Source organism: Nicotiana tabacum, chromosome 7 (genome assembly GCF_000715075.1).
Source record: "Nicotiana tabacum cultivar K326 chromosome 7, ASM71507v2, whole genome shotgun sequence".
NCBI classification, from domain to species: Eukaryota; Viridiplantae; Streptophyta; class Magnoliopsida; order Solanales; family Solanaceae; genus Nicotiana; species Nicotiana tabacum.
The window spans coordinates 121,918,411-121,990,499 of record NC_134086.1 but is presented as its reverse complement, the minus strand read 5'-3'; the positions used below and the strand labels follow the sequence as shown (position 1 = coordinate 121,990,499).

Below are 72,089 nucleotides of genomic sequence, written 5' to 3'. Positions count from 1 at the left end.
TCCGTGTTCATATTGTTGTTTGAACATTGTTAGAAATTGATCATATTGTCTATATTTTGGTTAAGTTTGATTAATTGATGTGTTATAGCTGATGGGTAGTTTGGTAAATTTGTAATACGTTCAGGGGTAATTTGGTAATTTCAGTAAGGTCGGAAGGGGTAGTTTAGGAATTGTACATTTTGTAATTGTTTATTTGAAGCATGGGGGACAAAATGAAATGGGGTGGGTTGTGATATGATTATTTAATATAAAGGGGGGACAAGATTTAAATTAAAGGGGAATCTTGCATTATTTTAAATAAAGCATGGGGGACAAAATATAATGGGGTGGTGTGATATATTTATTTAATGTAATGAGGATGAGTGGGAAGATAATGGGTTTGGTAGGGAAAGGGATTGATTTTAATTGATTAAAGGGATGGGATATATATATATGTGAAGTCTGGACACAAGAGGGGGAAGAAAAAATACAGACAGAAAAAAAAAGAGATTGAAAAAAAAAGCTGAACATTTATTCCGAAAAAAAAAAATTGAAACTCTCAAGAAAAGAAAAACATACAAAGAAAAAAAAATTGAAAATTAGAAGAGAAAGTAGTACACACCTGATAAATATTCTGGTATACAGGTGTAGAAATTAAGGGTTGAAGATTAACTAGCCTTTCAAAAATCTGAAAATTTTCCTTGGTTTCTGTCCGTTATTTTCGGCATTCCTGGATTTTATTTTGAATTTTTCAAAGCTGTCACTGGGATTTTCGTTGACTGGTTATTGCTGGTTATTGTTGCTGTTGCTGTGTTACGTATTACGTTGCTGACTTTCTTCTTCTTATATTGACAATATCAGGTACACAACTGTAATTTTGGCATTTTGTAAGCTGAAATGAAGAATGGAGTGTTAAATTTTTAATTTAGTTTAATTTAATTTTTTGTATTGTATTTAGGTTATTCATGTATTATTATTCCGTAAATCACTGTCATCGGCATAACTAGGCATATTATAGCGACATATTAAATAACGTCTTTACCAGATTATTAGGAAATATATTTAAACCTGATTATTAATTAAAATTGTTTAAATAAAAAAAATATAGAAGAAATAACGTAAAAATGGCGTTATTGAATCAGTTTGGCAAAAATTAACTAAGTTCCTTATTCAGAAGGTTTTTCGTCAACGATAAGTTAATCCGAATCATGTAGTCAATTTCAGTTATAACATGAATTAGTTTGCAAACAAGTATTAGGACATGATGAATTAAAACAAAGTTAGTTAATGTTAAATTGTTTAAATTTTTAGAAATATGATTTAGTACTCAAGTTTTTATTTTTATTTCTTTCAATTTTCAGTATTTGTAAATAATTAGTTTCAATAAGCTTAAGTCTTACTAATAATTTGAATTTTAATCCAACTATGGGATAATTAGTTTTTTTTTTATTTTTTTTACTTTTCGATAATTCCATGTTGTATTTATGATTATAATTTTATTACTTTCTGTTAATATTTGTTTTTCTCTTCTATTTAATATGTCATTTTCAAGAATGTAGATATTGATTTTATATTTATAAAAAACTTAGTAATAATAAAAAGGTTATCATTAAAGGATATTCTTAAAGGATTTCGATAAAAATAAATAGATAGTCTTACTAACAATTTGAATTTTAATCCAACTATGGGATAATTAGTTTTTTTTTTTTTTATTTTTTACTTTTCGATAATTCCATGTTGTATCTATGATTATAATTTTATTATTTTTCTGCTAATATTTGTTTTTCTCTTCTATTTAATATGTCATTTTCAAGAATGTAGATATTGATTTTATATTTATAAAAATTTAGTAATAATAAAAAGGTAGTCATTAAAGGATATTATTAAAGGATTTCGCTAAAAAATAGATAGATGTAAATAATACAAATGTATAGGATTCTCCAATCTCATTTATTTATTTAATTATTTAAAAAAAATTACTTAGAATTTGGGATGGATTGTTTTAGTGAATTTCACTTCCTTCCCCAAAGATAACGACGCGTTAGACTCTTTAGGCGCGATTTAATTAATTTTACCTTCTTAAACTCGGATGCGCATTTCATGCGACCCAAATCTAAATCCTAAAACATCAAATAAAATATGTTTCGTATTGTGGGTGCATTTCATGTGACACAATCCAAAGATATGTTTTAAGCGATGTTCACATTCCTAAAAAATAATAATTATAATAATAAAGCGGTAAAAGATAAAATTTGCACATGGTTCATAATTGTATTAAAAATCAGATAAATAAGCCGAATATAACAGTTGAGCGACTGTGCTAGAACCACGGAACTCGGGAATGCCTAACACCTTCTCCCGGGTTAATAGAATTCCTTATCCGGATTTCTGGTACGCAGACTGTAATATAGAGTCATTCTTTTCCTCGATTCGGGATTAAAATTGGTGACTTGGGACACCTTAAATCTCCCAAGTGGCGACTCTGAAATAATTAAACCAATCCCGTTTCGACTGTCCTTTAATTGGAAAAAAACTCCCTACGCACCTCGCGGTGCCGGAAAAAGGAGGTGTGACAAGGACCAGATGCTCTTGTGGTTTTCTCATAGTAGTACAAAGTCATTTGGAAACAGCTGGAAATGAAGTGACTGGCGGCACTGTTTCTGCCGCATTGCACTACACTGTCAGCCCACTTATTCTCTAACCAAACAAAGTACTCACATCATTTCAAGTGATGTGATCAAGATGTACCCAATGAACTTCATACAAAAACATCACTGGAAGGTTTCTGTTTCTCATTCAAGCATCTTGCAAAAATAGAGAAATCATCCTCACAAGCTTGAAGAACAAGGTTGAACGCCACTACAGACCAGTTCCTAAAAGATTGATTGTCGCTGTCCTAGTTGAGTCTTAACCTTGTTATTGTACTTACTATATCTCCTAAATCGCTTACCTAAAAGCATACTGATTAGGAATCCTCTTGTAAATCCGTAAAATAGTTGAGTTTATGTTGTGACTAGATTTAGTCATAAGTACAAGTCTTTGTAATCGTAGAGTTACAAAGTGGCTTGTGGTGATAGCATCACAAGTTAGAAAAAAACTTTGTAACTAGGATAGTCACAAAGCGGCTTGTGGTAAAGGTACCACAAGTTAGTTAAGTAAATATTTTGCAATAGGAATTATTGTAAAGTGGCTTGTAATAGGTAAGATTACAAGTTAGTGAAGTTAAAAGCCTACAATTGTAGGTCGTGGTTTTTTGATCCCCTTGTATGAGATTTTTCCACATAAAAATCCTGTGTCTCATTTACTTACTGCTTTACTAAGTGCTCTCAGCAGAATCTTGTAGAGAATCAGGTACTCTATGATTTGGTGGATCCATACAAACTAACAGTTTTGAAAATTGAAAAATAGTAGAAGAGTCCTGTTTATATACTCCTCTCAGACCCTCACCGTAGACCGCATAGAAAGGACCGCGGCCACGGAGCTCCACCGCGGACCACGGGAAATCGAGGACAGCCGCGTAGACTCAGCCTTGCTCACCGCTGACTGCGTAAATCCCACCGCGGTCGAGAAGACCCCACCGCAGACCACAGAGCTTGGTTTTAGAGACCTGTAATTTTCTCTGAACCTGCAACTGTCATATCCCAAGTCTAAATGCACTCTGAGGCCTATCCAAAACTCACCCGAGATCTCGAGGCTCCAAACTAATCATGCACGCTAGTCTAATAACATCATATGGACTTGCTCGTGCGATAAAATCATCAAAATAAATCAACAACTACGTATTCAACCTCAATTTCATAAAATTACTCAAACACATTGAAATTTTGCATTTTCTCTCAACTATAGGTCCGTTTTATACCAAATCACTTCCGATTCTTACCAAATTCCACAGAGGCAACTTAATTATTATTTCAAAGTTGTACCGGGCTCCGGAACCAAGATATAGGCCCGATAACATCAAGAATTACATCAATTCACTTCTAAAAACCTTTAAATTTTTCCAGAAAACAATTTTTCTTTAAAAATTCAACTCTAGGGCTTGGGACCTCGGAATTTGATTCTGGGTATACGCCCAAGTCCCATATTTTTCTACGGACCCTCCGGGACCGTCAAATCACGGGTTTGTTTAACTAAAACGTTTATCGAAGTCAACTTAAATTCATTTTAAAAGCAAAAATTTATCATTCTTCATAGATTTTCTCATAATGGCTTTCTGTACACGCGCTCGGACTGCGCACGTAAATCGAGGTGAGACAAAAAGGAGATTTTAAGGCCTCGAGACTCTGAATTTATTTCCAAAACAAGTGATGACCCAAATTCTCCACCTCTAAAATAACAGTTCGTCCTCGAACGGACAAAATAGGAAGTACCTGAGTAGGAGAAAAGATGGGGATATCGGCTCCGCATATCGAACTCGGACTCGGACTCCCAGGTCGCTGCCTCAACAGACTGACCTCTCCACTAAACACGAACAGAAGGGAAACTCTTCGATCTCAACTGACGAACCTACCGGTCTAGAATAGTTACCAGCTCCTCCTCATAGAACAACTCCTTGTCCAACTGGACAGTGGTGAAGTCTAACACGTGGGATGGATCGCCGTGATACTTACGAAGCGTGGACATATGAAACACTGGATGCACGGCTGATAAACTTGGCGGCAACGCAAGTCTGTAAGCCATATATCCCACTCGATCAAGAATCTCAAACGGGTCAATGAATCTAGGGCTAAGCTTGCCCCTCTTCCCAAATCTCATTACGCCCTTCATAGGCGACACCCAAAGCAACACCCGCTCGCCGACCATGAATGCCACATCACGAACCTTATGGTCAGCATAACTCTTTTGCTTGAACTGGGCTGTACGAAGCCTATCCTGAATAATCCCGACCTTGTCCAAGGCATCCTGTACTAGATCGGTACCCAACAACCAAGCCTCTCCCAGCTCTAACCGTCTAACCGGCGACCGACAATGCCTACCATATAAAGCCTCATAAGGAGCCATTTGGATGCTCTACTGGTAACTGTTGTTATAGGCAAACTTCGCTAAAGGCAAGAACTGATCCTATGATCCTCCAAAGTCAATGACACAAGCTCAGAGCATATCCTCCAAAATTTGAATAGTACGCTCGGACTGCCCGTCCGTCTGAGGATGAAACTCTATGCTCAACTCGACCCGTGTTCCCAACTCATGCTGAACTGCTCTCTAGAAATGTGAGTTAAACTCCGTACCTCAGTCCGAAATGATAGACACGGGCACACTATGAAGACGAACAATCTCCCGGATATAGATCTCAGCTAACCTCTTGGAAGAATAAAAGACTAACACAGGAATGAAATGTGCTGACTTGGTCAGCCTATCAATAATAACCCATACTGCATCGAACATCCTCTAAGTCTGCGGGAGTCCAACAACGAAGTCCATAGTGATACGCTCCCACTTCCACTCAGGAATCTCAATCTTATAAAACAAACCACCAAGTCTCTAATGCTCGTACTTTACCTGCTGACAATTCAAACACTGGGCCACATATGCAACAATATCCTTCTTCATCCTCCTCCACCAATAATGTTGCCGCAAATCCTGATACATCTTAGTGGCACCGGGATGAATAGAGTACCGGGAACTATAGGCCTCCTCTAAAATCAACTCTCGAAGTCCATCCATATTAGGCATACAAACTCGACCTTGTAGCCTCAAAACTCCATCATCTCCTAATGTAACCTGCTTGGCACCACCGTGCTACACCGTGTCCCTATGGACACACAAATGAGGATCATCATACTACCGATCTCGGATACGCTCCAATAAAGAAGAACGAGCTATTGTGCAAGCTAACACACGGTTGGGATCAGAAACATCCAACCTCATGAACTGATTGGCCAAAGCCTGAACATCCAAAGCAAGCGGTCTCTCACCGATCGGAATATACGCAAGACTGCCCATACTGGCTGACTTCCTACTCAAAGCATCGACCACCACATTGGCCTTTCTCGGATGGTATAAGATGGTGATATCATAGTCCTTCAATAGTTCCAACCACCTTCTCTAACTCAAATTTAGCTCCTTCTACTTGAACAAATACTACAGACTCTTGTGATCCGTGAACACCTCACATGACACCTCATATAGATAGTGCCTCAAAATCTTTGACGCGTGAATAATGGTTGCTAACTCCAAATTATGAACTGGATAGTTCTTCTCATGAATCTTCAACTGCCGCAAAGCATAAGCAATGACCTTGCCATCCTGCATCAACACCGCACCAAGTCCAATACGAGATGCGTCACAATAGACTATATATGGCCCTGAACCTGTGGGCAAAACCAAAATCGGCGCGGTAGTTAAAGCTATCTTGAGCCTCTAAAAGCTCTCCTCACACTCATCCGACCACCTGAACTGGGCACCCTTTTGGGTCAACCTGGTCATCGGGGCTGCAATAGATGAAAATCCCTCCACAAATTGGCAGTAATATCTTGCCAAACCCAAGAAACTCCGGATCTCTGTAGCTGACGTGGGTCTAGGCCAGTTCTTGACTGCCTCTATCTTCTTCGGATCTACCTGAATACCCTCTGCTAAAACAACGTGACCCAAGAATGCAACTGAACTCAACCAGAACTCACACTTCGAAAATTTAGCATACAACTAGCTATCTCTCAGAGTCTGAAGAATAACTCTCACATGCCGCTCATGCTCCTCCCGGTTGCGGGAATAGATCAAAATATCATCAACGAAGACAATCGCGAATGAATCCAAGTAAGGCTTGAACACTGGGTTCATCAAATCCATAAAAACTACTGGGCCATTTGTCAACCCGGATGACATCACCAAGAACTCATAATGCCTGTACCGAGTGCGAAAATCTATCTTAGGGACATCAGATGCCCTAATCCTCAACTGATGGTTGCCAGATCTCAAGTCAATCTTCGAAAATACCTTGGCACCCTGAAGATGATCAAACAACTCATCAATACTCGGCTATTCTTGGTTGTAACCTTGTTCAACTGCCAGTAATCTATACACATCCTCCTCGATCCGTCCTTCTTCTTAACAAACAACACCGCCACACCCCAAGGCGAGACAGTAGGTCTAATAAAGCCCTTATCAAGCAAGTCTTGCAACTGCTCCTTGTCACACCTCCTTTTTTACCACCCCGAGGGGGATATGGGAGTTTTCCAATTAAAGTGATATTATTTGATATGAGATTATTTTATTTAATCAGAGTCGGCACTTGGGATAGTTTATTTGGTGTCCCAAGTCACTGGTTTAATCCCAAATCGAGGAAATTCGACTTTTATTTTAAAGTTTGCGAACCAGAAATTCTAGATAAAGAATTCTGTTAACCCGGGAGAAGGTGTTAGGCATTCCTGAGTTCCGTGGATCTAGCATGGTCGCTTAAACTATTAACATTGGCATATTATCCAATTTATTACATGTTTTAGCCTATGGTGCATTTTTAGTTTATTAAACGCTTTTAATTATTTTAAAATGCTTTTAGGAAGATTCAACGTTATTTAAAACATGCCTTGAACTACGCCACATGAAATGCACCCGCGGTTCGCGACATGTTCTACTTAACGTTGTTAAGAATTGAAATTGGGTCACATGAAATGTACACCCGAGATTAGTAATTAAAAGAAAAACAATTTAAAGAATGCGCCTAAAGCAACTATGAAAGTTCAAATTAATAACAATGTTTGCGAGGGCCATGGAAAATTCAATTGATGACACACCCTGATTTTGAAAGAGGTAGCATTAATTACATGAGGGCCATGGGTTACTTAATCTTGCTTATGGCACACCTCAAGTCTATTTGTTCAAATGATTTCTTGGTTTAGATTTATGAGGGCCATAAATTATTGGTTTTATTCGATATGGCACACCTCAACCTAATTAAAAGAATTACTTTAAAACAAACGCACTTTGAAGCCATTGTTTGCACAACTATTAATTACAGGGCATGCTGGGCCTTTAGGCGTTTGGGCCAAGCTTGTAGTATACATAATTCGCAGCAGCCCGTTAAATAGGGACCTGGGCTCGAACACAAGCCCAAAGAACTGTAAGGCCGCAAATCTCTCCATTTCGAAGTGGCCTTAAGGTCTAGGCCCAAAGGAGACCCAAACCTCATGAAAAGCAAAGGCTGAGGAGTGTGGGACTCGAGATCGAGTCCTCACATAACGTAAGCAACATTTGAAACTCAAGGATACCAACTGAGCCCAATTGGCTTTCATCCGTACACAACAACATGATATAAGAGGAAAAAAACTTTAAATGTTATCAAACTATACTACATGCCTAAGAGCAACATTATTTTGAATTGAATTGCACTAGTGACTTGAGAAATGAAGTTGTACATCATTCACACTTGATTCAGTCCCAAGCTAGCTTATAAACAATTGTATGAAATGTAAACCTCAATTAAACCCTTCTCTAACACACACAATAGCGAAAAACCCCATGAGATTGCCATGTAACAACCCTGAATCTAAATATCAAATCAACTTTAAGTATACTTAAACACAGACCAAGAGTAATTCAACATATGGATTAACCCTTACTGTAATAGCCTGGAGCATTTTCCCCTATCCATGGCAAGTTTAAATAAAGCTACCAACCAATAGGAGACACGGAGAACTTAAACTTCAACTTAACAATATGATACTACATCCATAACATGAAAAGACTGACAAAAATGCATATAAAACTAAAATATTATAGGCTATGAATGAAATTGAAGAATAAGGAAGTAAAATTCAATAAAACACTGGTGTTCATCATATATCCACATTCGATTTGCATGTTTACATCTCATATGTTATCCATAGCCCAAGAAATACCTGAAGGTCAAAAGAAAAGAAATGAGAGTGAGGAATTAGCAACAGTAGTGGTTCAACTCATTAAACTCAGCAAATTTAGCTTCTTTCAAATCATTTAAAACCCAGATGAACACAGTTCTTTGGAGCTTTTTTAAAAACTCTGACTAACAATGGAAATCAAGGAGCAAAACCAAGCAAGTTTCAACTACAAGATGCAAGTAATTTTTAGTATTTTCAGAGTCTAGAAGAGCTCAGCCATTTTTAAGACTTTTATATTGTAATTCTCCCCTTCTAAATGAAAGAAAGCAACCTTATATAGAAGGTCCTAGGGCAGCATAAATGATTTTACCAATTTATCAATCAACTCTTCCGCAATTTTCATTTTTTCACTTTTAACCCTGATTTTCTAGCCTGTTTGTTAAACTAACCCCAACCCCACCTTCCTGGAAGTTTCCCAGACAGTTTGTGAAAGATTCCCCTGTCCAATTTTCCTAAACTAACCTTTGAACTCCTCCCAATTACCTTCAACCCCAGCTGGGCTCGAAACCCTTTAAACAGGCTGAAAATCCCAAAAACCCCCCACAACCCCTTTGGCCTTAATGCTGATAAAACTGTCTGCGTGCAAGGTGGGCCCCAAATCAAACAGAGCCCAAATTAAAAAAAAAACTTCTAAAAGAAGAAGAAAGAGAACAAAACAACGATAATTCTAACTAAATGAATCTAGATATAACATCTCGTTTAGCCCTAAGAAATGTAACAAAACTACAACAAAGAAATTAGCACCTATTATTAAAGAATTATACTGATTTAAGGCCTAACAAAATTAAACCTTGTTACGACGCCTAATTAGAAAGACTAAATGACTTTTGAGATAAAACACAAAGAAAAGAAAACTAAGATTCTTCATTTTTGAAAGAAAATGAGAAGAAGATGAAGAAAAGAAGGGGAATGGATAGATAGAAAAGGGACCAAGAGGGATAGAAATACCTAAAACCCGGCGGATGGACGACTTAGGCTAGACAAACTCTGGCTTTTTCGATTTAAACCAAAATGAGTGTTAATCGACTGTTCTTGTGAACAATTGACTAACACTCGTTTCAGGCCCAAATTATCTTCAAACACTCACTCTTTCTTCCCCCAAAACACTAGTAAGTTATTTTCAACTTATTTCTTTCACTCCTTAACTTCTTTTTACAAGATTTCATCCTAGAATCTAAGGTTTTCATAGTGGAATTGAGAATTTTGGGTAAAACTTAAGAATATTGAAATTTGGGGATTTAGACCTCAAATTGAGGTCGGATTCAAAAACTAATTATATATCCGAGCTCGGGGGTGAATGGGTAATCGGATTTTGGTCCGAATTTCGGGTTTGGACCAAGCGGGCCCGGGGTTGATTTTTGACTTTTGGGAAAATAATTGAAAAACCTATTTTCATGCATTAGAATTAATTCATTTAGCATTTATTGATATCGTTAAGTAAATTGTGTCTAGATACAAACGAGTTGGTGGTGGAATCAAGAGGTAAAGCGATAGTTGAGGCTTAACTGTGTTCGTGGCTTTGAGGTAAGTTTTTGGTCTAACCTTAGCTTGAAAGATTAGGAGTTGTGTCTTATTTGCTATGTGTTAACTGTGGAGTGAGACGTATAGGCATGGTGACGAGTATCTATACGTCGGTGTCAAACATGCCCGTGAGTCTCGTATAGTAATTGTTGTGACTCCGTTGTGATCTATTCATGCTTAATATTTTGATTATCATTGTTGGTTCCCTTGCCGGGATGTATTTGTTTAAGATATTGTCTCCCTTGCTGAGATGTTATTGTTTATGATATTGTCTCCCTTGTCAGGATATTATTGTTTATGATATTGTCTCCCTTGCCAGGATGTTGTTGTTATACTCTTGTTCCCTTACCGGGATTCTTTTATGATTGATATTGAATTGTATATGGGATCGAGTGGCACGCCGCCACGGTGATATATGAAATGGGATCGGGTGGCACGCCGCCACGGTAATATATGAAATGGGATCGGGTGGCACGACGCCACGGTAATATATGAAATGGGATCGGGTGGCGCGCCACCACGGTATTATATGATTTGGGATCGGGTTGCACGCCGCAGGGTGATGCCGTGCATTTATGGTGAGAATGAGAGTAAAAACACGAAGGGTGATGTCGTGCATTTGTTTCTGATTTTCCTTATTCTTGTTGGCAATTAAATTTTGGTTCCTTTACGTTCCTTTTTTGGTATTCTGTTGTTATCTGATACTTCCCGCAACATGTTTTCCCCCTCCCATCTTTAACTGTAAATATCTACTTTTAATTTTCCGATGTATATGATTTAACTGCACAGGTTTATTTGGTAGTCTGGTCCTAGCCTCGCCACTACTTCGCCGAGGTTAGGCTAGGCACTTACCAGCATATGGGGTCGGTTGTGTTGATACTACGCTCTGGACCACAGTGAGGTTACTGCAGCGTTTGGACCGCATTGAGGTTGCTGCCTTCAGTCCAACAGGCGACCCGAGGTAGTCCTGCAGGCGTCCGCATGCCTTGGCATCTCCTTCTATCTTTCCATTCTTTTTCTTTTATGTATTTCAGAGACATCTTTATATTTATCTTTCAGACCTCTGTTTGTAGTATTCGTAGATAGTCCGTGACTTTGTGACACCAGTTCTGGGTAGTTTTGTTATGGATCTGTATCGGCAATATTATTAAATTGTTACGTTTCATTCTTCCGCTTATTTATTTCCGCTGTTTATATAGTGTTAAATCACAACTGTTAAGTGATTTAAAATTGGAAAAGGTAAAGTGTTTGGAATGATTGGTTTGCCTAACTTTCGCTAATAGGCGCCGTCACGACTCTCGAGGGTGAAAAATCCGGGTCGTGACATCTTCACCTTTAGAGAGATATATATGTTTTTCTGTGTGTATCCTCATCAGCCCCCATTTATGTTACACTTTCTCATGATATTTATACCAAACACTTTCCTTACCCAGCGGTCCTTAACCGGAGTACCTAAGTTCTTAGAATATCCCGTAGAATATTCCTCTAAAATGTCAAAGTGTTGAGCTGGCCGTTCAGACCGAGTCGAGTGTTCGACCTCGACCGTAACTGAATAACTCGTCGGTACATTGTTTCTTATACGTGACCTCGGCTTGGTTGACTCTTGGCCGTTCTTCCTTAAGCAGAATTCTTTTGTTCAGATTTTGACCTATACACAAACCAACTTTAATATATTAGATTATTATATAGCAACTTCATCAATATATTAATCACACGGATTGTTCAGTGATCTCTTCTGTGAAGAGATACATTGCTATAAATTATACTACCTCTTTTAGCTAGTTTAAAAGAAAATGAAAAGAATATCAATACCCACCCACCCACCCCCTCCCCCTGCCCCCAGGTACCGTCACCCCTCTTTAATACCCAATAGAAAGAGAAAAAGAAAAAGAATCTTTTTCGGTTTGCACAAATGATGTAGCAATATCTGTATACGGAGTTTGGTTTAGCAGAAATTAACATTTACAATTTCTACTTTACGTACTTTCACTTGATTTTCTATTTCCTTTCCCTATACTGAGATATCCCCCTGACCCTGTCCCAAAATATATTAAAAAGTAATGACTTTGAAATGAACTACTATATTTTCAACTTTGCAAGTTTGGAGAACAATAAAACTATATATTGCTCTCGAGATTAGGCGTGCCCAAAATTTGATTATTAAGAATTGCTTTTTGATTATTACTCAGAGTCACTTGGCCTAAACTCGAAATACAAATGCTGAAATATCTTAATATGATCGAATTCATAGAGGATTAATAGAAATAGCTACATTGTAAAATTATATATAAAACCTAATTAATTTAGAATCAAATCCTCTCGAACAATAAATCAGCGCGGAGATGTAACAATCTAGCATAGACTGTAACCATAATTGATACAGGAAATAGATGTTTTTCTATTGAGTACCACTACTTTTTCTTTTTCTTTTTTTTTTGGGTTAAGAATTCGGATTAGTGGTTGACTTAATTAATACACGTTAACAGTCAACTTTATACGATTTTCTTTATTAATATAGGAAATTACGTTAAGATGTAAGCCTATTTAATTATCAACTTTTCCACAGATAATAATGATGATATAAAGCGGAAAGACCATACTGGATTCAGACTCATGAGTCATGTCAACATGGTTCAAATTATGATGTATTGACTATCGGTGATAGGCCTATATTTCTTTATCAGCTTTCAAATTCACCGCACGTCTCTTGTCTTAATCACACAATAATCAAATTCCTAGTATTATGTCAGTAAAACAAATAATTCGTTGCTTCTTTGGAACTTTTTGAAAATAATAAACATAATTAAAAAGTAATGTTAGGGAAAAAAAAAGAGATTTAAGGAGTTAGGTTAGGTATCTAGTCTAGTATTAAAAATACAATGAACTATCATGATGATTCCAAATGGCAATGCAATGGAAATTTAACACAAGAATGTCAACATCACCACTCAATGTTTTATACGTGGAACGGTTTGGTATTATAAACCATAGAAGTCCATGATCTTGCAGCCCTAAGTAAAAAATAATAATTGAGATAGGTCAATACTCAAAACCTAATTTATGATATTATTGCTGTGTGATACATAGTCATGTGCATGATGTACATTTGAGAATTACGCTTTTTACTTCTACTCAATATATAATCAGACGACTGCTAGTTATAATTCATATGGAGGATACGATAAAGTAGTTATAAATTTAATATAATTCGACCAACTCCAAGGGTTATTCATCATATCTTTATAGGTTATATCTCTTGCAATATAATTTGAGAAAATATTATTGCATCACCAGTAGATAAAATTTAGGGATTGTTACATAAATAACCGGCCATATTCAATTTTTACTTTTTCTAATCGATATACACAGATTATACATTAAATATATACATACTACAATTATACAATACATTAAACATGCATTATACATATGCTATATATCTGCTGACTTTTTTTAGTTTAAAAAATTAGATAGATGGCTATTTAGGTTAATTATTGTTCAAAAATTTACATGCGTAGCAAAATAGAAAAACATGCATGTTATAAGCATGTGTTTAGACCACAAGAACAGTACGATTGGCCCCAAGACATAAGAGAGGGGCATTTGTATTTATACCCACTTTTTGGGTCATGTTTTAACTTATGCCCGTTTTGTAAAAAAAATTGCAAGTGTGCCCACTTTTTCGCGTAACTTCAGCATACTGGGCTGAAGTAGCAAAAGCAATCACGCAAAACTTCAGCATTCTAGTAGACGGGCCTGAAGTAGCAAGTGTGCTGAACCAAGTGTGATGAAGTTTTTGTTTGTAATTGTTGAACGTAAGCATAGTAGCTAAAGTTTTGTTCTCTATTTGCTGAAATTTTTGTTTGTAATTGTTGAACTTAAGCATAGTAGCTGAAATTTTATTCTCTATTTGCTGAAGTTTTTGTTTGTAATTGCACTAAATAAGCTGAAGTTTTTTGTCCTGGATTCATTAAATTTTGTCATTAAGCTTTTTCAAAAACTTCAGCAGAAGATGCTGAAGTTATTTAGTTCATTTATAAAAAGTTCAGCACTAAATAAGCTGAAATTTTTTTGTCCTGGATAAACTTTTTCAAAAACTTCAGCAGAAGATGCTGAAGTTATTTAGTTCATTTGTAAAAACTTCAGCACTAAAAGCTAAAGTTTTTTTGTCTTGGATTCATTAGTTTTGTCATAAAGCTTTTTCAAAAACTTCAGCAGAATATGCTGAAGTTATTTAGTTCATTTGTAAAAACTTCAGCACTATATAAGCTGAAGTTTTTGAAAAAGTTTTCTAACATACTAGATAAATAATCAAATTGCTAACAGTATCTAAATCATAAATTTTGAAAACAATAAACATAAAAAGAACAGAATTATCATTGTCTACTAACTTACGTACGTGAAAATATTCACAAATTATTGTCTACTAACTTACGTTATTATTTATAATTTATTTTTAAATAATCTAATAAACATATTTATGGCAATCATCCCATGAACTGAAGTAGAAGCACCAACAACAGTAGAAGAAAGAAGAAGAAGAAGAAGAAGAAGAAGAAGAAGAAGAAGAAGAAGAAGAAGAAGAAGAAGAAGAAGAAGAAGAAGAAGAAGAAAATGAAGGGGGAGAAGGAGAAGAAGAAAGGGGGCTGAAGTTGTTTAAAAAGTGGATACAAATTAAAAAAATGAATATAGGTTAAATGGGGGCGACCAAATAAAACGACCGGTGCAATTTTTACCATAAGAGTGCCACTGGGCCACTGGCACCTGATCTGAAGCCTTGTTTTTATGAAGCTAAGATTTTAGGTGTGACTGAAAAATTAAGAGTATGAGTAGTGAAAGTTTCTTGATTAAACCAATTTTATCATAAACAGCTAATTATAGTACGCGGTTGCATAAAAAGTTAATTTTTTACAGCTACTAACCAACTAGTTATTTAATACCTGAAACCTAATTGACATTGACCTCAAACTTTAACTTACGTTGAGAAATGGATTATATTGAAAACAAAAATAGTTCTGACACTACCCATTTTATCATCGGGAAATTCTATGATTTCTATGTGAAGTACCAGTAATCATTTTTTTAACTAAACGTGATATTATTGTTTGAAAATGTAATTACTAAATCCCAACCACTTTTTAGGCACTTTGTAGCACCCGACGGAAGTACATTGATTATATTAAGTGAGCATTTGGACATAAGAATTGAAAATTTTCGAAAGATGGTTTACGCGAGTTAATTGACATTAGTTAGTTATTAGTGGCTGTTTTGACAGTTGTAAGTAAGTTGTTAGTTAGTGGAGTTAGGGGTATTAACACTATATATTGCAACCTTGTATTGATCGACAATACACAGAAAAATACACTTCTGATTTCTCTTCTTCCTCACTTCATTTTCTTTATTCTCTAGAGCTTGAATCGAACATGGTATCAGAGCGGGCACTGTAATTCGATCAATCTCCGGCGAGATCCAAGCTTTCTGAGCTCGATTTCTTAACAGCTATGGTGGAGAGTGAAGTCAATTTTCTAGATCATAATCATCCACTATTTCTGCAAGCTTCAAATGCACTGGGGTTAGTTTTAGTTCCACTCAAGCTCACAAGCCCAGAAAACTATGCGTTGTGGAGTAGAGCGATGAAATTGGCACTCCGGGGAAAGAGCAAGCTGGAATTTGTGGATAGATCATGTGTGAAAAGCATGTATAAAGTTGAATTGGCAGAACAATGGGAGAAATATAATGAAATTGTTCGCTCATGGATTGGTAGTATTGTTTCTAAAGAATTGATACCTAGCATCGTATATGCATCGAATGCAAGAAAGGTTTGGGCTGATTTTGAGGAGAGATTTGATAGATTAAATCTAACTAGGATCTATCATCTATGGACTGCTATTGCATCTCTGAGATAGGAGACTCATTCAGTTACTAGCTACTATTCTAAGATGAAAGATTTGTGGGATGAATTGGATGTAATTACACCTTTAGCGTCATGTGATTATGAAGAATCTAGGTCATCTATAGAGTTATTGAAAAATATACGATAACTGCTATTTATCATGGGGTTGAATGAAAGCTATGGGAATATTAGGAGCAATATTTTAGCTAAAAGGCCTATAATCACTGTGAATGAGGCTTATGCAATAGTCACAGAAGAGGAAAACCAAAGAACCATGGGGGTTACAGACAAATCTACTCACAATGATGCCAGGAAAGAGTCATGAATTCAGACAAAAACGGCTAGGATTAGTCTGTGATTACTGTGGTTATAAAGGACACCTCATGAAAAATTATTACATGATAGTAGGATACCCACCAGATTTCAAAAGCAAGAACAAAGGTCAAAACTCAGGAGGAAAGACCTATGTAAATAATACAACCACCACTGAGATAAAGCAGGAGGTTATGATGCCAACTCAAGGAAATTTCTTTACTGAGGAACAATATAAACAATTGGTAAATTTATTGCAGAAAACAAACACAAGTGACTGTTCTACAAATACTGCAAGTATTATTGCTTTAATAGCAAATGTAGCCGCTAATGATCATGTTTGGATAGTTGACTCAGGTGTAACACATCATGTGACACATTGCAAAAATGCTCTAAGTATTCTTAAAAAAGCAAACAATAGAACATATGGAGTACAGTTACCAACCGACAATAAGGTAGACATAACACATACAGGAGATGCAATAGTGTTAGGAGACAAAACTATTGAAGGACTTCTATATGTACCAGATTTTAAATTCCATCGATTATCAGTATCTAAACTTACTAAGAAATTGTGTTGCTCAATAGGTTTTTACCCTGATTTCTGCATATTTCAAGGGCTCTACAATGGCAACGTGATGGGAATGGAGAGAGAAAATAATAGATTGTACCTGATAAAAGAGAATCTACCAATAATAGCAGCAAGCTTCTTAAAGGAATATGGAGATACATGATTGTGGCATTTGAGACTAGGTCATGCATCAGCAAAGTCTATGTGATGATCCAAAAGGTTATCACTTGTTTTAAAAAGAAATTCTGTGTTCTGAGGCCTTAAAACCTCTTTTAGCATCACCTCGATTTGCGTGCACAGTTCGGGCGCATAGCCAGAAATCCTAGATGTGAAAATCTATTAAAAATAATAAATTTTGACTGTAAAATGAGTTAATTTGAATTCGATCAACATTTTGTGTAAACGGACCCGGACCCGTGACGGTCCTAGAGGGTCCGTAGGAAAAATATGGGACTTGGGCGTATGCCCGGAATCGAATTCCGAGGTCCCAGCACGAGAAATGAAATTTCAAAGAAAATTGTTTTTGAGATTGTTTAAAGAAATTTGAAATGAAATTTGATTAGAACAAGATGGTATCGGGCTCGTATTTTGGTTCTGGCGTTCGGTACAGGTCCTATATATGGTTTAAGATATTTTTGTAAAATTTGGTGAAAACGGATATCATTTGATGTGATTCGGACCTAAATTGCTAAAATTGATGTTTTAAGAAGTTTGAGAAAAATCTATGATTTTGGAGGTTTAATATTGAGGTTATTTTGGTGATTTTATTACACGAATAAGTTCATAGGATATTTTTGAGGTTGTGTGTATATTTTGGTGGGAGTCCCGAGGGCTCGGGTGAGTTTTGGATAGGCCACGGGATGCATTTTTGAACATAGAAAATTGCAGAAATTGCAGCTGAGCATAGCAGGCCCGCAGGCTTCGCATTTGTGAAGCCTGGCTCGCAAATGCGATATCGCAAATACGAGTGGCTTTTCGTAATTGCGAAGTAAGCCCAGGCCAGCCCCTTCTCGCAAATGCGAGGACGATCATCGCAAATTCGATGCTCCTGCCGTTGCAAATGCGACATTTATTTCGCAAATGTGAAACTTCCCAACCTGGCCAGTGATCGCAAATGCGACATTTTCTTTCGCAAATGCGAAGGTCCAGCATTTCTGAAGGGTTCGCCATTGCGAACCCCAGTTTGCAATTCCCATAACTGAGACTTGCAACTTTTATACTTAGCCGATTTTAAAACTCATTTTTCATATTCCCTCAAACATAAACACACTTAGGCGATATTTTCAAGAATTCCTTCTTCTCCAAATCAATTGTAAGCCTTTTTAACTAGTTTTCTTCAATAATTAACATCTTTTAACATGATTTCAACTTCAAATCAATGATTTTCATGGGGGAAATTGGGTGTTTTGGGTAGAACCTAGGCTTTTCAAAAATTGGGGATTTGGACATCGTTTTGAGGTCTGATTTCAAAACAAACTACATATTTGAGCTCGTGGGGAAATGGGTAATCGGGTTTTGGTTCGAACCTCGGGTTTTGACCACGTGGGCCCGAGGGCAATTTTGACTTTTTGGGTAAAACTTTGGAAAATTCATTTTCATGCATTCAAATTGATTCATTTAGCTTTTATTGATGTAATTAAGCAACTTGTGGCTCGATACGAGCGAATTGGCGTAGGAATCAAGGGGTAAAGCTATAATTGAAACTTGAGTTGTGTTCGACGCATCGAGGTAAGTGTTCGGTCTAACCTTAGCTTGAGGGATTAGGAGTTGAGTCCTATTTGTTAATTGCTTCTTGTTGAGTACGACGTATAGGCATGGTGACAGGTATCTATATGTTGGAGTCTAGCATGACCGTGAGTCTTAAATTGATAGTTGTTGTGTTCTTAAATGTTACTACAGATGCTTTAATTGATGATTCTCAATATTGAGCAAGGATTTAGTTTATTATCGTGGATTTTATTTATGATTGAGTATTGGTATTAATTAAGCTGAGTAGAAGTTGAGTTAGGATTGGTTATAGCTGATTCTCCCTTGCCGGGATGATTGTTTCAATATTGTTGCTCCCTTGCCGGAAAGTTATTATATTGCTTTTGTTCCCTTACCAGGATTCCTTGTGATTTTGTGCTGGCATGTAAATGGGAGCGGGTGGTACGCCTACCTCAAGAAATTATGAAATGGGAGCGAGTGGTACGCCTACCACAAGATATGATGAAATGGGAGCGGGTGGTACGCCTACCACAAAATATGATGAAATGGGAGCGGGTGGTATGCCTACCATAAGATAAGATGAAATGGGAGTGGGTCGTATGCCTACCACGAGGTTTGATGAAATGGGAGCGGGTGGTACGCTTACCACGATAATTAATAAAATTGGAGCGGGTGGTACGCCTACCACGAGGTTTGATGAAATGGGAGAGGGTGGTACGCCTACCACGAGATTTAATAAAATTGGAGCGGGTGGTACGCCTACCACAAGATATGAGAAATAGGATCGGGTTTCATGCCTGCAACAAGATGTAAACTGAAAGTGAAATTTGCCTTTATTTTCCTTATCCTTGTTAGAAGTTAAATTTTGGTTTCCTTATAATTTTATTGAGATTCTGCCTTATCTGTTATTCCTCGAAGCATGTTTCCCCTCCCCAGATTTAATTGTTTGTTTCTGTCTATCTTTTCTATGTATATATATATATACATAACTGCACAGGTTTATCTAGAGTCTGGTCCTAGCCTCGTCACTACCTCGACGGGGTTAGGCCAGACACTTACCAGCATATGGGGTCGGTTGTGCTGATACTACACTCTGCACTGTGTGCAGATCCCAGAGCAGCTTTCGGACAGTAGTTGGAGTACATCCTTTAGTCCACCGACACATCTAGGTAGCCTTGTAGGCGTCTGCAGGCCCAGCGTCTCGTCTATCCATTTAGATGTTATGTTTTCTTTTGTATCCGAGACAGACTATATTTCCTTTTTCAGACACTTGTTTGTAGCATTCCTAGACAGTCCGCGAATATTATGACACCAGTTTCTGGGTAGAGATATATGTTGGATTTTTATTCATATCGGTTTGGGTATTATATTTATATAAGTCTTCTGCTTAAATTTCATCTTTCGTCATTATTTAAATGCTGATTACCTGCTAATTTAATTGGTTAAAAAGGCGAAAATGGAGGAGGTTGAATTTTTTAAATTTCGTGGCTTGCCTAGCTTCTATGAGTAGGCGTCATCACGACTCCCGAGGGTGGAAAATATGGATCGTGACAAGTTGGTATCAGAGGTCTAGGTTACATAGGTCTCATAATTTATGTACAAGCTCAGTATAGTCTGAGGGATCGGTACGGAGACGTCTGTATTTATTCCCTAGAGGCTACAGGGTTAGGAAAAACTTCACATTCGTTCTTTCTTGTTGTGCGGTTTGTTTCTCAATGCTAATTGAATTTCTACACTGTTCTTTCGCTGATGGCGAGAATACACACTTCCTCATCCACCGCTCAGCAGCTCGAGCCCCCAACAACAGCTTCTACGAGGCGCAGAGGGCGAGGCCGAGGCCGTGCTAGAGGCCAAGGTAGGGGCAAAGCTCAGCCCCGAGTAGCAACACCAGTGACAGAGCCTCATGTTGATTTTGATGAGGAGGTTCGAGCCCCAGGTGGGCCCAGCTCAGGTCCTAGAGGGGTTTATTGCTACCCCAGTTCTTCAAGATGCTCTGGTCCGATTAGTAGGCCTCATGGAAAGTGTCACCCGGGCACGCTTGCTTCCTGTAGCACCAGCCGTCTCTCAAGTTGGATGAGGGGCTCAGACTCCTGCTACTCGTACTCCGGAGCAGGTAGCTCCCCAGATTCAAACTCCAGTTGTTCAACCAGTTGGAGCAGTTCAGCCGGGTATGGTAGCTCAGACCGGCGATGGAGCGGCTATGTCTACCGATACTTTGTGGAGGCTGGATAGGTTTACCAAGCTCTTCACTACTACTTTCAGCGACGCATCTGCTGAGGATCCCCAGGATTACCTAGACAGCTTCCACGAGGTTCCCAGGAACATGGGTATTGTTGAGACCAATGGGGCCGATATTGCTACGTTTTGCTTGTCTGGATCCGCCAAGACTTGGAGGAGGGATTATTGCTTAGCTAGACCAGTCGAATCGCCAGCCTTGACTTGGGAGCAGTTCACACAGCTATTTCTGGAGAAGTTTCTCCCTATTACTCAGAGAGAGGCCTATTGGAGGCAGTTTGAGCACCTCCAGCAGGGTTCCATGATTGTTACCCAGTATGAGACCAGGTTCATCGACTTAGCTCGCCATGCTCTTGTCATACTACCTATCGAGAGAGAAAGAGTGAGGAGGTTTATTGATGGTCTTATTCAGCTAATTCATCTTCAGATGACTAGGGAGTGAGATATTTTTCTAAGAGGCGGCTAATGTGGCCAGGAGAGTGGAGATGGTCCTGTCACGTGGAGGTGGTCATGGGTCGGATAAGAGGCCCCGTCATTCAGGCAGATTCAGTGGTACCTCGTTTGGAGGTAGAGATTTATATGGTAGAGGTCATCCTCCTAGGCTTTTCCAGTCAGCACTCCAGGTTTCTCACGGTGCATTAGGTAGTCGTGGTCCTCAGATGCAGTATTTTGATCAGCAGTCCTACAGTGTGCCACCAGCACCTATCAGTGCACCACCGCTTCAGAGTTTCCAGGGTCGTCAGTTCTAGCAGCCAAGGGCTTGTTTTACTTGTGGCGACACGAGGCACATTGCTAGGTATTGCCCTCGAGCTTCTAGCAGTTCTTCGCATCAGGGTTCCCGTGCTATGGTTCAGGCACCAGATGTTCCACAGCCCACCCAGCCAGCTAGAGGTGGGGGTAGAGGTGCTAGAGGTGGAGGTAGAGGTACTAGAGGTGGAGCTCAGGCCGCCAGAGGTGGAGGCCAGCCAGCAGCAGGCTGTCCTAGAGAGGTAGTTTAGGGTGGTGGGGTCCAGCCCTATGTTATGCTCTCCCAATCAGGCCCAAGGCTGAGGCTTTAGATGTAGTTATTACAGGTACAGTTCTGGTTTGTGATAGAGATGTTTCAGTGTTGTTTGATCCAGGGTCTACATACTCGTATGTGTCATCTTATTTTGCATCGTATTTGATCATGCCTAGTGATTCATTGAGTGTTCCTATTTATGTGTCTACACTGGTGGGTGATTCTATTGTGGTCGATCGAGTCCATCGTTCTTGTGTTGTGGTGATTGGGGTCTTGAGACTCATGTAGATTTGTTGCTTTTAGATATGGTTGATTTCGATGTTATATTGGGGATGAACTGGTATTACCTTACACGCTATCTTGGACTATCATGCCAAGATTGTGACCTTAGCTTTACCGGGTATAAGAGACTCCTGGTCATTCTACCTGCAGTATTATATCGTATGTGAAGACTCGGCGTATGGTCGAGAAGGGGTGTTTGGATTTTTTGGCATATGTTCGTGATTCCAGTGCTGAGGTTTCATCTATTGATTTTGTGCTCGTTGTTCCTGAGTTCCCTGAGGTATTCCCTTCGGACCTGCCGGGTATGTCACCCGACAGGGATATTGACTTTTGCATTAATTTGGCTCTGGGCACTCAACCCATTTCTATTCTGTCGTATCGTATGGTCCCTCCGGAGTTGAAAGAGTTGAAGGAGTAGTTGCAAGACTTGCTTGAGAAGGGTTTCATTAGACCTAGTGTTTTGCCTTGGGGTGTACCGGTGTTGTTTGTTAAGAAGAAGGATGGGTTGATGAGAATGTGTATTGATTACCGGCAGTTGAACAAGGTTACGATCAAGAATAAGTATCCATTACCGAGGATTGATGATTTGTTTGATAAGCTTCAGGGTGCCAAGGTATTTTCAAATATTGACTTGAGATCTGGCTACCATCAGTTGAGGATTAGGGAATCCGATGTCCCTAAGACATCATTCCACACTCGGTATGGGCGCTATGAGTTCCTGGTTATGACATTCGGGTTGAAAAATGCCCCAGCAGCCTTTATGGATTTGATGAACCGAGTGTTCAGGCCTTATTTGGACTCATTCGTGATAGTCTTCATTGATGATATTTTGATATATTTCCGTAGCCGAGAGGAGCACGAGCAGAACCTTAGAGTGGTTCTTCAGACCTTGAGGGATAGTCAGTTATATGCTAAGTTCTCGAAGTGTGAGTTCTGGTTGAGTTCAGTTGCATTCCTGGGTCATGTTGTTTCAGCAGAGGGTATTCAGGTGGATCCAAAGAATATTGAGGCAGTTAAGAATTGGCCTAGACCAGTGTCAGCTACAGAGATTCGGAGTTTCTTGGGATTGGCAGGCTACTACCATCGGTTCGTGGAGGGGTTCTCATCTATCACAGCCCTGATGACCAGGTTGACCCAGAAGGGTGCCCAATTCAGATGGTCGAACGAGTGTGAGTCGAGCTTTCAGAAGCTCAAGATAGCTCTGGCTACGGCATCGGTGTTGGTTTTGCCTATAGGTTTAGGGCCTTACACAGTCTATTGTGATGTATCTCGTATTGGACTTGGTGCAGTATTGATGCAAGATGGCAAGGTCATTGACTATGCTTCGCGGCAGTTAAATATTCATGAGAAGAACTATCTGGTTCATGATTTAGAGTTGGCAGCCTTTGTTCACGCATTGAAGATTTGGAGGCATTATCTGTATGGTGTGGCATGTGAGGTGTTCACGGATCACACAAGTCTTCAGTATTTGTTCAAGCAAAGGAGTTGATTTTGAGGTTGAGGAGGTGGTTGGAGTTGTTGAAAGACAATGATATCACCATCTTATATCATCCGGGAAAGGACAATGTGGTGGCCTTTACTCTGAGTAGGAAGTCAGCCAGTATGGGCAGTCTTGCTTATATTCCGGTCGGTGAGAGGCCGCTTACTTTGGATGTTCAGGCTTTGGCCAATTAGTTCGTGAGGTTGGATGTTTTTGAGCCCAGCCGTGTGTTAGCTTGCACAGTCACTCGTTCTTCATCATTGGAGCGTATCCGAGATCGGCAGTATGATGCTCCCCATTTGTGTGTCCTCAGAGACACGGTGCAGCGCGGAGGTTCCAAGCAAGTTACCTTATATGATGATAGAGTTTTGAGATTATAGGGTCGAGTGTACGTGCCAAATGTGGATGGGCTTCGGGACTTGATTTTAGAGGAGCCCATAGCTCCCGGTACTCTATTCATTCGGGCGCCGCGAAGATGTATTAGGATTTGCGGCAACATTATTGGTGGCGCAGAATGAAGAAGGATATTGTTGCATATGTGGCTCGGTGTTTAAATTGTCAGCAGGTTAAGTATGAGCATCAGAGGCCTTGTGGTTTATTTCAGAAGATTGAGCTTCCCTAGTGGAAGTGGGAGCGGATCACTATGGACTTTGTTGTTGGACTCCCGCAGACTCGGAGGAAGTTCAACGTAGTATGGGTCATTGTTGATAGGTTGACCAAGTCAGCGCATTTCATTCCTGTGGCAGTCTCATATTCATCTGAGAGGTTAACTGAGATCTATATTCGGGAGATTGTTCGTCTTCATGGTGTGTCTGTGTCTATCAATTCGGACTGAGGTACGTAGTTTACCTCGCATTTCTGGAGAGTAGTTTAGCGAGAGTTGGGCACTCAGGTTGAGTTGAGTATAACATTTCATCCTCAGACGGACGGGCAGTCCGAGCGGACTATTCAGATTTTGGAGGATATGCTCCGAGCTTGTGTCATTGACTTTGGAGGTTCGCGGGATCAGTTCTTGCCTTTAGCAGAGTTTTCCTATAACAACAGCTACCAGTAGAGTATCCAGATGGCTCCTTATGAGGCTTTATATGATAGGTGGTGTCGATCTCCGGTTGGATGGTTTGAGCTAGAAGAGGCTTGGTTGTTGGGTACGGATCTGGTTCAGGAGGCCTTGGACAAGTTCAGGATTATTCAGGATAGGCTTCATACAGCTCAGTCCAGGCAAAAGAGTTATGCAGACCGCAAGGTTTGAGATGTGGCTTTTATGGTCGGTGAGCGGGTATTGCTCTGAGTGTCGTCTATGAAGGGCGTGATGAGATTTGGGAAGAAGGGCAAGCTTAGCCCTAGGTTCATTGGCCCATTTGAGATTCTTGATCCAGTGGAAGAGGTGGCTTATAGACTTGATTTGCCGCCGAGCTTACCAGCCGTGCATCTAGTGTTTCATGTGTCCATGCTTCGGAAGTATCACAACGATCCATCCCACGTGTTAGATTTCAGCACTGTCCAGTTGGACAAGGACTTGTCTTATGAAGAGGAGCCGGTAGCTATTCTAGATCGGTAGGTTCGTCAGTTGAGATCGAAGAGTTTTCCTTCTATTCGTGTTCAGTGGAGAGGTCAGCCTCCTAAGGCATCAACATGGGAGTCCGAGTCTGATATGCGGAGCCGTTATCCTCATCTTTTCCCTGACTCAGGTACTTACTTCTTCTCTCCGTTCGAGGACCAACGGTTGTTTTAGAGGTGGAGAATATGATGACCCAAAAGGTCATCACTTGTTTTAAAATGAAATTCTGTGTTCTGAGGCCTTAAAAACCTCTTTTTCCATCACCTCGATTTGCGTACGCAGTCCGAGCGCGTAGCCAGAAAGCCTAGATGTGAAAATCTGTGAAAAATGATAATTTTTTACCATAAAATGAGCTAATTTGACTTCAGTCAACATTTTGGATAAACGGACCCGGACCCGTGATTTGACGGTCTCGGAGGGTCTATAGGAAAATATGTGACTTGGGCGTATGCCCGGAATCGAATTTCGAGGTCCCAAGCCCGAGAAATTAATTTTCAAAGGAAATTATTTTCAGAAATTGTTTAAAGAAATTTGAAATGAAATTTGATTAGAATTTGATGGTATCGGGCTCGTATTTTGGTTCTGGCGTTCGGTACAGGTCCTATATATGGTTTAAGACATTTTTGTAAAATTTGGAGAAAAACGGATATCATTTGATGTGATTCGGACCTAAATTGCTAAAGTTGATGTTTTAAGAAGTTTGAGAAAATTCTATGATTTTGGAGGTTTAATTCGTTGTTATTGAGGTTATTTTGGTGATTTTATTACACGAATAAGTTCGTAAGATATTTTTGAGGTTGTATGTATATTTGGGTGGGAGCCCCGAGGGCTCGGGTGAGTTTTGGATAGGCCATGGGATGCATTTTTGAACTTAGAAAATTGCAGAAATTGCAGCTGAGCATAGCAGGCCTGCAGGCTTCGCATTTGCGAAGCCTGGCTCGCAAATGCGAGTGGCTTTTCGCAATTGCGAAGTAAGCCTAGGCCATCCCCTTCTCGCAAATGTGAGGACGATCATTGCAAATGTGATGCTCCTGCCGTCGCAAATGCGACCTTTATTTCACAAATGCGAAACTTCCCAGCCTGTTCAGTGATCGCAAATGCGACCAATGTGCCGCAAATGTGGAAGTTGCAAATGCGACATTTTCTTTCGCAAATGTGAAGGTCCAGCATTTCTGAAGGGTTCGCAATTGCAAATCCCAGTTCGCAATTCCCATAACTGAGACCTGCAACTTTTATACTTAGCCGATTTTAAAACCCATTTTTCATATTCCCTCAAACATAAACACACTTAGGTGATTTTTTCAAGGATTCCTTCTTCTCCAAATCAATTGTAAGTCGTTTTTAACTAGTTGTCTTCAATCATTAACATCTTTTAACATGATTTCAACTTCAAATCAATGATTTTCATGGGGGAAATTGGGTGTTTTGGGTAGAACCTAGGTTTTTCAAAAATTGGGGATTTGGACCTCAATTTGAGGTCCGATTTCAAAACAAATTACATATTTGAGCTCGTGGGGGAATGGGTAATCGAGTTTTGGTTCGAACTTCGGGTTTTGACCAAGTGGGCCTGGGGGCGATTTTGACTTTTTGGGTAAAACTTTGGAAAACTCATTTTCATGCATTCAAATTGATTCATTTAGCGTTTAATGATGTAATTAAGTAACTTGTGGCTAGATACAAGCGAATTGGCAGAGGAATCAAGGGGTAAAGCTATAATTGAAACTTGAGTTGTGTTTGAGGCATCGAGGTAAGTGTTCGGTCTAACCTTAGCTTGAGGGATTAGGAGTTGAGTCCTATTTGTTAATTGCTTCTTGTTGAGTACGACGTATAGGCATGGTGACGGGTATCTATACGTTGGAGTCGAGCATGACCGTGAGTCTTAAGTTGATAGTTGTTGTGTTCTTAAATGTTACTACGAATGCTTTAATTGATGATTCTCGATATTGAGCAAGGATTTAGTTTATTCCCGTGGATTTTATTTATGATTGAGTATTGGTATTAATTAAGCTGAGTAGAAGTTGAGTTAGGATTGGTTATAGCTGATTCTCCCTTGCCGGGATGATTGTTTCAATATTGTTGCTCCCTTGCCGGAAAGTTATTATATTGCTTTTGTTCCCTTACCAGGATTCCTTGTGATTTTGTGCTGGCATGTAAATGGGAGCGGGTGGTACGCCTACCTCAAGAAATTATGAAATGGGAGCGAGTGGTATGCCTACCACAAGATATGATGAAATGGGAGCGGGTGGTACGCCTACCACAAGATATGATGAAATGGGAGCGGGTGGTACGTGATAAGTTAGGATTTTAACATGTTTTATGCCCCTACTTGCCTATGCTTTGATCATATATTGTTACAAAATAGTCCTAAAACGCTCACAAGTTGTGCTTGATCGCAGGTTTGATTGACAAAGTGATGAAATGTCAAAGATCGGCTCAAAAAGTAGTGAAACCTGCTCAAATATCAAAGACCAAGAAATTTAAGAAAAGAAGGCCTAGTGCGAACCACGCAAAGTGGAATGCGGCCGCACTAGGTGGTTCAGAGAGTTGGTGAATCAGGCTAGAAGAAGTGCTGTCACAGTACACATCTCGCGGACCGCGGTGAAGGCTCCGCAGCCGCACTACTCTTTTGTGTGGTTCGCGGTCATGAGATTCAGAGAGATGAAGTTTGCAAAGCCAGTGCCATGCGCTCCGCGGTCGTGGTTGCACGGACCACGCCAACTCCCTCCGCGGTCTTGGTCCATTCTACGCGGTCCGCGGAGTCCAAGTTCAGAGAAACAGAAGTAAGCCCCGTGCAGCCGCAGTCCATTTAATGCGGCCCGCACTGACCCCGTAGGGGTATTTTTGTCCAATTTTTCCAGCCTAGTATAAAAAGAACATTGTACCATTTTTTAGGTAATCAGATACATTAGTAGAGAGCTGCTCTTGTGAGAACGTATTTTGTAGCCCTTTTGGCACTTTTGCTTCACATTTACGATAAATTCTTGCAATTTAATTTTAGCAATTAATTTATATGTGATGATAGGCTATAATTACGTATTTTAGTCGATTATTACACTCTAATTTACTGCACTTTAGTTGAGTTTGCGCTTTAATCGCTAATGTTTTGCACTAACGATGTGTTTTATGCCTTGTAGGAGTGATTCCGAGCTATATAGATGTTATGGAATGAATTCAAGTGATTTGGAGCTTTGAATTCTGAGTAAAAGCCCAAGGAATTAAATCGGGATCGTGTCAGGGGTCAACTTTGATAGTTAAGAATAAACGAAGACTCGAAGGGCATATTGCATACTGTCTAGTAAAATACACATAACATTTTTCTCAGAACTCCATTTTGGCTCCACATTATATGGTTGGAAACCTAACTCAAAGGTCTACAACTTTTATGTTTTAAGTTTGTCCAAATTCTAAATGGAATAGGGCGAAACGCGCGAGATTTGAGCCAATATGAACGAAACCGGGAAAAAGGGCCAGTTGGGCGCCACAGGCAGTGCTTGGCACAACCTGTGGCGCCAAAAATAGTATGCACAAATAATGGGGCGTCGTGGCCGGGATGGGCGCTGGTGACGTGAAATGTGTTCTATTTTGCCCGGGACAAGTTTATTTCGGCCCTAGACCTACCCAACTGATATAGAAGCAAGATTAAACCTATTTTTGAGGGAGGGGACACACCTTGGAGCAAAAATACACGCAAGATACATTGAGGAGAAAGAACATCTCAGAATTCTTCATCTTTTTCTAGTATTTCCAATTGATTCAAAACTTATGCAATTGTTTGATTACATCATGAGTGGCTAAACACCCATTGTTCTGGGGTTGTGATTTAGCCATGAATATTGTTGTTTAACGTTGACTTGACCTTGATTATAATTCACCAATATATGGTTGTTTCTTCAATTCTGTGTTTAATTGCTTAATTGTCTGGCCAGCAGTTAGGTTCTATTTACTATCTATGTTATGCTTGGGAAAGCTGTGTTTAGATTAGAGAAGAATTGAAGAGAGCATGATCTTAACCTTTAGGGGGGAGTGGATTTGTGGTTAGGATAGGAATATACCTAGTCACCATGCTTAATTAAATATCGTGATCTTACTGTGTTCTTAATAGATTGATTTCATAGGAATATAGGCGTTAATCTATTGAGAATAAGTCAGTAGTACTTCGGGAGAAGGCTATGAGAGCATTTATCGATTAATTAGCAACCATGAGTGAATTATATGAAAGGGAGAGTTAATTAGAACACAATACAATTGGTGAATCGATCATAACTCTGGAATACTTGTCTCTACTGAATACATAACAATCAACTCGTTACTTCATAACTTAGTTATTATTTAGAATTGTAGTATAATATAATCATATTATTGGACTTTGATTTTAGCTGGATTGAATAACAATTTTAGTGATTTAGTGAGTAGTTTACACAAGTCTCTGTGGGTTCGACACTCAACTTATCATTATATTACTTGTCGACCATGTATACTTACGTGTGCGTTTGGGAGAAACAAGTTTTTGGCGCCGTTTTCGAGGACTTGAATATTAAGTACTTGCTAGTTTTTGCTTTAATTGTTTATTTAGTCTAGTCTAACTTTACTTGATTGTTGCTCAGATCTCAGGAACTCTGATTGAATGTGTAGAGTCAGAAGCCAGGACCGACTTCAAGGCTTTGATCCTGAACCTGAGAGAACATTTCACAAGAGGTTGAGGGAAGCAAGGGACACGAATAATATTCAGGCACTTGTTCAATTTCCTGTGGACATGGCAGAGGAGCAACCCATAGCTGTTCAGGAGGTGGCGATACCCAGCATTACTAATGTTATCTCCAGTATAGTGAAGCCTAGGATCACTAGGCACTTTGAGCTGAAATAGAGCATGATCCAGTTACTTCATGCAAATGGACTATTTATGGGTCTTCCACAAGAGGATCGACAACAGCATATTCTGAACTTCTTGGAGATTAGTGATACTTATATCACTAAAGGGGTCACTCCAGATTACGTGAGGCTCACACTTTTTCCATTCTCTGTATTGGGCGAGGATAAGCGATGGCTAAAGGCAGAACTAGCTAATTCCATCACATCATGGAATGATTTGGCAAGAATATTTCTGGCAAGGTTCTTTCCTTCAGGCAAAACTGCAAAGATCAGAAGTGAGATAGTGGCCTTCAAACAGAAAGCGGGAGAATCTTTATACTCAGCTTGGGAAAGGTTCAAGGGGCTACTCAGAGACTGTCCTCATCACAATCATACGAATGAAGTGTTAGCTCACACTTTCATAGAAGGGCTACATGCTGAAACAAAGACTGTGGTAGATGCTGCAGCTGGGGTCAAGTGTTGGAGAAAAGCTTTGACGAGATATATGCATTGTTGAATAAATTCTCCAAGAGCAATCCGGATTGGCAAGGAGAGATGGGCAGACACACAGTGCAAACATTTGTAGGGGTTCTTGATTTAGATGTCGTCTCAGCATTATCAGCGCAGATTTCTACACTGACCAATCAAGTCAACCAGATGAACTTGAGTATCAACAAGCAACAAGCCCAACTAGTGCAACAAGTTCAAATATTTTGTGAAGTATGTGGAGAGGGTCACATGAGCAATCTATGCCTAGAAAATCCAGAGTCTGTATATTTTGTGGGTAATGCAAATCGAGGCCAAACAAATCAGTATGGGGACACTTACAATCCCAACTGGAGGAACCACCCAAACTTCTCTTGGGGTGGAAACCAGGGCACTCAGAATCAATACAGGCCTCAAGCACCTCAACAACAAGATAGACCACCTCATATTGAACAACAAGAGAGTCCTACAAGTCACCTTGAAGACATGTTGAAAAAAGTGATGGTTGAACAGCAAGCCCTCGCCACAACAGTGAAAAATTTGGAGCGTCAAATGGGACAGCTTGCCAGTGCTCAAAACACTAGACCAGTTGGAACTCTTCCAAGTGATACTGAGCCCAATCCTAAAGCTCAAGTCAATGCGGTTACCTTGAGAAATGGAAGAGCACTAGAAGAAGTTCCAAAGAAAAATAAAAATACAGATCATACTGAAGGAGAATTAGCTCCCAATCTAGTTGATGGAAATGAGAAAGATTATAAAGGACTCAAGCCAGTAATTGAGACTAGGCCACCACCTTCATTTTCACAAAGACTGCAGAAGCAAAAAGATGATGCCAAGTACAAGAAATTCCTAGATATTTTGAGCCAAGTGAGTGTGAATCTGCCTTTGGTGGAAATTTTGCAGGAAGTGCCTAAGTATGCAAGGTATCTCAGAGATATTGTGGCAAAAAAACGAAGACATACAGAGTTTGAAACAGTGGCACTTACTGAAGAGTGTAGTGCCAGAGTTCAGAGTAAACTTCCTCCTAAGTTGAAGGATCCTGAGAGTTTCACAATTCTTTTGTCTCTTGGAAAACAGGAAGTTGGTAGAGCCTTGTGTGATTTAGGGGCCAGTATAAATTTGATACCATCCTCTTTGTTCAAGCAACTCGGATTGGGGGCGCTTAGACCTACTACAATCACTTTACAGCTAGCAGATAGGTCACTAGTCATGCCCGAAGGAATTATTGAGAATGTGTTAGTTCGAGTGGGAAAGTTTATTCTTCTTGCTAATTTTATTATTCTTGATTACGAGGCAGATGAGGAAGTGCCCATTATTTTGGGGCGACCATTCTTAGCTACTGGTGGAGCAATTATTGATGTGAGAGCATGGAAGTTAAAAATGAGAGTTGACAATGAAGAGGTCACTTTTAATTTGTACAAGGCACTTAAGCTTCCTAAGCATTATGAGGACTTGTGCATGATTAGTTTGGTAGAATCGAAGAGGATAAAGCAGAGTCCTTATATGAATTATAGTGATCCAGATGGGACAACTGAGTTAAAGGAGGTGGTATTTCCAGTTGAGCGTGTTAAGATGATTGAGAAAAGAACCAGAGATGAAAGAGGAGACCTTCCGAGAACGTGCAAAAAGGCTAGACGTCATAGGAGAAAGAAGAAGAGAAAGCGCCCAGCCTGAGCAGAATAGCAGAGTCGTGCCACGACTATAAATAAGGCGTTTGTTGGGAGGCAACCCAACCTGTATATCTTTTATCTATTGATTAATTTTTTTAGTGTCAAGTTTTGTGTTGCTTTTATTTTGCAGAGTAGAGGAAGTCTGAGTACCCAAAGTTGAAGTTGAGGAGCATGTTTGATCTTAAGTGTGGGGTCGTCCCAGCCCTTAATATTGAGGATCATGTCTGAGCTAGGTCTGAGAGGGTCTCAGGGAGTATTTCTCACCCTTGTTTTAATATTTCTCTATGATCATGCATCGAGGGATATGCATAGTTCAAGTGTGGGGTGGGAGGAATACTACTTGTGCTGTAGTTGTATATTTTGTATTAACTTGTTTTGTTTTGCTTCTTTTCGTAGTTCTAGTGTAGTCAATCTAGTTTAGTATTAGTTGCTTTAAATGAAAAAGAAAAAAAATTATTTGCAAAAGATCGGATTTTTCCCGAATATGGATCTTTTGGACAATTTTCTTGAGGGTTAAAAGTCCGATTTAAAAACACCAAAGAGATTTTTGTTTTTTTATGTGTCATTTTATTTTTTTAGAATAGCTAGGTAGTATTCCTTGATTTTTCTTTGGGCACCGGTTCTTTTCCAAGGATGTAGCTCGAACCGGGCACTTTAATTTCTTTTTAGGAGCAGTTTAGGAAGGAACTGAGTCGTTCTGAGATACTCATTGACATGGTTGATGCTGGCACATTAGGCTATAACATACATTTTGTTTTCTCGTGTATTTGGTTTGACTTGTGAAGCCTAAGTAAAGTAAATAGCCTATTTTGTGACGTCGTTTCTCAGTTGTTTGACTTGTATACCACATAGTGCAATGTTGCTTAAATTTCTCATTTAATTGTACTTCCTTGACTTGAGAGTTGAACAAAACCATCTTGATTGAGTCATGTGCAACATGTGTGTGAGGATTTGTGATTTTCTTTGCTATCCTGTGTAGTCTAGAACTTGCCCCGTGTGTTAATTGAAGCGAAATTGTAAGTTGTGCTATATCTAAGAGATGACGTAGGCATTTTCTTGCTTGATCATAGATGTGCTTGTCACATAAAAATAAAATTTTCCGTTGCTAGACCCTTTGAGCCTATAGACCTTTCTTTTGGCACCCACATACAAGCCATACCCCTATTTTGTTCTTAATTTGATATTGATTGAACCTTTACCTCCTAAGGCACTTAGTCTCTAAAAGAAGTAAGGTGAGATATTTGGGAGTAGTTTTCGAGTGGAAACATGGAAGGGCTCGTTGGTGCACTAAAGTTGAAATCATAAGTTACTAGCCGATGAACTTTAATGTATGGAGTGTGTGAAGAAAAAAAAGAGAGATAAAGGAAAAGAAAAATTGCAAGAAAAGAGAAAAACAAATATGATAGTTCAAATAATGTAGAAAAATACACACCTCCAATTCTTATTGATTTGTGCTAGTGACAAAATAGAGAAGTGCTTAAGTGAAAAGTGGGTTATGTTGTATATGGCAAGTGATTTGGTTGAGAAGAATATGTGCTTGAAGTGTAAATATAGTGTATTAAAGTGCTTAGGAGGGTGAGTCACTATTTCTAAATATATTCTACCCGTCCCTTAGCCTACAATACAACCTAAAAGTCCTAATTGATCCTAGATTTGGCTAGCTTAAATTAGTGGAGATATACATTACGGGCAAGCTTATGGAACGACCACGGGATGCATATGAATTCTTTGTGAGAGTGAGCGAATTTTGTTCAATTGTATGATGTCCTTAAATTATGTTCAAAAGCATATTTGAATGTGTAGACCAATTTATATTCACTCTCGGTTTGTTGGTGAGGGCACATTATCTCATGAATGATTGGCAATGTTGTAAACTTTCTTATTGGGTAAGTGCATAAATTGAGGGTACTTAGTGGTTGCAAGTCGGCTTGTGAGGGTGGGTGGTGACAATTAGGTTATTGGAAATTATTGAATTGAAATATTATACTTGGGCTTGCTTAAATGGGAAGAATGTGAATTTTTGTGTGTTCATGCTTGTGTGCCGGTATTAATCATAGTCAAGGGTATAGTGTGTGGTTAAAAGTTAAAGTGCTCCTCTATAATTGATACTTGTACGTAGTTGGGGGGGGGGGGTATTAGATAGTCCCATTGCTCGAGGACGAGCAACGTTTAAGTGTGGGGTGTTGATGATAGTCTATAGTTACGTATTTTGGTCGATTATTACACTCTAATTTACTGCACTTTAGTTGGGTTTACGCTTTAATCGCTAATGTTTTGCACTAACGATGTGTTTATGCCTTGTAGGAGTGATTCCGAGCTATATAGATGTTATGGAATGAATTGAAGTCATTTTGAGCTTTGAAGTCTGAGTAAAAGCCCAAGGAATTAAGTCGGGATCGTGTCAGGGGTCAACTTTGATAGTTAAGAATAAACGAAGACTCGAGAGGGCATATTGCGTACTGTCTAGAAAATACACATAATATTTTTCTCAGAACTTCATTTTAGCTCCACAATATATGGTTGGAAACCTAACTCAAAGGGCTACAACTTTCATGTTTTACATTTTTCCAAATTCTAAATGGAACAGGGCGAAATGCACGAGATTTGAGCCAATACAAACGAAATTGGGAAAAATGACCAGTTGGGCGCCACAGGCAGTGCCTGGCGCCACCTATGGTGCCAAAAATAGTATGCACAAATAATGGGGCGCCGTGGAGGGCGCCTGGCACCGGGCTAGGCGCTGGTGACGTGAAATGTGTCTTATATTGCCCGGGACAAGTTTATTTCGGCCCTAGACCTACCCAACTGATATAGAAGCAAGACTAAACCTATTTTTGAGGGAGGGGACGCACCTTGGAGCAAAAATACACGCAAGAAACATTAAGGAGCAAGAACATCTCAGAATTCTTCATCTTTTCTAGTATTTTCAATTAATCAAAACTTATGCAATTGTTTGATTACATCATGAGTGGCTAAACACCCATTGTTCTGGGGTTGTGATTTAGCCATGAATATTGTTGTTTAACGTTGACTTGACCTTGATTATAATTCACCAATATATGGTTGTTTCTTCAATTCTGTGTTTAATTGCTTAATTGTCTGGCCAGCAGTTAGGTTCTATTTACTATCTATGCTACGCTTGGGAAAGCCGTGGATTAGAGAAGAATTGAAGAGAGCATGATCTTAACCCTTAGGGGGAGCGGATTTATGGTTAGGATAGGAATATACCTAGTCACCATGCTTAATTAAATATCGTGATCTTAATGAGTTCTTAATAGATTGATTTCATAGGAATATAGGCATTAATCTATTGAGAATAGGTGAGTAGTACTTCGGGAGAAGGATATGAGAGCATTTATCGATTAATTAGCAACCATGAGTGAATTATATGAAAGGGAGAGTTAATTAGAACACAATACGATTGGTGAATCGATCACAACTCTGGAATACTTGTCTCTACTGAATACACAACAATCAACTCGTTACTTCATAACTTAGTTATTATTTAGAATTGTAGTATAATATAATCATATTATTGGACTTTGATTTTAGCTGGATTGAATAACAATTTTAGTGATTTAGTGAGTAGTTTACACAAGTCTCTGTGGGTTCGACAATCAACTTATCATTATATTACTTGTCGACCACGTATACTTACGTATGCGTTTGGGAGCAACAAGTTTTTGGCGTCGTTGTCGGGGACTTGAATATTAAGTACTTGCTGGTTTTTGCTTTAATTGTGTATTTAGTCTAGTCTAACATTACTTGATTGTTTCTCAGATCTCAGGAACTTTGATTGAATGCGTAGGGTCAGAAGCCAGGACCGACTTCAAGGCTTTGATCCTGAACCTGAGAGAACATTTCACAGGAGGTTGAGGGAAGCAAGGGACACGAATAATATTCAGGCACTTGTTCAATTTCTTGTGGACATGGAAGAGGAGCAACCCATGGTTGTTCAGGAGGTGGCGATGCCCAGCATTACTAATGTCACCTCCAGTATAGTGAAGCCCGAGATCATTGGGCACTTTGAGCTGAAACAGAGCATGATCTAGTTAATTCATGCAAACGGGCAATTAATGGGTATTCCACACGAGGATCGACAGCAGCATATTCTGAACTTCTTGGAGATTAGTGATACTTATATCACTAACGGGGTCACTCCAGATTACGTGAGGCTCACACTTTTTCCATTCTCTCTGTTGGGCGAGGCTAAGCAATGGCTAAAGGCAGAACCAGCTAATTCCATCACATCATGGAATGATTTGGCAAGAATATTTCTGGCAAGGTTCTTTCCTTCAGGCAAAACTGCAAAGAGTAGAAGTGAGATAGTAGCCTTCAAACAGAAAGCGGGAGAATCTTTATACTCAGCTTGGGAAAGATTCAAGGGGCTACTCAAAGACTATCTCATCACAATCAGATGAATGAAGTGTTAGCTCACACTTTCATAGAAGGGCTACATGCTAAAACAAAGATCGTGGTAGATGCTGCAGTTGGGGTCAAGTGTTGGAGAAAAGCTTTGACGAGATATATGCATTGTTGAACAAATTCTCCAAGAGCAATCCGGATTGGCAAGGAGAGATGGGCAGACACACAGTGCAAAGGTCTGCAGGGGTTCTTGAGCTAGATGTCGTCTCAGCATTATCAACGCAGATTTCTACACTGACCAATCAAGTCAACCAGATGAACTTGAGTATCAACAAGCAACAAGCCCAACCAGTGCAACATGTTCAAATATTTTGTGAAGTATGTGGAGAGGGTCACATGAGCAATCTATGCCTAGCAAATCCAGAGTCTGTATATTTTGTGGGTAATGCAAATCGAGGCCAAACAAATCAGTATGGGGACACTTACAATCCCAAATGGAGGAACCACCTAAACTTCTCTTGGGGTGGAAACCAGGGCACTCAGAATCAATACAGGCCTCAAGCACCTCAACAATAATATAGACCACCTCAGGTTGAACAACAAGAGAGTCCTATAGTCACCTTGAAGACATGTTGAAAAAAGTGATGGCTGAACAGCAAGCCCTCGCCACAACAGTGAGAAATTTGGAGCGTCAAATGGGACAGCTTGCCAGTGCTCAAAACACTAGACCAGTTGGAGCTCTTCCAAGTGATACTGAGCCCAATCCTAAATCTCAAGTCAATGCGGTTACCTTGAGAAATAGAAGAGCACTAGAAGAAGTTCCAAAGAAAAAGAAGAATGCAGATCATCCTGAAAGAGAATTAGCTCCCAAGCCAGTTGATGGGAATGAGAAAGATGATAAAGGACCCAAGCCAGTAACTGAGGCTAGGCCACCGCCTCCATTTCCACAAAGACTGCAGAAGCAAAAAGATGATGCCAAGTACAAGAAATTCCTAGATATTTTGAGCCAAGTGAGTGTGAATCTGCCTTTGGTGGAAATTTTGCAGGAAGTGCCTAAGTATGCAAGGTATCTCAGAGATATTGTGGCAAAAAAACGAAGACATACAGAGTTTGAAACAGTGGCACTTACTGAAGAGTGTAGTGCCAGAGTTCAAAGTAAACGTCATCCTAAGTTGAAGGATCCTGGGAGTTTCACAATTCCTTTGTCTCTTGGAAAACAAGAAGTTGGTAGAGCCTTGTGTGATTTAGGGGCCAGTATAAATTTGATGACATCCTCTTTGTTCAAGCAACTCAGATTGGGGGCGCTTAGACCTACAACAATCACTTTACAACTAGCAGATAGGTCACTAGTCATGCTCGAAGGAATTATTGAGGATGTGTTAGTTCGAGTGGGAAAGTTTATTCTTCCTACTAATTTTATTGTTCTTAATTACGAGGCAGATGAGGAAGTGCCCATTATTTTGGGGGGAGCATTCTTAGCTACTGGTGGAACAATTATTGATGTGAGAGCAGGGAAGTAAGAAATGAGAGTTGACGATGAAGAGGTCACTTTTAATGTGTACAAGGCACTTAAGCTTCCTAAACATTATGAAGACTTGTGCATGATTACAGTGGTAGAATCGAAGAGGATAAAGCAGAGTCCTTATGTGAATTATAGTGATCCAGATGGGACAACTGAGTTAAAGGAGGTGGTATTTCCAACTGACCGTGTTAAGATGATTGAGAAAAGAACCAGAGATGAAAGAGGAGACCTTCCGAGAACGTGCAAAAAGGCTAGACTTCATAGGAGAAAGAAGAAGAGAAAGCGCCCAGCCTGAGCAGAATAGCAGAGTCGTGCCACGACTATAAATAAGGCGCTTGTTGGGAGGCAACCCAACCTATATATCTTTTATCTATTGATTAATTTTTTTAGTGTCAAGTTTTGTGTTGCTTTTATTTTGCAGAGTAGGGGAAGTCTGAGTACCCAAAGTTGAAGTTGAGGAGCATGTTTGATCTTAAGTGTGGGGTCGTCCCGGCCCTTAATATTGAGGATCATGTCTGAGCTAGGTCTGAGAGGGTCTCAGGGAGTATTTTTCACCCTTGTTTTAATATTTCTCTATGATCATGCATCGAGGGCTATGCATAGTTCAAGTGTGGGATAGGAGGAATACCACATGCTGTAGTTGTATATCTTGTATTAACTTGTTTTGTTTTGTTTCTTTCCGTAGTTCTAGTGTTGTCAATCTAGTTTAGTATTAGTTGCTTTAAATGAAAAAGAAAAAAAAATTATTTGAAAAAGATCGGATTTTTCCCGAAGATGGATCTTTTGGACAATTTTCTTGAGGGATAAAAGTTCGATTTAAAAACACCCAAGAGATTTTTGTTTTTTTATGTGTCGTTTTATTTTTTTAGAATAGCTAGGTAGTATTCCTTGATTTTTCTTTGGGCACCGGTTCTTTTCCAAGGATGTAGCTAGAACCGGGCACTTTAATTTCTTTTTAGGAGCAGTTTAGGAAGAAACTGAGTCATTCTGAGATACTCATTGACATGGTTGATGCTGGCACATTAGGCTATGACATACATTCTGTTTTCCCGTGTATTTGGTTTGACTTGTGAAGCCTAAGTAAAGTAAATAGCCTATTTTGTGACGTCGTTTCTCAGTTGTTTGACTTGTATACCACATAGTGCAATGTTGCTTAAATTTCTCATTTAATTGTACTTCCTTGACTTGAGAGTTGAACAAAACCATCTTGATTGAGTCATGTGCAACATGTGTGTGAGGATTTGTGATTTTCTTTGCTATCCTGTGTAGTCTAGAACTTGCCCCGTGTGTTAATTGAAGCGAAATTATAAGTTGTGATATATCTAAGAGATGACGTAGGCATTTTCTTGCTTGATCATAGATGTGCTTGTCACATAAAAATAAAATTTTCCGTTGCTAGCCCCTTTGAGCCTATAGACCTTTCTTTTGTCACCCACATACAAGCCATACCCCTATTTTGTTCTTAATTTGATATTGATTGAACCTTTACCTCCTAAGGAACTTAGTCGCTAAAAGAAGTAAGGTGATATATTGGGGAGTAGTTTTCGAGTGGAAACATGGAAGGGCTCGTTAGTGCACTAAAGTTGAAATCAAAAGTCACTAGCCGATGAACTTTAATGTATGAAGTGTGTGAAGAAAAAAAAAGAGACAAGGGAAAAGAAAAATTTGCAAGAAAAGAAAAAACAAATATGATAGTTCAAATAATGTAGAAAAATACACACCTCCAATTCTTATTGATTTGTGCTAGTGACAAAATAGAGAAGTGCTTAAGTGAAAAGTGGGCTATGTTGTATATGGCAAGTGATTTGGTTGAGAAAAATATGTGATTGAAGTGTAAATGTAGTGTATTAAAGTGCTTAGGAGGGTGAGTCACTATTTCTAAATATATTCTACCCGTCCCTTAGCCTACAATACAACCTAAAAGTCCTAATTGATCCTAGATTTGGCTAGCTTAAATTAGTGGAGATATACATTACGGGCAAGCTTATGGAATGACCACGGGATGCATATGAATTCTTTGTAAGAGTGACCGAATTTTGTTCAATTGTGTGATGTCCTTAAATTATGTTCAAAAGCATATTTGAATGTGTGGACCAATTTATATTCACTCTCGGTTTGTTGGTGAGGGCACATGATCTCATGAATGATTGGCAATGTTGTAAACTTTCTTGTTGGGTAAGTGCATAAATTGAGGGTGCTTAGTGGTTGCAAGTCGGCTTGTGAGGTTGGGTGGTGACAATTAGGTTATTGGAAATTATTGAATTGAAATATTATACTTGGGCTTGCTCAAACGGGAAGAATGTGAATTTTTGTGTGTTCATGCTTGTGTGCCGGTATTAATCATAGTCAAGGTATAGTGTGTGGTTAAAAGTTAAAGTGCTCCTCTATAATTGATACTTGTACGTAGTTGGGGGAGGGGGGTATTAGATAGTCCCATTGCTCGAGGACGAGCAACGTTTAAGTGTGGGGTGTTGATGATAGGCTATAGTTACATATTTTGGTCGATTATTACACTCTAATTTACTATACTTTATTTGGGTTTGCGCTTTAATCGCTAATGTTTTGCACTAACGATGTGTTTTATGCCTTGTAGGAGTGATTCCGAGCTATATAGATGTTATGGAATGAATTGAAATGATTTTGAGCTTTGAAGTCTGAGTAAAAGCCCAAGGAATTAAGTCGGGATCGTGTCAGGGGTCAACTTTGATAGTTAAGAATAAACGAAGACTCGAGAGGGCATATTGCGTACTGTCTAGTAAAATACACATAACCTTTTTCTCAGAACTTCATTTTGGCTCCACAATATATTGTTGGAAACCTAACTCAAAGGGCTACAACTTTCATGTTTTAAAGTTTTCCAAATTCTAAACGGAACAGGGCAAAACGCGCGAGATTTGAGCCAACACGAACGAAACCGGGAAAAAGGGCCAGTTGGGCGCCACAGGCAGTGCCTGGCGCCACCTATGGTGCCAAAAATAGTATGCACAAATAATGGGGCGCCGTGGAGGGCGCCTGGCGCTGGGCTGGGCGCTGGTGACGTGAAATGTGTCCTATTTTGCTCGGGACAAGTTTATTTCGGCCCTAGACCTACCCAACTGATATAGAAGCAAGACTAAACCTATTTTTGAGGGAGGGGACACACCTTGGAGAAAAAATACACGCAAGAAACATTGAGGAGCAAGAACATCTCAGAATTCTTCATCTTTTTCTAGTATTTCCAATTGATTCAACACTTATGCAATTGTTTGATTAAATAATGAGTGGCTAAACACCCATTGTTCTGGGGTTGTGATTTAGCCATGAATATTGTTGTTTAACGTTGACTTGACCTTGATTATAATTCACCAATATATGGTTGTTTCTTCAATTCTGTGTTTAATTGCTTAATTGTCTGGCCAGCAGTTAGGTTCTATTTACTATCTATGTTATGCTTGGGAAAGCTGTGTTTAGATTAGAGAAGAATTGAAGAGAGCATGACTTAACCCTTAGGGGGAGCGGATTTGTGGTTAGGATAGGAATATACCTAGTCACCATGCTTAATTAAATATCGTGATCTTAATGTGTTCTTAATAGATTTATTTCATAGGAATATAGGCGTTAATCTATTGAGAATAGGTGAGTAGTACTTCGGGAGAAGGCTATGAGAGCACTTATCGATTAATTAGCAACCATGTGTGAATTATATGAAAGGGAGAGTTAATTAGAACACAATTCGATTGGTGAATCGATCACAACCCTGGAATACTTGTCTCTACTGAATACACAACAATCAACTTGTTACTTGATAACTTAGTTATTATTTAGAATTGTAGTATAATATAATCATATTATTGGACTTTGATTTTAGCTGGATTGAATAACAATTTTAGTGATTCAGTGAGTAGTTTACACAAGTCTCTGTGGGTTCGACACTCTACTTATCATTATATTACTTGTTGATCACGTATACTTGCGTGTGCATTTGGGAGCAACAATATGCTTAGCTCTTCATCTATTTCTTCAATTTTTTTATCTAGCATGAGTAGCTAAACCCATTAGCTAGGGTTGGCTCAACCCTAGTGTGGGTAATTGATGGGTGTTGCCATCTAATGTTAGATTGACTATGGGTGTTTGCTATTTGAGTTGATTTTTTGTTTTAATCTAGGATTGGTGGTTGCAAATACTGATTTAAGCTTTGTGGGTTTAACTCTTCTTAAAAAGAGAGTCTATAACCCTAAAATTGACCCAACAAGGAATTGGGATGGACTCACGAGAAATGATAGTCCCAATTAACGTGTTAAACCTCGAGAGAGTAATTGCCCTACTTGAACCCTAGTTGCTTTGTCTAATTTGACCACCCATTTGGTCTCTCGAGAGTCAATTAGGCAAAGTCACTTTCTCTACCGAGAGGTGTGAGAGTGGGTAAAATTGTGCAATGGTTATAGCATAAGCCCCAATTATGTCAATCGAACCTTAGTAACATCTACCCGTCAATTAGCCACCTAGGTAGTGTCACGACCCTAGTGCCCTTCTTCCCATTAGATACAATTTAGCAATATTCTCGTAGCATAATTTAGTGTTAATCAGTAGTTTTACAAAAACAATTATAATTTGAAAACCCAAAAATGTTTGAAGTGACATTAGAAGTACAAACACATCTCTAGGATAGACAGACAATCCAACTCCACTACTAGCTCCCTGAGGAATTCGATCCTGACCCTCATATCGGGTAAAAGCTATTGTGACCCGCTCTTCCTACCTTAGTGTAGTGTTGAGTTAGCGGGTGGTATGCCTACCACAAGATTTAATGAAATGGGAGCGGGTGGTACGCCTACCACAAGATATGAGAAATGGGATCGGGTTGCACGCCTGCAACAAGATGTAAACTGAAAGTGAAATTTGACTTTATTTTCCTTATCCTTATTAGAAGTTAAATTTTGGTTTCCTTACAATTTTATTGATATTCTGCCTTATCTGTTATTCCCCGAAGCATGTTTCCCCTCCCCATTTTTAATTGTTTGTTTCCGTCTATCTTTCCGCTGTATATATATACATAATTGCATAGGTTTATCTGGAGTCTGGTCCTAGCCTCGTCACTACCTCACCGGGGTTAGGCCAAATACTTACCAGCACATGGGGTCGGTTGTGCTGATACTACACTCTGCATTGTATGCAGATCCCGAAGCAGCTTTTGGACAGTAGTTAGAGTGCAACCTTCAGTCCACCGAGACACAGAGGTAGCCCTGCAAGCATCCGCAGGCCCGGCGTCTCGTCTATCCATTTAGATGTTCTATTTTCTTTTATATCCGAGATAGACTATATTTCCTTTTTCAGACACTTGTATGTAGCATTCCTAGACAGTCCGTGAATGTTGTGATACCAGTTCTGGGTAGAGATATATGTTGATTTTTATTCGTATCGGTTTGGGTATAATATTTATCTAAGTCTTCCGCTTAAATTTCATCTTTCGTCATTATTTAAATACCGATTACCTGCTAATTTAATTGGTTAAAAAGGCTAAAATGGAGGATGTTGAATTTTTCGCATTTCGTGGCTTGCCTAGCTTCTATGAGTAGGCGCCATCACGACTCCATAGGATGGAAAATCCGGGTCGTGATAGTCTATGGAACATATTTCAGCATTGAGGAACAAAATACACACTGGAGTGCAGGACAATTGTGAAGTATGTCCTTTGGCAAAGCAGTGTAGATTACAATTTCCTACTAGTAGTACTAGGTCAAGTGGTTGTTTACAGCTTGTTCACATGGATGTTTGGGGACCTCATAAGGTACCTACATATGACAGAAAACTCTATTTTGTTACAATTGTAGATGACTATAGCATTATAGCAGATTTACTTGGATATTCTTATTACAATCTATGTGTGAAGTAGTTGTTATAATAAAGAACTTCCTTGCAATGATAAATACTCAGTTTGAAATCACTGTGAAGGTTGTTAGATTATATAATGGTACTGAATTCTTCAATTCTCAATGCAATACTTTATTTGCTTCTCTTGGAATAATACATCAGAGTAGTTGTCCATACACCTCACAACAAAATAGGGTGTTTGAACGAAAGCACAGACATATCTTGGAGGTAGCAAGAGCCCTAAAATTTCAAAGTGCAGTTACTAAAAGATTCTGGGGTGATTGTGTAAGGACTGCAGTATATTTGATAAACAAGTTGCCCACTAGTGTGTACTAGGTAAATCACCTTATGAGTTATTATATGGAAAACCAGTTAAGGTGGATCACTTAAGGGTATTTGGTTGTTTGTGCTATGCAAGTAACCCACCTAAGGGTGATAAATTTAGAGTCAGAGCAAGAAAGATTGTTCTTATTGGATATTCAAAAACTCAAAAGGGTTATGGGCTATATGATCTTGATAATAGGAGCATATTTGTTAGCAGGGATGTGGTGTTCAAAGAGGAGATTTTTTCCTTTTAGCAATATTACATGTCCAGATGATGCAGAGGATCTTTTTACTTCTCCAAATTCATTGGAGGCAGAAGAGATGCAACAATCACATCCAACTGTGATTCCACCTACATCTCTGAACATACAGCCACAAATTGAAGACACTACTGCTACAACAGAAGAAACCACAAATGATGCAAGAGTTTTAGACAATGTCATATCATATGGAGAGCATAAGAGTGTAGATCAAATAAATGACAATTTTATTGATGACCAAGTAGCTGAGCCAACAGAAGCCCAGCAATATTCTTCAGAACCAACAGAATCTGAACAAGTAGTTGAGGTACAGAAGCTCAGGAGCATTCTTTAGAACCAACAGAGGAAGCAAGTGTACATCCTCAACAAGCATCTGTAGATGTGGAAACTATGAAGTCTGGTCGACAAGGAAAGCCTTCCATTTGGCTTAAGGATTACATTACTACTATTAAGACACACACACTATCCTTACTCAATTTGTAATGCCATATCCTATGATAATCTATCTCCTGTATATCAGTCCTATCTTAGTGTTTTTTCAGTCTTAAATGAGCCACAGTCTTTCAAGAAAGCTGCATATGATCCAAGGTGGATAGAAGTTATGAACCAAGAGATTAAAGCACTTGAAGAAAATCACATCTGGGAGGTGGTAGACTTGCCAGAAGGTAAGAAGCCAATTGGTTCTAAGTGAGTATGCAAAATCAAATACAATTCAAATGGTGAGGTTGAGAGGTTCAAGGCATGGCTGGTTGCAAAAGAATACACTGAACAAGAAGGGTTAGACTATCATGAAATATTTTCTCCAGTTGCTAAAATGGTAACTGTGAGGGTTGTCCTTAGCATAGCAGCCTCAAAAGAGTGGATCCTATATCAAATGGATGTCAACAACGCATTCTTACAGGGTGATTTCTATGAGGAAGTGTAATACTCTTGCCACAAGGTTCCCAAATCCAGGGGAGAATAAAGTCTGCATACTAATAAAGTCACTCTATGGCTTGAAACAGGATTCGAGACAATGGAACATTAAGCTCACAGATGCCCTGGTAGGAGCAGGATACCAGCAGAGTGCATATGATCATTCCTTGTTTACTAAGCAATTAGGACAGGACATTGTTATCATCTTGGTGTATGTTGATGATCTTTTAATCACTGGTAGAAACATGTCCTTAGTAGAAGATACCAAGATTACTTTGCATGCCAAATTCAAGGTCAAAGGATTTAGGGGAACTTAGATATTTCTTGGGTATAGAAGTAATGAGATCAGATAAAGGCCTAATGCTAAACCAAAGAAAATATGCATTGGAGTTGATTTCTACCACAAGATTAGCTGCAGCTAAACCTGCTTCTACTCCTATTGAGACAAATCAGAAACTGACTACCACAGAGTATGACAAACATGTAGGACGCAATGGAGATGAAGAATTGCAGGATATAGCAAGTTACCAGAGGTAGGAATGGTCATTAGGATCGCATATCCGAAATCCGAACTGATTTATTAAATTTCGGATTTCGGATTTGATCGGATTTCGGATTATGTTTATTAAAATTTCGGAATTTAGATTGGATTCGGACTGGTATATTTTTATCCGATTCGATCCAAAATCCGAAATTATTAGGCAGTGATAAACACAACTTTTAATTTCGGATAGTTAGTACTTCTTTTACATCTTCCTCCAAGTTATTGCCTTTACAATTTTTAGATTTAGTTATATTGGCACCATAGTACTCTCATAATTGCATAAACATGAATTTCTTAATGTATTGCCTCTTTTACCAAAAAAATATACATATTAGTTTGCAACTTTGAGGCATAATAATACGATCCGAAATTTGATCCGATCCAAACTTTAAAATTCAATCTGATCCGATATAATTTGGATCGGATTCAGATTGCATTTTCTAGAATCCGAAATCCGAATTCAAAATGTGCTAAATCCGATCCAATCTGATCCGTGCACAGCCCTAACTAGAGGTTAGTGGGAAACCTGCTCACTTTGACCATCACATATCCTGATATTTGTTTTGTTGTGCAAGTGCTAAGTCAGTTCATGCAATATCCAAAGCATTCTCACATGGATGCTGCACTTAGAGTAATCAGGTACATCAAAGGCTCATCTGCGCTTGGTATATTCCGAAAGAGGGGTCATATCTCTCATTTCACTGCCTACTGTGATTCTGATTGGGCAGCATGTCCAAATACACGAAGGTCAATTACTGGATATATTATAAAATTGGGGGAGTTTTTGCTATCATGGAAGTCCAAGAGGCAGCAGACAATAAGTGGTAGCTCAGCTGAAGCTGAGTATAGGAGTCTTGCAGCAGTAGCAGCTGAAATCACTTGGTTAGTTGGGTTGTTAAAGGAATTGAATGTTGATTTACAACAACCAATTGATCTCTACTATGACAGCAAAGCTGCTCTCCAAATTGCAGCAAATCCTATATTTGATGAACGAACAAAGCATATAGAAATTGATTGTCATTTTGTCCAGGAGAAGATCAAAAATGGACTGCTCATGCCTCATCATTTCTCAACAAAGCTTCAGTTGGCAGACATCATGACAAAAAGACTTGGTGTTGCACAACACTGTTTTCTTCTTTCCAAGCTAGGATTTTTCAATGTATTTCACTCTCCAGCTTGAGGGGGAGTCTTGGAATATAAGGGGCCAAATTGTACATAATAGAAGTAGAGAGGAGTTGTTTTGAGTTAGTTGACATTAGTTAGTTATTAGTGGTTGTTTTGACAGCTGTAAGTGAGCTGTTAGTTAGTTAGTGGAGTTAGGGGTAAACACAATATAGTGCAACCTTGTATTGATCGACAATACATAGAAGAATACAATTCTAATTTCTCTTCTTCCTCACTTCATATTCTCTGTTCTCTAGAGCTTGAATCGAACAAAATGGTATTTGAAATTTAGAGTTGTGTTTGGACATGAATATAATTTGGGTTGTTTTTAAAGTTTTGTGAGTGATCTGAGTAAATTTTTTGAAAAACAGCTTTTTGGAGTTTTTCAAATTTTCGAAAAATTTCAAAATGCATCTTGAAGTAAAAAATAAAAATTTTATAAACAAACGTTGATTTTAGAAAAAAGTAAAAAAAATTTGAAAAAAGAAAAAAATTTCTTATGTCCAACAGGGCTCTAAGAGTTCTGTTTTATATAAAATTTAAAGGTTTCTTACTCTGCTTGTGCAAAGTTATAGAATATTATTTTTTCTATTTTAGAATGTTGAAAATGTTTGGCAGTATTGCACTGATAATATAATACTACATATTACTTGAATCAAGGTATGTTGTCTACATCACACTCCTTGAATGTGATCATTTTCCATTTCTTGCGTGAATGCAGGATGTTTCGCGCATCACTACCCTTAATTTCGCTTTATATTCAAATGAAAAAGGGCTTAACCATAATCCATACTTATATCAAATCAAATTATTTAATCAGAATGAAAATTAATTTAAAGAATACATATTACTTGATGACAGTTAATAAAAATTTATATATAAGATCATATCTACGGTTCGCATTCATTTACATGATTTGTGTTTTTTCAAAGGCATTCTCCTTTTGATAGGGCCCCTACTTGTAATTTCTTAAGACTAAAACCAAGTGAACTAGTACCTACTGAAGTCGTGGCACTGTGTTCTAGAATAAAAAATTAAATTAAATCATATTGGGTTTGCTGTCGACTTGTTGTCTTATAGATATTGGTCAAATCAACCCTTTCAAGGTAAAATGAGACAGTTGAATTGAGATGGAAATTTTTTAATTTTCAATACCCTATCCAATCTGAATCACGTAAATATGTCTGGTCAAAGCAAGGAAATAGAAGTAAAAGCGAACAATGTTGCACACGCAATTTGGACGAGAAAAAGGACGCCAAATATAGACAAATCATGACACAAGCCTCACTTATTGTCCTTTGAGTTTCTTTTCTGCTGGGATAAAAATGGACTGACGCAAATAAACGCCAAGAAATCAGCAACAAAAAAAAAAGCCATTCAAAATTGAAAATCTAACATGGATATGCCTTAATTATATGCAACTTAATTATCTCAGTGAATATTTGTCACACTTCCTTTTTCCTACACCCGCAAGGGTATTAGGGAGTTTTTTTCAATTTAAGTGATAATCAAAACGGGATCATTTATTAAAAAAAAATTAGAGTCGTCACTTGGGATAATTTATGGTGTCCCAAGTCACCGGTTTAAATCCCGAATCGAGGAAAAGATTGACTCTATTTTACAGTCTGCGAACCAGAAATCCGGGTAAGGAATTCTGTTAACCCGGGAGAAGGTGTTAGGCATTCCCGGATTCCGTGGTTCAAGCACGGTCGCTCAACTGTTATAATTGGCCTATTATCTAATTGTAAAATACATTTAAACCTATGTGCATTTTAACTTTAAACCGCTTTTAATTATTTTAAGGAAGATTTTAAAGTCATCTAAAACACGTCTTTGGACCACGCCACATGAAATGCACCCACAGTCCGTGACACATTTTATTTAACGTTGTTAAGATTTATATTTGGGTCACATAAAATGCACACCCGAGTTTAGGAAAGTAATTTTTAAAATAACGCGCCTAAAGCAACTACGCACTTTCAAGTTTGCGGGGGCCATGGAAGTTCAACAAAATGGCACGCCTCAATTTCTAAGGATAAAAATAACAATTAAGCGAGGGCCATGCGTTTTGAAATTTTATTTGACATGGCACGCCTCAAAGTATTAATAATCTAAAAGCATGTCCTTAGTTATTTCAAAGTAGATGGGCCAACAACCTATTATCATGTTCATTTAAGCTTTTGAGAATCAACAACTGCTTCGAATAACTTGTATATGCCAACCAAAATATTCCAAACACAAATGGCAATTGATGAGCTATAATCCCAGCAACCCATAATTTTTAAAATCCTTACCAATATAAAACCCACCACCAAACTGATATATGCGTAGAAAATTGTTGTAAGCATACAACACAAGTTATTCATTAAAGATGGATTTTAAACCATTTGCTAGAATACAGTACTATATTTCTAAAGTAATTTCCTAAAAATCAAACCAATACACAACACATAGAACAATCAACAAAATCAAGTTAAAAATGAATAATCATGGTCCAACGAAATCAGTGCGAAAAGAAACATCATAGCTACTGTAACAAGATAGTAAAATAGATGAGAAGGCAACAAAATAGAAAAACAATCCAAACACTCTACTATAAACGTTTGGTCCATACTACAAGAATCCGAAAAGTTACGACTATTACCCAAACGAACAATTGGAGAAACATTTTATTGCCTGATGAAACAACAACAAATAACCAAATGAAGCTAAACCCAGCTTCTGAATCCAAAAAAAATGAAAACTAATTCGCAGAGAAAGAAACCAACTGACCGGATCAGAACCTCAACGACGACCTCGGATCTTCTAATGGAAAGCTAGTCGACTCGACCTAGACCAGATCGTAGAGCCTCAACGACGACCTCGAACAGACCTCAAATCAAAAGCTTCGAACGGATCTCACCGAATTCAACTCGACTGAGCTTGGACGATGGTTTTGGATGTCACAAGGGATGTTTTATGCTGGATTTCAACCTTTGGCTATTGTTTGGTGGTTTGCCGAATTTCTTGCCGGATCCATCACCTTCCAGCGCAGCAGTAATGGTCTGAAATCGCTTGACAGAGGAGCTTCGTTTGGGTGGTGGATGACTGGTCTAGATTCAAAATGGAGAGGGTGGAAATGGGTTGAAGAAGGAGAAAGGTTGCTGGTTTGATTTTTGTCCAGCTGATGAAGAATGGTTGCTTCTCAGGCGTTGGAGATGTATCGTTTGGGGTGGGGTGGTGTAAAGGAGACGAAGGGGGGGTGGGTCGTTTGTGAAAAACTGCGCAGCTTTTGTCTTTTCCCCAGCCTTTTCCTCCCTCTTTTTTTAGATTATAAGCAATACTTTATATGTAGAGTCTAGGTTTAGGTGTATTTTTGTGTATTTTGCCAATTAGTCCCTAGGTTTTTTTGTGTTAAGTCCTTAGGGTCTTTTTATTTATTTTTTGTTCTAAAGAAGAGTTTAGAAGGGTCCCTAGGATTAGCTTAATGGGTATTGGATATTGAGCTTAAGGAATGGGCTAGAAACTTGGGCCTTTATGACTAGCTATGTTTAAAATTAGCTTAATTAACTAAAAGTATTAGCAAAAATATTAATTAGCTCTACTTAAGTAAAAATAATTATTAAAATAAGACTGACCATAAAAACAAAACTATTTTTTTGGTATTTTTTTCAAGATTAAAAATGACTACAAAATATTAATGAGCCTATTTTTGTAATTTTTATTTTCTTGTAATAAAATAAAAGTAAAAGAGTAAAAATTAGTTGAAATAGCTATATTATGCCTAAATTAAATATTTACATGCTAAACTATAAAAATCTTGGGGAGGGTAAAAAATCACATGTCTACAGCTGCCCCTCTTTGACTGGAAAAGCGAAGAGTTTTCAGACAAAGAACGACTAGACAGGTTTTTTGACCCGACCCTTATTTGGGAGAGACTAAAACTAAGAAATGGGGAATGTGACCGAGCCCTGGTATCTGAGCTGCCTACATATCCTTGGCTATAAAAGAATCAGGCCACGTATAGTTCAGAGGTGAGTGAGATGATGGAGTATGCCGAGGTAGAGAGCCAGTCGAGGTGCTGTTCTGCCAAGTTTTCGGTTCGCGGTCCTGTTATTACATCAAAAATCAAAAGATGAAAAAGACTAGCTAAGCCTGTCAACTATGAGTTGCAAGATTCCTATCTATAAGTCTTCTGAAGCTTGATCTTGAGCCTTGAATGGTTCTTCATGCAGACTTTGGATTTGAACCTTGACGCTTGCTAGTCGCAGGTGCTAGCTCGTTCTTCTTCAGATTTTCGGATCAAGACCGGACATATAGTGCGTGTGACCTCAACCATGTCTTGAGAAGCTCATATCTTTCATCAACTTCTGCATTTGGAATAACTTCTTGCCTTTCTCTTTTTTTTTCTTTATTGTGACTAACATCTGTTGATCAGCTCGGACTGTTGACTTGCATTCTTGTCACGAGCTTCTTTTGTTGCTGACTTGAATTATAATCTGAGATGTTTTTCCTTTTCTTCAGGTGGACGCCCGATTACTGAACTCGAATTATAATATGAGATGTTTTCCTTTTCTCCAAGTGGACGCCTGATTCCGACACTTAAATTGTTTCCCTTCCCTAAAACTGGTGTTGTTCTCCCTTGCTCTCCAGGTGATCGCCTGATTGCTAAAATTTTATCTGTATTCCCATGCTTTCCAGGTGGGCACCTGATTGCCAAGACTTTGACTGTATTCTCGTGCTTTCCAGATGGGCGCCTGATTGCTAAACTTGAACTGTATTCCCATGCTCTCCAGGTGGGCGCCTGATTGCTGAACTTGAACTGTATTCCCGTACTCTCCAGGTGGGCGCCTGATTGCTGAACTTGAACTGTATTCCCATGCTCTCCAGGTGGGCGCCTGATTATTAAAACTTGAACTGTATTCCCGTGCTCTCCAGGTGGGCGCCTGATTGCTGAACTTGAACTGTATTCCCGTGCTCTCCAGGTGGGCGCCTGATTGCTGAACTTGAACTGTATTCCCGTGCTCTCCAGGTGGGCGCCTGATTGCTGAACTTGAACTATATTCCCGTACTCTCCAGGTGGGCGCCTGATTGCTGAACTTGAACTGTATTCTCGTGCTCTCCAGGTGGGCGCCTGATTGCTGAACTTAAACTGTATTCCCGTGCTCTCCAGGTGGGCTCCTGATTTCAACAAAATAGACAAAACAAAGAAAATTTTTTGCCCCAGTTTGGTAGCTGGGCACATCTGTGAGTATTAACTGAATCATGTTACCAAATATTACTAAGAATTTGAAAGCTAGATCCAATTATCCATGAGGGTCCTGAAAACTCCTAGTTAAATGACAGTTTTAAAAGCTGAATTATGTTTTGTAAAGGTATGACTTCCGCTAAATCTTGTTATCTAAGAAGGTCTTACAACTACATCTCATTATCCAGGAGAGTCCTAAAATCAAGACTCAAGTCTTATATTAAGAGTGACAACTTTTACGGCTGAATTATACTTCCCTACGACAGAACTCTTACGGCTGAATTATACTTCACTACAACAGATCTTATGCTAAATCTTGTTATCTAATGGAAATCTTAAAGATAGGTCTCATTATCCAGGAGGGTCCTGAAAACTCCTAATTGAGTCCTATCTCAAGCGTGCAAACTTTAAAGCCAACTTATATTCTTTTGGGGTACAATAATGCTAGATCTTGCTACTCATGACTGTTTTGAATTTTAAACTAGATCCCATTTTCTAGGAGGGTCCAGAGAATTTACGGTCAAACCTGTCTGGTGCTTGCCTTTCCTTACGGAGGGTTTCTCCGAAACAAACGAAATTTTCTACCCCTGTTTCAATCAAAGAAAAATCTTGTCAGTTTAAAAATATGGTGGTTGGTTTGTGGCCTTGACTTTGAGGGCGATTGCTCCTTCACTTCCCATGATAACTTTGATTTCCACTCGAAGACCTTGCTTGTTTATTGACTAACCACTTTCTTTGTCAATCTTATCACAGAAAAATACCTTTGATTCGTTCACCTAACACCCTGCATCTATTGCATTATTCATGAATTGATATATACCAAACCTTTGTATTTCACATGGATCCCAAAGCATGTTAATTGTTACCAACTCAGTGCGCTTGTTGTTCTTTCTTGACTTATGACACTTTGATGTGCTAGCCAGATCCCGTTTTGTGCAATTGGAAAGCTGATGGAAAATTTTGAAGGCATTTCTCACTTATTTTGACCAAACAGACTTAAGAAGAGGAAGTGAACAAGACAAAAGGAACAGGGTAAAGGACAAAGGAAAGAGATGATTCCTAACAAGAAAACTATAAAGTAGAAACTTATCAGATGTGGATACCAACTCTAATGACCATGACATGCACCTGCGGCCTATTCTGTTGAGCAAGTCTGATGTCCAACTCCTGTTATACCCCTAAACCATGAAATTAGGCTTCAATGCTCCGATAATCCAATCTGATTCACAATCCTTATTCGACTTGTAGTGCCGGAAGGATTTTCACCATCAAGCCTCTCTCATTTTGTTGTTTCTCTCAACTTATCGTCGCCTTACGGTGCCCGCGAGGGTTTTCACTAATAAAACTCTCTCATTTTTGATTTCTCTCAGCTCCCGTCGCCTTACGATGCCCGTGAGGGTTTTCACCAATAAGACTCTCTTATTTTCATTTTTTTTCTACTTGGACCAGAGTGTTGCCCCTTATATGAATAACCTCTCCTTGCTTGACTTGGCATCTCTCGAAGACTGATCGGAAGGTCTTTCTCTGGACCGTAATGCGGGCTTTTGGATAGGGTTAAAAAAGAAAGGATATCAAAGGCTCAAAACAATTCACTTGGGTTCAAAATTACAACTTTCGGAATCAGATTTATTACAACAACCACAACTTTTGCCCCAGTTTCTTGCTTGGGGACTTTTGGATTTTTATTTTGATGGGACCGAACCATGAGGTTGCCTACGTATCCTTTAAAGGAATCAGGTCGAACGTAGTTCATGTCATAGGAATTACTTTGTTGTTATGATTTTCTTTCCTTTTTCTTCCTCTTTCTCTTCTTTTCTTTTCTTTCTTCTTTTTCTGTTTTTGTTGTTTTGTTTTTTTTCTTTTTCTTCTTTTTTTTACTTATCTTTTACGCTTGTGTTTCTGATATTTGCCACTGATTCCGAAAGAGGGGTATGAAAGAAAATAAATAAGGCTCAAAGGGGTAACAAAGGATAAAGTGTTTAGATAGCAGGACAAAATGTCTTCGTCATTCCAATCTCCAAAATATGCCAAGTACAATCAACACAATTAAACAAACCAAGGAAAACATTTATAACATCTTTTGATTGTACCAGACTTGATAACCATATCCACACGTTCACCTTTTACATCTGTTAACTACAAAGCACCATTGGACAACACCCTCACTCTCATTACCACGAACGGTCCTTGTTAGTTCGGGCAAACTTGCCTTTCGCTTTAACCCGATGTGGCGTGATTCATTTCAATAGGGTTTCTTTATGATCTATCTGCCCCAGTTTCACACAATTCGGGTTTGAAATGATCTCAAAATGCCTTTACTTATTTCCCTCAAATGTCCCCATCATCTTCAAAATTGTTCCATTGCTTCATTACTAGACTGACTTTTAAGACCAGGCCTAGAATTTTGCATGCATGTCATGTCACTAGAGTCAACAGTAAAAGAACTATAAAAAAATAGAACTAAACAAAAATGACTAGCAGTTACAGAAAATAGAAAATTGCATTAGACAGCTGGTGAAAGAATTTGAACAACAAAACAAGCAAACTAAACTGGGGTTACAAACCTAGAACAAACATATACAACACTAAACGATCTGCTACGACTAAACAACTAGGCAAAATAAAAGGATAGAAGGGTTTGAGTCACAAGACAATATCCGGTTTACAACCCTGGACAACAGAAATGACAACAAAATAAACTACCAAAACTCCTCCCTGGATAACCAAGAAAAGAGCGTCTTTCCAATCACCAAACTCAGCATCTTAGCCATTGACTTCTGCATCAACAATACTAGGACCTTCACAAGTCTCCATCACATTGTTCTTCAAATTGCTTTAGGGTTCCCTGTGCCTACTCGTTCTTAGGATCAACCTCTGATAACGCTGAAAGCTTTGTAGTGCGTGGACCTCCGAGGATCTCATAAAAATTCTCATATTCCTTTTCAAAATAAATCATACCCACCATATGCGTCTCATTACGCACAGGCGGTGGCCCTTGGCTAGTGTCTGTTGCATCTGGATTTTGCATGACAATGTCACCTGCATCAATAAGCTTCTAAATTGCTTTCTTCAGATGCCAACACTTCTCTATGTCATGCCCCAGGGCATCTGAGCAATATGCGCACCTTTGAGAAAAATCAAACTTCTTTGGAAGAGAATTTGGCATTTTTATCTGAATCGGCTTCAACATGTCCAATTTCCCTAGCCTCTGGAACAGACTGGCATATGACTCTCCCAATGGAGTGAAGGTTTTCTTTCTTTGCAACCTCTTATTTTTAAATGCCTGATTAGGCCGGGAACCTGATCCAGAAGAGTTTCGGTAGGCTCGTGGGGGCGGATAAGACATTTGGGGAAGTGGTGTGGACCATCGCGGGCCTTGTGGGTGTGGAGCATATGGTGGTACATTGTGGACAAGGTACTGGGAAAGTGATGTACGACTTTGGGAGTTCTGTAGAGAGAAGTAGCATTGGGGAGGGTCATCTGGTGCACAAAGATATCCACGGGGACGATGTCGAGGCTGGAAGTGTTGAGCAGGAAGGCCCATCAGATCATCTTTTCTATTTCTCTTTCTTCCACCCAAACTTACTAGGATGTTCTGAATGTCTTTTGTAGTATCTTTCAATGCCAAATAACTCATGATTTTGCCTGACTTGATTCCCTCTTCTACCATCTCTCCCATTTTTAACACATCATTGAAAGGCTTACCCAAGGCCGGGATCAAATGACTGAAGTAGGTGGGCCCCTGGGCTTGTAGGAAAAGCTCAACCATTTCTTTTTCAACAATCGGGGTACTGACTTGAGCAGCTTGCTCCCTCCATCTGAGCCCAAACTCCCTAAAGCTTTCCTCCGACTTCTTTTTTATTCTAGATAGGGAAGAGCGGTCTGGGGTAACGCTTAATTTGTATTTAAAGTATCGAACAAAATCTTGAGCCATGTCACCCAATGTATGCAACTTACCAACATCTTGACTATTATGCCATTCCAAAGCTGCCGCAGTCAAGCTCTCACCAAAATACGCCATCAACAAATCATCTTTCTCGCCAACACATCTCATTTTACTGCAAAAAACCCTCAAATGGTCTACCGGATCCCCACGCCCATCATACAAGTTAAATTTTGGCACTTTAAATCCCGCGGAAAGGCGAACGTCAGGGGACACAGACAGTTCTTTGTAAGCCATGCTACCCTGGTCTCCCATTCCTTGCTTGTTCTCTAAGGACTGTTCTATGCCTTTTAGCCTCCTGGGTATCTCATCTCGCCCTTCTCTTCCTGTGAACGTTTCATTTTCAACATGAGGCTCATCCCGCGGGCCCTGCTTGTATGAGTTGGGGACCTTGTAGGCAACCTCTGAGGGGTAATGTTGGGCATCATGAGCTTTGAGTGGGTGTTCATTGTCGGGAATAGTGGATGTGACAGAAGGGCACTTTTGGGAAAAGATAGTTGGAGGACGAGCGATGGAGCTACTAGGGTGGTTGGGAAAGCTGTGATAAGCGGGTGGATCTGGAGAGTATGGAGGATCATCTGACATTGGGTCCGGAGTTTGGGTAAGGGCAGCATCTAGGAAGCTAGGTGGTGGCGGGGGTGGGTACCTTCCCAGTCATCCAAGCCTGATACATGTCCGCCATGTGTTGTCTTAACATCTTTACCTCTTCAACAAACCCATTATCCTGTTCAAACAACTGCTTCCGGGCACTGGTATCAACCAACTCAGTTCTGTTGTTGTCTGCCATTGCCTTTTGACTTTATGTTGTAGAGAAGAGTTACCACTTTAAAAATCACAAACCAACCACCCTTCTGCTATGAATATAACCAAATGAAGTCATCACGTTAGTGTTAGGGCATTTAACATAAGATAATCTCACTTTATGTGCAATGCACCTAGCCACAGTTATCGGTTCTAAAATGACTTCGAGGGTACGAATGTCAGTTGGCATTATCCCAATTTGTTCATTTCAATCCTCTCTTTTCTTTGCTTTTCTAGCACTTTCTTGATCATTTCCCTTCCTCTTTTTCTTATTTCACTCTTTTCTTTCCCTCATTTCTCACATTCCATAATTTCATCTCTTTTTTTCTCTTTTTTTTCCTTTTTCCTTTTTTTTCTTTTCTTTTAACAGTAAAAAAAATGATTCGATCGAACCCTATGTAGGTTGCCTACGTATCATGACGCCGCATGAATCAGATCTTTGCGTAGTTCTGGAAGAACGAAAATAAAGTAAACAAACTAACGTTCTTTTTTTACCTTAAGGACTATTCTTATAAGAAAAGAGGAATAAAAGAAGCAAATCTTTTTTTTTTAATTTTCTAGACTTAATGTTCTATAACCTATTGCAAACTCAAGCTTAACGAGCATATATTTTTTGCTTTTTTTTTTCTTTTTGAAACAAACAATCTATGGAAAATTATTAAGAAAACCCCTAGAAGAGAAAAAAATATTTTTTGATTCTTGTTTTTTTTAGGAAGAAGATCGAAAGAATAAACTACAGAAAAATATTTTGAATTTTCATTTGATATCCTGATGCAGGATTTTGAAACAAGCAATGAAAAAGATAAAACAACATGTTTTTGGATTTCAATTTGATTGCCTAAAGGAAGAAACTTTAAACAAAAGATAAAGTATGTTCTTTTTTCTTCTATGTACAATATCCTAAAGTTCTTGGGAAAATAAAAGAATATTTTTTTTTTATTTTTCATTTATTTCCTAAAAAAGAACCTCAAAAGAAATTTTTTTTGGATTTTTGAGATTAATGCCTTAAAGAAAACTTTTAAAAAGGTATTAAAAGAATTTTTTTTTCTTTGAATTTTGGTCCTAATATAGCAAAGGGAATATAAAAATAATTTTTATTCAAGTCCTAGATATTAATTGCCTAAAAGAAAAACCACCTCCAAAATACTTTTTTTTCATTCCTACAATTAGTATTCTAAAGAAAATTCCTAACGGAAATATAAAATGCAAGAAATTTGTTTTGTTTAGATTTTTGATTCATTACACACTCTTTCAAATGCAAAATAGAAAGTACAATAATAATAATAATAAAACTCGACATTACTATACAAAACTAAAAGGTAAAAAACGACATAAAAATAAAAAAAATAAAAAAACAGACTCAAAACATAAAAAGAAAAGAAAATCTTCTTTTAATGCACTCCTAAATGAGCGATCCTGACTAGATGTCCTGAGGCTCTATCATGCGCAAACTCCGATAAGTAAATCGGATCATGTATGAGAAAATTAAAATCAAATAGGTTAAAGACCTAGAGCGCTATGTGAGACAATAACCCTTCCTGTTGGAAACATGCAAGACATAATTTAGGTTATTTTTGCAAAATGACTTATTTGGCCAAAAGATGGCTAGAAGTGCAAAATTTGGCTAAGACCCTGCAAAGCCAAGAACCTAAGATTTACTAGGAAGATCGGACCCTATGTGGGTTGCCTACGTATCACGCCCCGAAAGACGAGAATCAGGTATGCGTAGTTCGGGCAGATTGGATACGGGCGAGAATTAAAAAAAACACTAATTTGAAAAACAATATTTTTTTTATCTTTTTTTTTTTTTGAAAAATGATGGAACATGTTAACTCTTTTTGGATTTTTTTTTTTGATTTCCTGATTTTCGGAAAATGATGAAAGAGTGCAAAATCGTTTTTTGAATTTTCAAGCTCTTTTTCCTTAAAAAGAAATGTGACAGAAAACATAATCGGGACCCACTCTCTTCACACTTCACCTTTTTTTTTTCATTTGCCCTCAACTATCATTAGTCCGCAAAATGACCCTTTTACCCTCGAAGAAATGCAACATGTAAACGGATAAAGCCAAATACAACAATTCATCTAAGCTCGAATTCTGAACCCTAAACCAGAGATTTCGGGTTTTCCCCAGCAGAGTCGCCAGAGCTGTCACACCTCCTTTTTCCTACACCCGCAAGGGTATAAGAGAGTTTTTTTCAATTTAAGTGACAATCGAAACGGGATCATTTTATTAAAAAAAAATTCAGAATCGCCACTTGGGATAATTCATGGTGTCCCAAGTCACCAGTTCAAATCCCGAATCGAGGAAAAGATTGACTCTGTTTTAGATTCCGCGAATCAGAAATCCGGGTAAGGAATTTTATTAACCCGGGAGAAGGTGTTAGGCATTCTCGGATTCCGTGGTTCTAGCATAATCGCTCAACTGTTATAATTGACCTATTATCTAATTTTAAAACACTTTTAAACCTATGTGTATTTCAACTTTAAACCGCTTTTAATTATTTTAAGAAAGATTTTAACGTCATCTAAAACACGTCTTTGGACCATGCCACATGAAATGCACCCACAGTCGAGACACATTTTATTTAACGTTGTTAAGATTTGGATTTGAGTCAAATGAAATGCACATTCGAGTTTAGGAAAGTAATTTTTAAAATAGCGCGCCTAAAGCAACTATGCACTTTCAAGTTTGCGGGGTCCATGGAAGTTCAACTAAATGGCATGCCTCGATTTCTAAGGATAAAAATAGTAATTAAGTGAGGGTCATGCGTTTTGAGATTTTATTTGGCATGGCACGCCTCAAATTATTAATAATCTAAAAGCAGGTCCTTAGTTATTTCAAAGTAGATGGGCCAACAACCTATTATCCTGTTCATTTAAGCTTTTGAGAATCAACAACCGCTTCCAATAACTTGTATATGCCAACCAAAATATTCCAAATACAAATGGCAATTGATGGGCTATAATCCCAGCAGCCCATAATTTTTGAAATCCTTACTAATATCAAATCCACCACCAAACTGATATATGTGCAAAAAATTGTTGTAAGCATACAACACAAGTTATTCATCAAATATGGATTTTAAACCATTTGCCAGAATACAGTACTATATTTCTAAAGTAATTTCCTAAAAATCAAACCAATACACAACACATAGAACAATCAACAATATCAAGTTAAAAATGAATAATCATGGTCCAACGAATCACTGCGACAAGAAACATCATAGCTACTGTAATGAGATAGTAAAATAGATGAGAAGGCAACAAAATAGAAAAACAATCCAAACACTCTACTGTAAATGTTTGGTCCATAGAATCCGAAAAGTTACGACTATTACCCAAACGAACAATTGGAGAAACATTTTATTGCCTGATGAAACAATAACAAATAACCAAATGAAGCTAAACCCAGCTTCTGAATCCAACAAAAAAAATAAAAACCAATTCGCAGAGAAAGAAACCAATTGACCAGATCAGAACCTTACCGATGACCTCGGATCTTCTAACGAAAAGTTGGTCGACTCGACCAAGACCAGACCGGAGAGCCTAAACGACGACCTCGAACAGACCTCAAATTAGAAGTTTCGAACGGATCTCACCGGATTCAACTCGACTGAGATTGGACGACGATTTTGGATGTCACAAGGGATATTTTATGCTGGATTTCAATCTTTGGCTATTGTTTGGTAGTATGCCGGATTTCTCGCCGGATCCATCACCTTCCGGCACAGCAGTAACGGTCTGAAATCGCTTGACAGAGGAGCTTCGTTTGGGTGGTGGATGGCTGGTCTAGATTAGAAATGGAGAGGGTGGAAATGGTTTGAAGAAGGAGAAAGGTTGCTGGTTTGGTTTTTGTCCAGCTGATGAAGAATGACTGCTTCTCAGGCGTTGGAGATGGATCGTTTGGGGTGGGGTGGTGAAGGAGACGATCCGAAGGGGGGGGGGGGTCGTTTGTGAAAAGCTGCGCAGTTTTTGTCTTTTCCCCAGCCTTCTCCTCTTTCTTTTTTTAGATTTTAAGCATTACTTTATATATAGAGTCTAGGTTTAGGTGTATTTTTATGTATTTTGCCAATTAATCTCTAGGTCTTTTTGTGTTAAGTCCTTAGAGTCTTTTTATTTATTTTTTGTTCTAAAGAAGAGTCTAGAAGGGTCCATAGGATTAGCTTAATGGGTATTGGATATTGAGCTTAAGGAATGTGCTAAAAACTCGGGCCTTTATGACTAGCTATGTTTAAAATTAGCTTAATTAACTAAAAGTATTATCAAAAATATTAATTAGCTCTACTTAAGTAAAAATAATTATTAAAATAAGACTGATGAATAAAACAAAACTATTTTTTTGGTAATTTTTTCAAGATTAAAAATGACTACAAAATATTAATGAGTCTATTTTTGTAATTTTTATTTTCGTGTAATAAAATAAAAGTAAAAGAGTAAAAATTAGTTGAAATAGTTATATTATGCCTAAATTAAATATTTACATGCTAAACTATAAAATTCTTGGGGAGGGTCAAAAATCACATGTCTACAATATTAATTTTTTCTAGTGATTTTTCTTACTTTATTGACGGCTAGACTGGAGGGGAGCCTTGATATAATTGGTAAAGTTACTGTCATGGCGGGTTCAAGTTGTAAAAATAGCATTTTTGCAAAAATGTAAGATTAGACTGCGCACAATTAATCCTTGTGATTCAATCCTTTTCTAGAACCAGCACATAGGAAAAACTTAGTGCACCGGACGGTCCTTTATCAACAGCTAGACTACAGCTAACTCTTTTCCACCTTCTTGATCCAATACTATAGTAGTAAATTTTACTTCCGTAAAACAATGCGCAATTTGAGTCTTATCTTCTTAAGAAAGTTCTTTTCAAATATGCATGCATCTCGTTTTCCACTTATTTCAACTTCCCACATAGAAAAAAATACCAAAAAAGAAGGGTAAGTGATGATGTATTTCTCCTTTGGCTTTTACAATGGCAGCTCTCCCCAAGTTTACACTAAAAAATTACAGAAACGTTTTAAAAAAACCTAGATTCATGTGCAAACTTCCAAGAGTAATTAATGCAGGAAACCTGCCAAATTGAACTAACAGTTGGCATCAAGCTTTTCTTGATTCTTCAGCTTTTACAACTAATTAATCACTTATCAATTCTGCATAATGACATTCCATCTATGATTAAATAATCACCACAACTACCCTTTAGGGACCTGATTTTTATGGGAACTACAAAATTTCTTGAAATAAAATTAGTCAAATGTAAACACAAAAGTCCATAATTTTAGGTTAGGAAAATTGTTAATATACATACCTTATGCAAATGAGCATCTAAAGCAAGCTTACTATTACGAGTTTACAACCTAATTTCAGTTCCCATTCAAAATTATGTAATATCATCCCAAAAACGAAACTGTGCTAATGTTAATGTATTAACAGATGATTTGTAAACCACAAAAAGTATTACGTACATTTATTATTTGTGGCCCCAGAGTGTTAGGCATTTCAGTAGATTTCAGATTCTTCTCATTCTTTACCTACTTTTTTCAAGTTATTTCGCTATAATTAATGGTATCATCTGCCAGAGCAACCAACACTGCTATAGAACAATATATGTACCCAAGAATTAATTCTACTCATCGATTCCTCATATTATTCTAACACACCAAAGACCAAATTATTCACTTCTTGAGTCTCCAATCTGAATAAAACTCTGAATTTATTACTAGAATCAGTATCCAAAAAAGTTGTCTAGAACAGAAAAAAAACATCAAAATAGAGCTGAGATACCATCACTTTGACTAGACTAATGAAATATATGTATACATACGTAGAAAGTAATTAACTGGAGAAAAACAAAATCAGCAGAGAACTTCCATTTATTTTTTCTCCTTCAGTACTAAAGTCTAAACACACCCAATTTACTACTACTTAAATCCCAAATAAACCAAAAGAACACTAAAAATAAATATTAAAAAAAAGTTTATCCTACCAGAAACAAGAAGATGAACACCCAGTAGTATAACAATTATAACTGGAATTGTGAAGTCGGCGAAAAACCCTTCTTCTTCTATAGCCAAAGATACCATATTTGAGCCTCAACCAAACCAATTTTCTGATTTTTCTTGCTGATTTGAGCTTTACCCATATCACCCTTTTCACTCTAAAGAAAGAATTTCTCATCTTCTCAGTAACACTCTGCTTCCTGCTGAATTGGTAGCTTCTCAAGAAAAGTTGCCTCTTTTCTAAATCAGTGTACCCTGTTTCTGTTCTGAACATGTTTACTGCCCCATAAGATATCTGTTTTACAGCCATATTGTCCATAGAATACATATATTGATGTACTGATCTTCTGTATATATATGTTGAGAGAGAAAGCAAGAGAGAGAAATAGGAGTTTAATTTGCAGTGGGAGAAAGAATTATAGGGTTAGCGGTATATAATGGTCGTGATATATATGTGAAGAGAGAGGGTTAGTTGGAGTCTGAATGCTCTTTATATTTTAGGCCATGCTCCGTATTAATTAATTTAATGCCATCGTGGGGATGTGCCTAGATTTTAAATGTATTCGACTTTTTTTCTCCTTTTTTTCTTTCTTTCCTTTTCTTCTTCTTTCTTTCCTCTCGTGATTGAATTTTTAACAAGGGAATGGTGACATATTTTTAATCGGCTTAGAATCTCCCCAACAATTCTTTTTGATTCTACTTTAACTCTTTTTAGTGTCTAATAATATTATTTATCAAGATTTAAACAAATGAAAAATCGCCGTATGTTTTTAAATTAGAATTTGAACTCTAGCCTTACATGATTTTCGACCATTTCATCATTAGGTCCTACACAGGTTCAAATTAGAGGGTATTTGGCTAAGTTTATAAGCTTGTCAAACTGGCTTATAAGTACCTTTTTGCTTATCTACACGTTTGATAAACACTCAAAGTGCTTATAAGCTAAAATCAATCATTTTATAAGCACTTTTAGTTTGACCAATACTTTTATTAGTTTATAATTAATAATATTTTCTAATTCACAAAATATTTTCCCCAAAATAAATTTATTGACTTTCTCTTCATTTCTTATTCGTTGTTAATGCTTTTCTTTACAAAGAAATTTTTTAATTTATAATCTTTGGAAAAATATTCAAAGGTATTTTAGTCATTTTAACAAATATTTTTAATCAAACACATCAACTGCTTATTATCAGTTTCAGCACTTTTATCCAAATGTGTAAATACTTATTTTAAAAATTAATTTTAGCACTTAAAAAACTTTTCAGCATTTCAAGTTTATCAGCTCTTTACAATCAGCTAATCCAAACGGGCTCTTATCTCTTAGTCTTCTTTTTTCCTTTTTTTTAATTACTATATTTTTGCCCCTTGTTTTAAGTGGTCACGTGAATTTGTGGGTGTCGTGAGAAATTGGAGCAAGTTTTGGAGAGAGAATCGCGTGACTTGGAAGTAGGGCCACTTATCGGGCGGATTGAGCGGTTATTTACTCTTAACGGTTTGACTTATCGGTTATCGGCTTTTAAATGTATTAATCTGCTAGCCACCTGATAAGGTATCGGGCGAATTGGTATCGATTTAGCTTTTATCGGGCGGTTTATCGGCCTAGCAAAATTATCAATGATTCTAGATTTATAAAACTGAAAATAAGTACTAATTATCATTCGTCTCTCCCCCTACCAAATGCTAACGCCCATTCATCTCCTGCTCGCTGCCGTCCTAATTGCTTGGGAGCAAGAGGGAAATTAAAAGTGACCAACCGCCACTTCAGCCTTGTAATAGAATGAGTGCCTCCCCTAATTCGGCTTTAATATATCTTCTTAATTATTTTTTGGTGCATGCGAGATTCTTGTAAGTTATCATTTACATATACAGTACGGGAAATCATGCATAATGTACGCAATGCCTTCCTGATGTTCTTTGGAAGGGCAACGTAAGGCTAAGCAACCGATGTCAGTGCGGTTGTTGTCCGCCAACGAGGTCCCCTCCGCACACTAGACTAGATTGTCAGTGCCGTGCGGGAAAACCAATGTCATGAGCAATTGCGGAAGCTGAGAGAGAATTGGGTTTTGAATGATGATGATGATTTTATTGATGAATGAAAATGATGATTACAAAGATGCGGTGTCGAGGGGGAGAGACACCAGAAAATATTTGCTTGAAAATGTTTGATTGTTTGGTCCCCCTTAATAATGCTTAAAAAAAATAAACCAACATTACATGACTAGTCCTAATAAAGCTGTAGAAGCACACTGAAATGGAAATGATGTAAACTAGCCTATGATTACAATGAAAAGGACTTAGATTATTACAAGGTAGAACTAAGTCCGATGGCAGCAACTTTGTCTTGCGGGTCAGGGTCTGCGCGCGCGTTGCTGTGGGCGCGCGCGACACTTGATGTGTTGGCCTGAGGTTGGGCATTGGCGCTTGGCATCAGGGTCTGTGCGCGAGGCGCTGCTGGAATGGGCCTGCAGCTGGGCGCTGGCGAGGCATCAAGATCTGTGTGCGCGGTATTGTTAGGGCGCGCGACGCTGTTGTCATTGGCCAGCCCTTGGGCGCTGGCGAGAGGCATCGGTGGGGCGACAGAGGCGCATGTGCGCTTGTCACTTGGCGCAGCCAAGACCACGGGGGCGACCATGGCGCTAGGCATTGTGAGGTTTGTTAGGCCGCCATAGGGCACGACCAAGTGGTCATGGGGCGTGTCTGGAAAGCAGCCCATGACATTCTCCCCCACCTGAGTTGGCGCCGTCCTCGGAGCCTTATGATGATGATGCTGATGATTCTGATGGTTGTTGGATTGGAGGTCTGCGCCCCTCTGTTCTGTGAGCTTGCTGTTGTGGCGACGCAATGATTTTATGCGGCTTACATGGAAGACTGGATGGATCTTCCACCAGGATGGAGTTTTTACCTGGTATGTGGACTTCCCAATGCGTCTTTCAATGGGCAGGGGCCCGATGTATTTTTGTTGTAGGCGAGAGTCATGAGTCCTTTCTGCAAACAAGTACCGTTTTGGGATGCATAGCATTACTTTGTCCCCTGGTTGATGTTGGGCAAAGCAAAGCTTTTGTTCGGTGAACCTTTTTGCCCGCTCTTGGGCTTTGACGAGATAGCTCTGCATTATCCCCATGTTGCGCTTCCATTCGCTCGAGAAGTTGGTAGCTCGAGGAGATTTCGGCATGGTTGATGCATTCACCGTTTGCGGGAGAAGCGGTTGTTGTCCGGTAACAATTTCAAAAGGGCTCTTGTTTGTAGGATGGCTCTTTTGAGAATTGAAACACAGTTGAGCAGCATCCAAGAGCTTCACCCAATGCTTATGTGATCCGGTTGCAAAGTTCCGGAGATATTCCTCCAGCATGTCATCGAACCGGTCTGTCTGGCCATCCGATAGTGGATGGATGTCTGAGTTGTGACTCAATGTTGACCCAAAGCACCTGAAGAGATGGGTCCAAAAGTTGCTAGTGAAGCGTGAGTCGCGCCTACTAACAATGTCTTTGGGCAGGCCCCAATGTTTGACAATGTGCGAGAAGAAGAGTCGAGCTATATCTTCTGCTGATGCATTTTGCGGGGCTGCTATGAAGGTTGCATAGTTTGAAAAGTGATCTATGACAACCATGATGGATGCAAGATTACCGACTTGGGGCAATCTCGTGATGAATCTGAGGGAAACACTTTCCCATGGTCTCTGAGGGACATGTAATGGCTGCGAGGGTCCCGTCTGTGATGAGTGATCCGACTTGTTCTTATGGCATGGCTGACAAGTTTTCACACGATGAGGAGCGTCACCAGTCTTTTGAGGCCGATGACATGATGGCTGATTGTTGCTGCGAAGGGTACTCGGAACCAAGAGTTCATGTTTGTCGACTTCCTTCTCCAACTGCATGGCCGAGATGTTTTCAGCGGCCATCTTTATGGGAAAGCATGGTATGGTGCAGGGCTTGGCCCCGTTTTCTCCCATCATCAGGAGCATGTTGGCATATGGTACCGGTATGGTGTTGGTTTGCCTCATGAACTCCAAACCCACTATGATGTCGAAGTCATCTATGATTGCGATGCGCAGGTCGATGCTTCCTTTGTATGGGCCAAGTTTCACTGGGACATTTGTAGCTATTCCACCCAATGTCTGAGGTGGTGAGTTGATAGCCTTGACACGGCCTTTGCTCTTTTGCACAACAAGACCTAGGCGCTCTACTTGCGTTGACGACAAGTAGTTGTGGTTGGCACCCGTGTCTATCAAGGCGTGAAGGGGCTTGCCGTTCATTTTCAATTCGACGAACATTAGGGTCCTCGCTTGTTTAGGAGGCCTCTCGTCCATCTTTTCCTTCCCTTTCTTGGTGATTGGGACTGATGTTTTCTTAGGAGGACATGCACTGGTCCCCGCTAAGGCATGCGGGATAGAGCCAACAATTGCATTGAAGGCGCCTACCTGGTTGTCTTCTGATGTGTCTGATGCGTCTGCCTCATCCTCGACAGTCTGATGAGCATTGACCTTTATGTTTGGGCATTCATTGTTCCAATGTGCCCCGCCGCAATGACGACATTCTGAGGGGGGCTTTCTCCCGTGATTGTTGTTGATGGATGCAGCACTATTGCTGTTGGAGGGAGGAGTCTTAGTTTTGGATGCACTCCGATCTCCCCCACTTTTGCTTGGGCCACCATTGCTGGGATGGTGCCCGTTGAATCCCCCTCGGACAGACGGCTGGGGCCTATCGTTCTGAGTTCCCAAATGATAATCGCCAAGGCATTCTGCAGCTTGAATGGCCTTGGGCAGGGTGTCTACCCGTTGTCTTTGTAGTTCCATACGGGCATGAGGTTTCAAACCTTCTATGAATGCGAAGAGTTTGTCTTTATCCCCCATGTCGCGTATGTTTAGCATGAGTGCGGAGAATTCGCGCACGTACTCCCGCACTGATTTGGTGTGGCGGAGGTCCCGTAGCTTTCTCCTTGCATTGTATTCCATATTTTCGGGGAAGAACTGCAGTCGTATGGCTACCTTCAATTCGTCCCATGTCTGAAGAGTATCTTCACCGGCCTTGATGGCTTCGTATTTGACCCGCCACCAAAGTTTGGCATCGCCCTGAAGATACATGGCAGCAGTCGCTACCTTTTTGGATTCCTCCAAATGGCCCACGGCATCGAAGTATTGTTCGATGTCGAAGATGAAGTTTTCCACTTCTTTAGCATCCCGGAAACCGTCGTATGGCTTTGGCTCCGGTATCTTAAGCTTTTGTGGAATGGGACTGAGGTTTGCTGCACCCCTGATACGGTTGTCGCCTTCTCGAAGTAGGCTCTGTAAGGCAATATTGACAACATTGAGCTTGTCTGTCAAGTCGTCTATGGTTTGCTGCATGGCAGTTCGTCTGTCTGCCTCTTGTTGTTGATGGGCTAAATCGTCGGCACGCTTCTGTTGGAGGTCCTCAAATTTGCCATGAATATTGGCAGTTTTGATGGCTGTCATTTGTCGGTCATCGTCAGAGTCACGACTGATGTTTGCAATGTCATTTTTGGCCTGCCGCATTCGGCGGTCCAGGTCGTCCAACCTTTGCACTAGGTTGTTGTTTTGATCAGGCACCGTATCCACGATGGGTGGTAATCGGTCAACCGTCTCTTCTAGGGATGCTAGACGCTCCCTATGATTCACCATGGTCAGAAATGGTGATGATGGCAAATGTGTTCCCTCGTCCGATGTCGAGCCTAGACTCTGATACCAACTGTTACGCAACGCCTTCCTGATGGTCTTTGGAAGGGCAATGTAAGGCTAAGCAACCGATGTCAGTGTGGTTGTTGTCCGCCAATGAGGTCCCCTCCGCACGCTAGACTAGATTGTCAGTACAGTGCGAGAAAACCAATGTCATGAGCAATTGCAGAAGCTGAGAGAGAATTGAGTTTTGAATGATGATGATTATTATATTGATGAATGAAAATGCTGATTACAAAGATGCGGTGTTGAGGGGGAGAGATACCAGAAAATGCTTGCTTGAAAATGTTTGATTGTTTGGTCCCCCTTAATAATGCTTAAAAAAAATAAACCAACATTACATGACTAGTCCTAATAAAGCTGTAGAAGCACACTGAAATGGAAATGATGTAAACTAGCCTATGATTACAATGAAAAGGACTTAGATTATTACAAGGTAGAACTAAGTCCGATGGCAGCAACTTTGTCTTGCGGGTCAGGGTCTGCGCGCGCGTTGCTGTGGGCGCGCGCGACACTTGATGTACTGGCCTGAGGCTGGGCGCTGGTGCTTGGCATCCGGGTCTGTGCGCGAGGCGCTGCTGGAATGGGCCTGCAGCTGGGCGCTGGCGAGGCATCAGGATCTGCGCGCGCGGCATTGTCAGGGCGCGCGGCGCTGTTGTCATTGGCCAGCCCTTGGGCGCTGGCGAGAGGCATCGGTGGGGCGACAGAGGCGCATGCGCGCTTGTCACCTGGGCGCAGCCAAAACCGCGGGGCCGACCATGGCGCTAGGCATTGTGAGGTTTGCTAGGCCGCCATGGGGCACGGCCAAGGGTTCAAGAGGCGTGTCTGGAAAGCAGCCCATGACAATAAGCACGCGATCTGGATAGAATAGTTACAAAATGATGGTTGACTTTAATTTTATAAAGCGAGATGTTTGATAGCAGAAACATAGTACGTAGTAGATTGTAGCTTTGCAATGTTAAAGAAACATATAATGGTTTGACCTGGTGTTTTAAATTTAATATTCTCCTCGTTACCATTTTATATGCATTATTAAGAACATGACTTATTCAAGAGTTTTTGTTTTTTTATATTTAATATATATAAATAAAAATAAATTATATATATATATATATATATATATATATATATATATATATATATATATATATATCTTAACGGGTTAACGGATTAGCCGTTAAGAAAATTGAATAATCCGCCCCCAAATCGATAAGCCGTTAATAAAAAATTTTTAATCCGTTCCCCGTCCGTTAAACCGTTACCAGTAAACCATTAAGCTTCGGTTCGATTCGATTCGATTTTCGGTTTTGGATCGGTTTTGAACACCCCCGCTTGGAAGGGGTTGTTTTTGCAAGTTTTTGCATGCTTGGCAAACCGAGCAGTTAGGATCTGTTTTTTCTATTTGAGACGTGGAATGACTCACCCATGTCAGTTATTTTTGACTTCTTAATTTTGCATTTTCTTCTTTTCCCTTTTTTATATTTTTTTATAAAAAATGTAAATTCTGAGTATATATTTTCCTTATTTTGATTTATTGCAAGAGTAATGAAAGCATGATATATAGGATCTTCTCTCATTTAAGTTTTTTTCATTCATCATTTATTCAAGCATGCAATTTGAGGATGGCACACGATTTATTTGTTAGACAATAAATGTTTTAGTCTTCCAAATTAAGTCTCTATTTTCTTTTTTATATGATATATTTAAACTTTGACTTTTGCGGATAGATTCTTTATTTTTCGATTAAGTACGAACAAATATGCCATGTTATTTATTGTCAATAACTTGAAGTACTTATGACAGCAAATTAAGATCTCCCCCGTATTATAATAATCTAAATCCAATAAAACTAGTACATCGGCATCATATTCGCTTAAATATTGATATAGAAAATAAGATATAATTTAAAAACAAATTAAATTTCGATGGAGGATTACCTTAATTGTTTACACTAAGGACTGTTTAACCAAAAAGTTGAACTTCGGTCAAAACTTTAATTTAGAAGAACTCGGGTTACTGATAATCAGAAATGAATTAGGGAAATTGATTTTGCTAACAACAAAGTAAACCAGTATATTAAGATGATTTCTCGTGTCCTTACAAATGATCAATTCTCTCATTTTTATAGCTATCTCAAAAATATACGTTTTGCATTTGTCATAATAAGACCATTATAGACAATTAAAGGCATTAAATGCTACGTTACATAATTATTGTAATTTAATACAGTTTCTCTAACGTTTTTAGTATTTAATGCTTATTAAATACTGTATCTGTACTCTCTTGTGCTGTCAGATTCATTTTCCTTGATTTTTGGGTATAAATAGGTACGAACGTTGAGTCTTTTGAATAACTGCTCGTGCCTCTACTTGTACCTCTGCTCGTATCTATTGCAACTCGTGCCTCCTTGCCAATCATCACTCTTTGACCAGCCTTCGTGTCATGACACGTCATCTTCCAATCACTTCAATATGTAAACTCAATTTTCCCAATACAAGGACCTTAAAGAATTAAACAAGAAATAACTTAATTTATGATACTAAGTTTTGCTAGCGAACCAAATTCTACTTACAAAGTTCAAGCATTACATGCAGAATTCCAGACATAAAACTCCTAAACTACATCAAATTTATCTCAAACAATTAGTCACATAAAGTATAAACCAAACCATATAATTTCGTCCTATAAATAACTTTCACCAAGTCAATTGTATAAATTACATAGTCATAGGGCCTTAGATAATCCAATTAGGATAAGAAGACGAATCTTAAGGAAGAATGAGAGACAAAGGGATTCCTTAAACACACTGAACTAAGTTTCTTCCAATATAATCTAACATAAAGATAAGGTGGCGCCAGGAAATGCCATTAATTATCTTAATACGAATTACATAGAAATTCAAGAAAGACAGGTTGGAAAAATAAAGAAGTCAAATGTTAGCAATGAAAATAAATCAGAGAATTCAGATTTTATCACAATAGGTGTAACAAATCCCGTACATTTGTGTATATCTTCCAATACAAGTATTTACAATTACAGCAAACAAATTACTAACTTCTACACCAAGAATTGCAGGCGCCGCT

At 38.9% G+C, this 72,089-nt stretch overlaps 2 protein-coding genes and 1 non-coding gene across 3 annotated transcripts; 2 read left to right on the top strand and 1 right to left on the bottom strand.

Annotated features, from left to right (window-relative positions):
* Positions 1-30,524: 30,524 nt before the first annotated feature.
* Positions 30,525-30,632, bottom strand: LOC142162527 (small nucleolar RNA R71). The gene has a single exon (XR_012693777.1). It is a non-coding gene; the product is annotated as a small nucleolar RNA R71 (small nucleolar RNA).
* A 161-nt stretch (positions 30,633-30,793) lies between these two features.
* LOC107814609 (uncharacterized) lies at positions 30,794-32,398 on the top strand. The gene has a single exon (XM_016640048.2). It carries the CDS (start codon positions 30,794-30,796, stop codon positions 32,396-32,398), a length of 1,605 nt encoding a protein of 534 aa, XP_016495534.2.
* A 5,005-nt stretch (positions 32,399-37,403) lies between these two features.
* Positions 37,404-38,279, top strand: LOC107795301 (uncharacterized). The gene has a single exon (XM_016617908.2). It carries the CDS (start codon positions 37,404-37,406, stop codon positions 38,277-38,279), a length of 876 nt encoding a protein of 291 aa, XP_016473394.2.
* The last annotated feature ends 33,810 nt before the right edge of the window (positions 38,280-72,089 follow it).

What these genes read in the sequence shown, in the direction of transcription:
- LOC107814609 (XM_016640048.2), top strand. Translation starts at nt 30,794, where the DNA reads ATGGGCAGACACACAGTGCAAACATTTGTAGGGGTTCTTGATTTAGAT.
- LOC107795301 (XM_016617908.2), top strand. Translation starts at nt 37,404, where the DNA reads ATGGCTGAACAGCAAGCCCTCGCCACAACAGTGAGAAATTTGGAGCGT.